The sequence below is a fragment of the Spinacia oleracea genome, chromosome 3, assembly GCF_020520425.1.
Source record: "Spinacia oleracea cultivar Varoflay chromosome 3, BTI_SOV_V1, whole genome shotgun sequence".
Lineage (NCBI taxonomy): Eukaryota > Viridiplantae > Streptophyta > Magnoliopsida > Caryophyllales > Amaranthaceae > Spinacia > Spinacia oleracea.
Window position 1 is genome coordinate 105285885 of NC_079489.1, and position 72089 is coordinate 105357973.

Consider the following 72089-nt stretch of genomic DNA (forward strand, 5'->3'; position numbering starts at 1 on the left):
TCAAGATATCTATGTATCTATCTTGGTTGAATTCTATTCCTTATACGATTTACCTAGTTATTGAACATCAAACATTAATGTCTATAAAGACATTACTCAAGTCCTTTGAGTATTAGGATTCTCTTGAAGCACTTCTAAAGTCTTCATGAAGCTCTTCCAAAGGCTTCTAAGAACGGAGCTTTTCCAAAGACTCCTAAGTATCCTACATTTGTTTGTTGCTTAACTCGAAGTTCATTCGAGGTCATTTTTCTCCCACTTGCCTTTTTGGAAATATGATGGTTTCCTAAAAGACGTTATCTGGAGCAACAATCATATGTTCTCAGATTTGTAGTAGAATCAATACCTTTTGTTTCTATGAGTCCCTCATAAAGAAACATATATCTATACTTGAGTTTGTTTGATGTAAACACTAACTCCCACTGGGTTTGACAACCCTAGATATATATGTACTGAAAAGATGTACTGAACCGAAGTTCAATCCTTATGACATCTTATCCTTAGCTTTGACAACTTTGTTTAGTCTGATAGTCACTTTAGAGTATCATTTAGAAACTATATAGGACAATATTCGTGATTATCGTTAATCGAATAGATTCCAATTTCTCCATTTGGACATACCATATTCTTATGGAGCTTCGATTGTTATAATGCCATATAAACAATCTGGATAATCTTTCTTGGCTCATGCAAACATCACCTTGACCCAGCCAAGATGTTCCAAAATTCTTGCCAAGTTGATTTTATACCCTTTTGTGAATCGCATTGAAGCATTTCACATATTTCACGTTGAGTAAATATAGTCATATTTTCTCAAATTCTTGTGAAATAGGTAAGTCATAAAATCCATCTTTGGCCCATGAACATAATTGTCTAGACTCTTCTAACAATAGTCCATTTCGATGTCATGTTCAACAAGCAAGACCCACGTGTCTTAGATTAACCAACTTTCAGAAATCCATGCCATGGAATCTTAGAATGTTGACTTGTTGATATGGTCGTATGACATGGCCAAAGATATGTGGAACACAAATCAAAATGTTTGATTTGAACCTTCTGAAGTTTGAGTGTGAAGAGATTCGTTTGTTTATTAATCTATCATATGACTCAACCCTTAAATGACCATTTCATTCAAATAAACACTCAACAAATGTTTTTGTTTACTTTGAATGCGAGTCTTTCCGTTGTCCAAACAGAAATTAATTATGATGATTAATGGAACATAATACCATTAAGTTCCAGCCTTTAGAAGGACTTTAAAACAAACATGTGTTAGGTTATGATACATATGACAATACATAAATCATGCGGAAAAACCAAAAAGCAAGGAAAGCATATTATTTACACATAATCATTTAGCATAGTATAGATGCATACACTCTGTAGCGTGCCTTCCCTAGCTCGCCCGAACCGAACAAGAACAAGTCTTTAGGACTCCAAATGTCGTCCCTCCGTAGATAGTCCACAGTACGTCCGGATCCGCCTCAAGATTGACCAACTAGAATCGCCCTTAAGGTGCTAGGAATTTTCGGCTATTGTTGTGCAAGTGTATGGCTGAATTTTCTTTCAAAAACTTGCCCTTTAGAATACTTCAATCGTATCTGTAAATAATGACCCTAGGCACTTATTTATAGAGGTATGGAAAAGGAACTGGAATCCTATTAGGATACTAATTAATTTAATTAGAATCCTGCTAGGACTCTATTAAATAAACTTTATCTAATAGGTTTAGGATTTAATCTTTTATCGAATCCCGATAGCTTTAGGATTCGCACACGAGCATCGCACGAGCACCGTACACCCGCGCAGGCCTTGCGGCCCACGCTGAGCGCACAGCGCTCGGCCCATGCTGCTGTCCGCGCGCGCCTATGGCTTCGGCTGGGCCTGGCTTGCGCTGTGCCTGGTCGAGGCTTTGGCGTGTGTTGGTGATGCGTGTGGCTTGCTGGGCGATGGCCTGGCTTCGTGTTGGGCCTTCGTCTAGCGAGCCTCGTCCGATGCTAATTCGTACGATACGCTTCCGATTAAATTCCCAATTTCGGAATTCTTTTCCGATACGAACAATATTTAATATTTCCGATTCCGGAATTAATTTCCGTTTCGAACAAATATTTAATATTTCCGTTTCCGGAATTATTTTCCGATTCCGATAATATTTCCGATTCTGACAATATTTCCGTTTCCGGCAATATTTTCGATTCCGGCAATATTTCCATTTCCGATAATATTTTCCGATACGTACCATGTTTCCGTTTCCGGCAACATCTACGACTTGGATAATATTTATATTTCCGATACGATCCATATTTCCGTTTCCGGCAATATCATCGTTTCCGGAGTATTCATTTCTTGCTTGTGACGATCTCAGCTCCCACTAAAACCAAGATCCGTCGATTCCGAATATCCATAGATAGAGTATTTAATGCCATTAAATACTTGATCCGTTTACGTACTATTTGTGTGACCCTACGGGTTCAGTCAAGAGTAAGCTGTGGATTAATATCATTAATTCCACTTGAACTGAAGCGGCCTCTAGCTAGGCCTTCAGCTCACTTGATCTCACTGAATTATTAACTTGTTAATTAATACTGAACCGCATTTATTAGACTTAACATTGAATGCATACTTGGACCAAGGGCATTATTTCCTTCAGTCTCCCACTTGTCCTTAGGGACAAGTGTGCATTTCCTAATTCCTTTGTCTCTTGATGCTTGCTCTTGAACATAAGGTAAGAGTTGTCATCCTTATTATGTCCAGAGGTGTTTCTCGGTTTCAAAATTCAACTGATCAAATAAACAGATAATCATAGCCTATGATTCATCCGAGCACGGCCATGCATTTCACAGTTTCTAGCTCTCCGAGTGGCCTTGTACAACTTTTAAGCATCTCATCCCGATTTATGGGAGGACAATCCCAATCTTGCGATCTTGAGATTAGACTTCGTTTGATAGGTGATTACCTGAGCGTTGCCTTTATAGCCTCCTTTTACGGTGCGACAGTTGGTCAACGTCAAAGTAACCAGTTCTCAAACAAGTAATCTCAAATCACTCAGGTATTGAGGATTTAGTGTCTAATAATTTTAATGAAATTTACTTATGACAGATTTTCATCTCTTACAGTAAAGTTTCATAGGTCTGTCCGATACTAGTCTTCCCAAGTAAGTATCTATGCAAATGATTATGACATTGCCATGTCCACATAGTTCAAGAAACAGAACTACTAGTCATCTTGCATTCTAGTCGTCTAACGTTTTCTATGCGTCCAATTTTATAGAAAACTCCGACCAGGGACCATTCTCAACCTTTGACATTCAAGTTCACTTGATAGACATTTCTTAGTCACAGGACTGGTCCTGACAGTCTATCTTGAATATATCGTCAAATTGAAGGGACTCATCATTTAATAAACCACAAATTAAATGAAAAAATGAATTCTATTCATTTATTGTGAATGATTAACCAATAATGTTTTACAAAGATTTAAACTCTAAAACTTTAAAACATTAAATAAGGACATCAAAGCCATTCTCCAATATGCTTGATTCTCATGGCTGCAGTGTGCGAGTTGTGCTTCGCCTGTGGCAGAGGTTTAGTCAATGGATCTGATATGTTCTCATCAGTTCCAATCTTGCTTATCTCGACTTCTGTAGACACCTACTTTTTTCCCCATTCCCGAAAGGGAAAGGTTCGATGATGAAAGCATAAATCTCCACTTGACAACGCATCTCCTATAAAATAAACGAATCTCAATTCCCTTTTTCATTTCACCCGAAACCTGATATTTATAGGAAACTGCTATTTATGGAAACCTGCTAAAAATAGTAACTGCCGTAAAAGGTGGCTTCAAAAAGTGGCAAATCATAAAGGATAGAAACCTGTCAGAATTAGGTGTTGCATTCCAACATAAATCCTAAATGAGATAGAAAACTGCGAGAATCCTATTCCTAATATGATTCGGAAATAAGAGTTACGTATTAATTAAAATCCTAACGAGCCTAGAGTTCGTAACGGGCCCAGACGCATTCCGTCATGAAATTGATACGCACTAAAAGACTCGATTAAGTCTCAAACACTACGGATTTCAGGAATCCGAATCTGACTAAGAAAACAGCCCAGACCCTATTTTCAACGCCTGGCTCTGGGCGCCGAAATCTTCGGGGCCCTAGCCTGGGCGCTGAAAATACCTGGGTACGTGTTTTTTCCTAATTCTTTGTGGATTAGAACTCTGCAATTCTATCTTTCCACGAACTCTTTCCTATAAATACAGCCCCAAATTCGACGTGAAAAGAGGACACAACACACAATTATATTCTGAGTATTGACTCCAACCCTTAGCCTAAGCCTCACGCTGCGAAATTGTTCACGCGTTCTGTCGCAATCGATCCATAAATCGAAAAGAACGTATCCTGTCCCATAATTGAGATTCGTTAAATAAAAAGGAGAAATAGGAAAGTCAAAGTGGTTAGTTTTCTGAGAACCGTGACGCACCTCTCAAGGGTGCGTCGTAATGTGCCCCTTCTCGATGACTTAATTGCTTTCCTCGCCCTTTTTATGAACTGTTAAACTAACTAAATCTGATTGTTCTATCACGCCTAACAAATATAATATTTTCGGGAAATTGGATTATCATGCTAGGTCCCTTAATACTATTTAAATCAGATAATCACGATCGATCTAGTATTATATGTTGCATATTGCTAAAATCAACTCAGATTAGTTTAATAGTTAACGCATGTCCCTTCAATTATTTATGCTGAGCTAGTAAGGATATCCTGCCTCTGGAGTTATCGACGAGCGAAGTACTCCTCTCGGTAGTTACAGTCCCCCGAACCCTCAATCTCTACCTTGCGGGTGTATGTTGAGAGATCCCCACACCAGGGATCACAAGGGAACCTACGGCCGTCGTGGTCAAACATAATTGCACTCCCTTTATGTCACGATAACCGGGTTTTGTCAGTTTTTCTCATTGTCGTTAAAAACTGAATGACGACTCCTATATTACTAGTCAATTGGGTGTAAACTCACAGGAAATCCAATTACACTTGATTGAATAAAAAGAATCGTCACACCCACGAGGGACGAGGTCACGCATTAGCCTCCTGCTTTTTCGACCCCCTCACAGTGGCGACTCCACTGGGGATAGTGAAGGAAATACTCGTGCTTGTAGGTAATCAAAATAGCCGAAGGGTGAAACGATCCTACCCCGCGTTTATTTCCCCATCAAGTTGGGACGACCTGAAAATCAGCATATTAACGGGCAGAACCGCATAACGAATCTCGGCTCCCTCGGGAGTTGAGACTAAGGATACCTTTTTTCTCCAATAGGGGGGTGCATACGCCGTGCATGTTGGCCACTCGGTACTTGTGCAGGTAGTACACCTATCCCGAACCCAATCGCTCGCTCATTAGGTCCCTCTCGCCTGCATGCCCCCTTGGCTTGCACTTGCGGGTTGGCCTCTTGGGCGAAATTCGTCTGTTGAAGACACTACCTCGACCGGGACATGTGTTGGATCTACGATAGAAGCGGTACCAAGCCAGGCGCAGATAACTACCCATAGAAGCCTACCATAAACTACATGACATGTTATTATCGCCTCATGATGAATGTTAGTTATGTGTAGCGAAATATGTGATTGTGTGTGACAAACTATCCTGGAAAACCAACGACCTTAAAAAAATTGCCCAAACGTTCATAGACTAATTTGCCAAAGAGTTATGCCGAAATACGTGTTCCGCAAACCCGAATGATCGCCACAAAAATAAGCGACGCTCGGGATGGCCTGTAACGAATCCTACAAACGCTGCTACGCGTAAAGGACGTTATTAGGCAAGCACGCAAATCGAAGTCGCATAAACAGAAGACAGAAAAACGAGAACCAGTCAGGGACGCATTTTCAGCGCCCCTGGCTGGGCGCCAGAATTTCTCACGCCCCTCGCTGGGCGCTGAAGTTGCTGCTTGGCCTTCTGGTCAAGCGCAGCAGCCTCGGTGCCCGCGCAAAAGGAAAATACGTAGCACAAAAAAATGTTCGTAAAAAGAATTGCTACGAGGGCGTAAGAAAAGCACTCGATTTCAAAAGCGACTCGTAAAAAATTGATAACTCTTTGCGTCGTTGTTAGGCTTCCTACGACGACAATGCTCGGCACTAAAAAACGAACATGCTAACAGCTATGAATGTCACACGGGCAAGTGTTTTAAAATCCAAAGAATGACCAAAAGAAAAAAAAAACCCAAAAAGTGTACCAAAGAAAGAGTGAAAAACCAATAGAGAGAGTTGAAGTCTAAACTAAGTGATGCGTGAAACTTTGGGAACCTAAACTTTAGCTTATCTTATGCCTAAGACTGGTCCTGCCACTTGGTGCCGATCAGGGAATCAACGGTTAGTGCGTCTCGAAGATACATCACCAACATCAGGTTTGGTGACTCCAAGCTCCGTCCGTCATCCCTCATTTCAAGGATCTCCGCTTCCCCAACCTCGATTCGCACCTTCAAACATGTCCATCGAAGATTTGCGAGACCAGATGGTCCAAATGACCCAACTTATGGGCCAATTGAAAATGGAAAATGAAGCTTTAGCGGCTGCGCAAGCCAAAAACGACCTCGATAACGAGAAGAGGATTGAAAAAATGGTCCTACAGCAAACCATGGGGAGCAAATACTTCTCCCTCGATCCTGAACCTTTTCCTGGAAAACTACCAGAAAAGTTCAGTTCATCTGACTTACCAAAGTTCAAGGCCACGGACAACCCCCGTGATCATCTACTCAGCTTTGTGAATGCCATGAACTTGAAAGGCGTGGACAAGTCCATGTATTTACCTGCCCTGTGCCGCTCAAATGGTACTATCACAAGGACCCTAAGCTCTTCCCCACTTGGGAAGACTTTGTCAATGTCTTCATCAAGCAATACTCGTCGAACATGGATTTCCAAGTCACCATGCGCGAGCTGGAAGTTCTCTTCCAAAAGAAAAATGAGGGTTTCACGACCTACTTTGCTAGATGGAGGGACCAGGCGGCCCAGCTAATCAATAGGTCTCCCGAAACAGAATTGGTCCAAAAATTCATTGACAACCTGGACCCAGCTTACAGACAACACCTTAGGTACCTGGGACTTGACACTTTCAAAAGAGTTTATGATGTGGGAATAAAGATCGAGGATGACCTCGCCAAAACCATACAAAGCAAACCCACATATAAAAACAACACCTATAATCGGGGTAACACATCCCAAGCCCAAGAAGTCCATGCTGTAGAAGAGACTCCCGCCCGAAGAAGCCCTGGAAGATGGGTCCGAGACCGAAAGTTTGCCCCACTCGGGTCGACTTTGGTACAAGCCTTTGAAAGACTAACCAATCAAGGAAAGTTGAGACCTATAGGCCCCACCCGTGACCCTCCTGTCAAAAGCAAATATTGGGTCGAAGGTACTTACTGCAAATTCCATCAAGGAAATGGGCATGACACTGAAAACTGCTGGAATCTAAAACATACGATCCAGGACATGATAGAGGATGAAGTGATACCTCTCCCTAACGTTGGCAAACCCAACAACAACAAGAGCCCACTCGGCTCTTGTCACATCTCTCTCGACCAACCAGAGAATTTCGACCCCACGGTGTATATTACACCTCAAGGTACACCACTCGCTGTGGTCCCTATGGATCGAATCGAGAGAGAAGTGTGCGGTGTGTGGAATGATGATGCTGAAGATATTTACCTATCTCAAGTGTCGGGCCAGGACCTCTTCACTGAAACTTGGCCCGGGTATGCTCTCATTGACACCACCCCTCAGGAGCCCGAGGTCGACAACCTCACCCGATCCGGAAGAATATACCAACAGGATATTCACCCACCTCCTATGGACGACATCCCGGTTAGGCAAACTCCTGAGAATGGACGACACGCCACCGTCGCAGAAGTCATTGAAAATCCTCTCCTGAAACAACTAAAAAGAACCAAGGCCGAGATTACCATCTGGGATCTCATGTGTACTTCAAAGGAACATCGCGAAAAGCTTATTCGCTCACTTGACCTCATCTCAGTACCTACAGCTATCACACCTGACTCATTGGTTAGCCATGTCACGAGAGATGCCGGAGAAAAGGCCATAGTTTTCACTGATAAAGACTTACCCAAAGAGGGGGGTGCTCACAATAAAGCCCTTTACCTAATGGTTGGATGCAAAGGACAAAACATCCCCCTAGCGCTCGTAGATAATGGTTCGGCGGTTAATGTCTGCCCATTGCGAACCGCCCATTGCTTGGGGCTAGGAAACGATAACTTCCAAACCTCCACGCAAGGGGTACGAGCTTATGATAACACCCGAAGGCCTGTATTGGGAAAAATCAACCTTACCATACAAACCGGGCCTGTGGCACGCACCACGGAGTTTCAAATAATCGACATCAAGCCCACTTTCAACCTCCTCTTGGGGCGACCTTGGCTCCATGAATTAGGAGGTGTGGCTTCTACCTTGCACCAAATCGTTAAACTTAACCATAACGGGGTAATACTAGAAATCCGCGCCCCTCCTCTCGACGTCAGTTGCACTATGGTTGGAACGGCCGAAACTGCAGACGACCTTTACGGGTTTCAAATGGAAGAAACAATGCAGTTCATCGAAGATTATGACCCAGCATTCATAGACCCGCATGCATCCCGAGTCATCCCTAGAATGCTGTTAGCTCAAGGTTATTTCCCAGGAACCCCATTGGGCATAAGGAAGAAGGAATACACATTCCATCCTTTTCCCAACAAATCTACTCCCTTTGGCTTAGGATATGAACCAACGGAGGAAGATGTTGCTGACCGCCTGTCTAGGCTACGCCTTAACAAAGCCAAACAAACCACCCTCCTTCCCCCGTATCAAAGGACCCTTAACGGGATGTTCGTTCGGGAAGGAGAAAAACACCCATGCTGTGATTTCCCTGAACCCTTCGTTCAGGATGGCTTGCTAAAACTCGGATTTGAAATTTTCCATGACTGCCACACCTTGGATGAGGCACCCCACCTCACCAAGACTAAAACAGCTGAAATATTGGACAACCAGGGTCTATGGACATTGTTTAACGAATCGAGGCATATGGAGAACGAGATTGTGATGACTACCCTAGCTTTACAAGATGAAGGTTTCGATCCAACCCGGTTAATCTCTCCTGCATCAACACTAGAAGAGGTCGAGAACGGATGGGTGAAGACATATCAGTGGGTCAATGAAAAAGGAATGGAATTCAAGATGAGTACCGGTGAAGGACCGAAGTTTTATGAGACTAAACCCCAGGCTTGAGCCATATAGAGCACCATTAGTAAAAAGCGCCTAGTAGTTCTTTAGATTGACAGAAAAAAAAAATAGAGACTTTAGATGGTCCTAAGGCCCCTTAGAATATGGGTCAGTTTTATTTCAGTGTGTTTTCCTTACTTTCCGAATCAATAAAGGCGTAATATTTCTCCTAAAAATTTTATTCTGACACTAAATAAACACCAAATGTACTTGCAAAATACAAAAATAAAGAGGCAGCCCACTCCAGGCCCAACAAACAAAGCCCACTCGGTTTTGAAATAGTGCCATGGGAACCAATTCCCGAAACCCACAAAATAAACCACACTATCCCATTCATATCCCCAAAACCTAAAAAGCCCAACCAGTGTCATCATAAGAGTCAATCCATGCAACCTAGAATCAAAGGAAATCAAAATCCAAAACAATGCAAATGTTACCAAAAAAACAGATTCATAAAACATAGATTCCATCATACCCTTCACTAACAACACGCACTTCAACCCACCTCAAAAGCCTACACAAAGATCTTCATAACTTCCGCACCCTAACCCCATTTTCAAAACTGTTTCGGGTCACGAATAGAAAAAATTAATCCGGACAAAAACGCATTTCACGCTAACAGTCAAAAAGCCTCCAAAATAGCCTCAAAATTGGCTTTAAATACGAGCAAAAAAAATCAAGGCACAAAAAAGGAAATATATGCAAGAACATGTGAAGCAATGCGTCAAAAATTGACTGCCCAAGTCATTTTCAGCGCCCAGGGTTGGACATCATAATACTTAGCCCACGCTAGGACTCGTGTTTGTGAAAAGGCCGCTACCTTAGGTGGTACCGTATCAGAAAAGGGGATAGTCTGCCTTAAACCATATTGACGCATGACTCGGTAAGGGAAAGTATAAATGGGACGAGATAGTCCCAACAAAGAAACATAAACCGATACATCAGAACCCCCTGTCATAGTAGTCAAACCCCACCATGGTACCACCCACTTAATAGAACAAATACCATAAGTAAAAAAGGAGGTCCATTCGGCCTCGTCCTGGCCTTGGTGCAAGTATTTTCGGTTACCCAAGGCTATAGTGCGATAATGTTTAGGATCGGCAGGAGCTTCCAAACGACTAAGCCGTTCCGCAAGCCAAATCTGCGAAAACAGGTACAATCGAATCAAAAGAATGAAAAAAAACGGTCCCTAGGGCGCAGTTTCAACGCCCAGGACCAGGCGCCGAAAACTCTAGAGCCCAGCCCTGGGCGCTGAAACTCACCCCCAGGCAAAAGAAATATATGCAAAAGTGGCGTATGCGTGCGCAAAGAAGAAAATTGATTACCTGCAGTAATAGGGGGCTTCCCTTAAAATGTTCAGATTTGGTATCCTTCTTCAGCTCATCCGCACTCAGCAAAGTCTCGGCAACAACCAACGGCATGATAAAATAGCAACTTTCCATCTGGCTAATCAAGGGGATCAACCTTATGTCACCGAACTCACCATTGTTATTCGATAGCAAATAGTGATTCAACAAGCAAAATACAAGGGCTCGAATATTCAATTTCTGTTCGATCATATTCTTACTAGGCCTAAAGTGATGTTTTACAAGTTTTGCTAAGTTAACCTTATCATCTACAACAATTTCAGCAAACATGTTATCATCTAGTCCTAGGAAAGCCCTTATGGTTGTTTTACCCTCTTCAATAGTGCCAGGGGTAATAGGAGTAGCATTAGTAGGATAACCAAGGATCGCAGCAAATTCATCGGGCAAAGCACATATTTTGTTGCCCCGAAAGGCAAAAACATGATGATCGGAGTCCCAAAAGCTTAGGGCAGCATGCAGAAAGTTATAATCAATATTAATTTGTTGTAAGCCTAAAAGTGCCTCTAAGTGGTATTCTTTTAACAAAGCCTTTTCTGTGGGAGTAAGGGCCCGTAGCCAACGCCTAACAGTCCGTTGGAGTGAGAAAGTAGGGATCGACATGGCAAAAGCAATGAGTAATTAAAACACAGCAAAAAGAGAGAAAGAATTTGAGAGTGGTGGAAAATAGGGACGTATCTAGCCCCTATATATAGCTGGACGCACCCAGTAACATCCTGATCCCATTCGGAAATGTGTTAGGAAATCCGAAAGTCAAATATCACCAGGAAAAGACTTTCAGCGCCCAAGGCTGGGCGCCGAAATGTTTAACGCCTGGCCTTGGGCGCTGAAAATACAGCCCAAGGCCCAGATTTCACAAAACGCGGAACAGGAAAGGACTTAAGACCGTGTTGCTAAACACGAGGCCTTATTGCAAGTAGGATCAAGCCCAAAGCACCTTTAGCTCCCAAATAAGCAAAAAAAATAATAAACATTAAAAACTTGGTCGAAACTTAGACTCGTCTCAGAAAATGCTTATGTACACTTTTCAAAAAACAAGTTAAATATCATGGTCATTCTTCGAAACACCAAAAATGTGTATCGTTAAGTCGTTGGTTTTCCAAATAAAAAATGATTGTCTGTCAAAGGATTAATCCGGGCCAAGCTAAAACTGGATGTCGCTTGAAAACTAAAGTCGCACTCCACGGCTTCGCTAAAGTAGCACACTACTATAAAAGGTCGCTCGCACATACGAGCATGACCCCAAACATGATTACAAGATGCGAAGAACGACCGACGAGCCCCAGTGCTTGCGGGCTCGCGAAAAAATAGACTCCAACAAGGAGCGCACGATCAAAATCACATTCCCGGACTGCGCCATACACCATATCATTTTTGGATATCTCAAAAAAAAAAAGAACAACAACAGGCTCGACCTCATCGAAAGGTCGTCATTGACACTTGTTCACGGTCCTCTGATCGAAGACCAAGTCGAGCCATAAAGACTAGCTCAAAATCACAAAAGCAGACGGTCGCAAGACAAAGGTCCGTCTGAACACGTTGTCAGCCCACGTTCAGGTTACAACTAAATTCGAGCATCCCTCGAAAGAATTCGCTCTTGCAAGAATGAATAAAAAGAAATTCTCAAAAGAAATCACAAAGAACTAAAGAAATAGGAACTTGCCCATCTTCAGTCGGCAAGATCGCGTCACAAACCGCGCGAGTTCCCAAATCGAAAAAACGAATTCAGGGACGTCCACCCTTAGCGGACAGGGCTCGCCCACCTTCAGCGGGCGGGGTCTGCGTCACTAGCCGCGCAGGTCCTCAGTTTTCGAAAAAAGAATCTTCCAGAAACAAAATGAAACAGGTTCGCCGTCTTTAGCCGGCGGGGTCTACGGCGCAAACCACGTAGGTCCTTATTTTAAAAAAAAACACAAAAAATTTCAAAATAGATTCGTCCACTTCTATCGGACGGGGTGTCCACCCTTAGCGGACAGGCTCGCCATCTTTAGCCGGCGGGGTCTACGTCACAAACCGCGTAAGTCCTTATTTTTAAAATTCAAAACCAGATTCGTCCACTTCTATCGGACGGGGTGTCCACCCTTAGCGGACAGGCTCGCCATCTTTAGCCGGCGGGGTCTGCATCACTAACCGTGCAGGTCCTTAGTCGCTGCAGCGATAACTTTTTCTGGTTTTTCCTTTTTCCAAAAATTAAAAGGATTGGTTTTCCGTTTTTTCCAAAAAAAGAGCGATGTACTGGATTTTCCTTCGTTTTACGTCCCATAAAAACTAGGGGGTTTTCTCGTTTAGCTAGCCCTGAAAATGAGAATCTTTAAAAACATTTTTACCTCGTGGTTGGGCTTGGCCAGGCCCAATTACACTTTATAGCTTTAATTTCGAAAACATCTGTAGCTACTCCCAATGACAAAGTGAGGGAGTTTCTACGCACCTTTAGATCCTTCCAATGACAAAGTGAGGAAGTTTCTATACTATCAGTTGACAAATCCCAATGACACGTGAGGGATATGTCGACACTTCAAGTGATGACCCTTAAGTCAAATGTTATCACTCGTGGGCTCGTGAGACCCTCGCAAAACATGTCACATACACCATGGCTTGCGGGACGCACTTCGTCTAAAACTTTGACCATCGTCTCATCCCGAGACTCGGTCAAAGTGGGGGCTAACTGTAGACACCTACTTTTGTCCCAATTCCCGAAAGGGAAAGGTTCGATGATGAAAGCATAAATCTCCACTTGACAACGCATCTCCTATAAAATAAACGAATCTCAATTCCCCTTTTCATTTCACCCGAAACCTGATATTTATAGAAAACTGCTATTTATGGAAACCTGCTAAAAATAGTAACTGCCGTAAAAGGTAGCTTCTAAAAGTGGCAAATCATAAAGGATAGAAACCTGTCAGAATTAGGTGTTGCATTCCAACATAAATCCTAAATGAGATAGAAAACTGCGAGAATCCTATTCCTAATATGATTCGGAAATAAGAGTTACGTATTAATTAAAATCCTAACGAGCCTAGAGTTCGTAACGGGCCCAGACGCATTCCGTTATGAAATTGATACGCACTAAAAGACTCGATTAAGTCTCAAACACTACGGATTTCAGGAATCCGAATCTGACTAAGAAAACAGCCCAGACCCTATTTTCAACGCCTGGCTCTAGGCGCCGAAATCTTCGACGCCCAGGCCTGGGCGCTGAAAATACCTGGGTACGTGTTTTTTCCTAATTCTTTGTGGATTAGAACTCTGCAATTCTATCTTTCCACGAACTCTTCCCTATAAATACAGCCCCAAATTCGACGTGAATTGAGGACACAACACACAATTATATTATGAGTATTGACTTCAACCCTTAGCCTAAGCCTCACGCTGCGAAATTGTTCACGCGTTCTGTCGCAATCGATCCATAAATCGAACAGAACGTATCCTGTCCCATAATTGAGATTCGTTAAATAAAAAGGAGAAATAGCAAAGTCAAAGTGGTTAGTTTTCTGAGAACCGTGACGCACCTCTCAAGGGTGCGTCGTAATGTGCCCCTTCTCGATGATTTAATTGCTTTCCTCGCCCTTTTTATGAACTGTTAAACTAACTAAATCTGATTGTTCTATCACGCCTAACAAATATAATATTTTTGGGAAATTGGATTATCATTCTAGGTCCCTTAATACTATTTAAATCAGAGAGTCACGATCGATCTAGTATTATATGTTGCATATTGCTAAAATCAACTCAGATTAGTTTAATAGTTAACGCATGTCCCTTCAATTATTTATGCTGAGCTAGTAAAGATATCCTGCCTCTGGAGTTATCGACGAGCGAAGTACTCCTCTCGGTAGTTACAGTCCCCCGAACCCTCAATCTCTACCTTGCGGGTGTATGTTAAGAGATCCCCACACCAGGGATCACAAGGGAACCTACGGCCGTCGTGGTCAAACATAATTGCACTCCCTTTATGTCACGATAACCGAGTTTTGTCAGTTTTTCTCATTGTCGTTAAAAACTGAATGGCGACTCCTATATTACTAGTCAATTGGGTGTAAACTCACAGGAAATCCAATTACACTTGATTGAATAAAAAGAATCGTCACACCCACGAGGGACGAGGTCACGCATTAGCCTCGTGCTTTTTCGACCCCCTCACAACTTCTTTTCTTTCAACGAACTCTCGTAGAAGGTGAAATCTACGAAGTACATGCTTGACTCTTTGGTGGTGTCTAGGATCCTTTGCCTGTGCAATAGCTCTGTTATTATCACAATACAGGGCTATTGGTCCTTTAATGGAGGGGACTACACCTAGTTCACCTATGAACTTCCTTAGCCATATAGCTTCCTTTGCTACTTCATGTGCAGCAATGTACTCCGCTTCAGTTATAGAATCCGCAATGGTGCTTTTCTTAGCACTTTTCCAGCTTACTGCACCTCCGTTGAGGCAGAAGACAAACCCAGACTGTGATCTGAAATCATCTTTGTCGGTTTGGAAACTTGCGTCCGTATAGCCTTTAACAATTAATTCATCATCTCCACCATAGACCAGGAAGTCATCTTTGTGCCTTTTCAGGTACTTCAGAATATTCTTGGCAGCAGTCCAATGTGCCTCTCCTGGGTCTTACTGGTATCTGCTCGTAGCACTGAGTGCGTACGCAACATCCGGGCGTGTACATATCATTGCATACATTATTGAACCAATCAATGATGCATATGGAATCCCATTCATTCGTCTACGCTCATCAAGTGTTTTTGGGCACTGAGTCTTGCTTAGAGTTATTCCATGAGACATGGGTAGGTAGCCTCGCTTGGAGTCTGCCATCTTGAACCTATCAAGCACCTTATTGATATAAGTTCTTTGACTAAGTCCAATCATCTTTTTAGATCTATCTCTGTAAATCTTGATGCCCAATATGTACTGTGCTTCTCCTAGATCTTTCATCGAAAAACATTTCCCAAGCCAAGTCTTGACAGAGTTCAACATAGGAATGTCATTTCCGATAAGTAATATGTCGTCGACATATAATACTAGGAAAGCAATTTTGCTCCCACAGACCTTCTTGTATACACAAGATTCATCTGCGTTCTTGATGAAACCAAAGTCACTGACTGCTTCATCAAAACGTATATTCCAGCTCCTGGATGCCTACTTCAATCCGTAGATTGATTTCTTTAGCTTGCATACCTTTTTAGCATTCTTTGGATCCTCAAAACTTTCAGGCTATGTCATGAACACAGTTTCTGTTAAAACGCCGTTTAAGAAAGCGGTTTTGACATCCATCTGCCGTATTTCGTAATCGTAATATGCAGCGATTGCTAACATTATCCGAATAGATTTTAGCATTACAACTGGTGAAAAGGTTTCATCGTAATCCACACCGTGGACTTGCCTGTAACCTTTTGCAACCAATCTAGCTTTGAAAACTTCAAGTTTCCCATTCTTGTCCTTTTTCAGTTTGAAAACCCATTTGCTTCCAATGGCTTGGTAGCCATCTGGCAAATCGACCAAATCCCATACTTGGTTTTCACACATGGAGTCTAATTCAGATTGCATGGCTTCTTGCCATTGCTTGGAGCTAGGGCTCGTCATAGCTTGTTTGTAAGTCGCAGGTTCATCACTTTCAAGTAATAGAACGTCATAGCTCTCGTTCGTCAAAATACCTAAGTACCTTTCCAGTTGAGATCTATATCTTTGCGATCTACGCGGGGTAACATTTCTAGATTGACCATGATTCTCACCAGATTCTTCTAAAGATCTATGAGTTTCATCCTGGATGTCATCTTGAGCATTCTCTAGAGTTTGTTGTTCGACTCGAATTTCTTCGAGGTCTACTTTTCTTCCACTTGTCATTTTGGAAATGTGATCTTTCTCCAAAAAGACACCATCTCGAGCAACAAACACCTTGTTCTCAGATGTATTGTAGAAGTAATACCCCTTTGTTTCCTTTGGATAGCCCACAAGGATACATTTGTCAGATTTTGGATGAAGTTTGTCTGAAATTAATCGTTTGACGTATACTTCACATCCCCAAATCTTAAGAAAAGACACATTTGGAGGCTTTCCAAACCATAACTCATATGGAGTCTTTTCGACAGCTTTAGACGGAGCTCTATTTATAGTGAGTGCAGCTGTATTTAGTGCATGTCCCCAAAATTCTATTGGAAGTTCGGCCTGACCCATCATTGACCTGACCATGTCTAGCAAGGTTCTGTTCCTCCGTTTCGACACACCATTCCATTGTGGTGTTCCAGGAGTAGTCAATTCTGACAGAATTTCACATTCTTTCAGATGGTCATCAAATTCATAGCTCAGATATTCACCGCCTCTATCAGACCGCAGTGCCTTAATCTTCTTGCCTAATTGATTCTCTACTTCACTCTGAAATTCCTTAGATTTGTCAAAGTATTCAGACTTATGCTTCATTAGGTAGACATAACCATATCTACTGAAGTTATCAATGAAAGTGATAAAGTAGCTGAAACCACCTCTAGCATTTGTACTCATTGGTCCACATACATCTGTATGGATTAAACCTAATAGTTCAGTTGCTCTTTCTCCAACTTTAGAGAAAGGTTGCTTTGTCATTTTGCCAAGTAAACATGATTCGCATTTACCATAATCCTCTAAGTCAAATGGTTCTAGAATTCCTTCCTTTTGAAGTCTTTCTAAGCGTTTCACGTTAATATGGCCTAATCGACAATGCCACAGATAGGTGAGATCTAAATCATCCTTTTTGGCCTTTTTGGTATTTATGTTATAAACTTGTTTGTCGTGATCTAATAAATAAAGTCCATTGACTAATCTAGCAGATCCATAAAACATCTCTTTAAAATAAAACGAACAACTATTGTTTTTTATTAAAAAGGAAAATCCCTTAGCATCTAAGCAAGAAACTGAAATGATGTTTTTAGTAAGACTTGGAACATGGAAACACTCTTCCAGTTCCAAAACTAGCCCAGAGGGCAACGACAAATAATAAGTTCCTACAGCTAATGTAGCAATCCGTGCTCCATTTCCCACTCGTAGGTCGACTTCACCCTTGCTTAACTTTCTACTTCTTCTTAGTCCCTGTGGATTGGAACATAAGTGTGAGCCACAACCTGTATCTAATACCCAAGAAGTTGAATTAGCAAGTATACAGTCTATAACGAAAATACCTGAAGATGGAACGACTGTTCCGTTCTTCTGATCTTCCTTTAGCTTTGAACATTCTCTTTTGTAATGGCCTATTCCATTACAATAAAGACAGCTTGATGTGGACTTGTCCTGCTTTGATTTAGCATTGCCCTTGGACTTTCCACTTTTCTTGAACGGTCTCCCTCTAGCCTTGAGTAAATCTTTGGCTTCACAGTCCAGTATTATCTCAGCCTTTCTGACAAAGTGAACAAATTCTGCAACTGTTTCTTCTCTTGGTTCACTTAGGTATAGTTGCTTGAAGCGACCAAACCCACTGTGTAGTGAATTGAGCAAGATAGAGACTGCCATCCTTTCGCTTATTGGTGTTCCTAGTAGACTTTGGCGATCAAAGTATGAACGCATAAGATCCACATGGAACATCAGTGGGACGCCTACCCTCTGTTTAGTGCGAAGGAGCTGAACATGTGTTTCTTGGACTTCCATCCTATAACACCTGTTGGGAGAACTAACCTTTAGACCAGACATTGATTCAATCAACTCATGGACGTTCAGGTCCCTGTCCTCCGTGCTTCCACGACAGATATCCCTCAGATTCTTGATGAGCGTAAAAGGTTCATAAGCTACAAACCTTCTAGCCCATTCATCAGGGATATTGTTCAGCATGAGACTCATAACCTTTTTGAGATCCGCATCCCAGGCGAAAAATCTTTCAGGGGTCATGTCTCTGGCATAGTAGCTTGGCATGGGATGTAATAGTACATACTCAAGTCCATTGAGTCTGATTATTTCAACTAGCTTAGCTTCCCATTCAAGAAAATTCGATAGGTTCAGCTTGACCATAAGCTCAGAACCCATGATGATGATTTGATTGTTGTTTGCCATAGTTAAAACTACAATTGAAAAGAATAAACAAATAAATAACCATTCACAGTTTCTCTTAATAAACATAAATTCTAGCATACATGCATAATTCAATGTTCATTAAGCATTTTATTCAAGTTATGTGTTCCGGCAGGTGTGAATAAAATGATTCCAAGATCCTAAAATCCATTGAAGAATTAAGCACAATTTGTCGACTCAATCCTAAAACATCTTAGGTAAGCAAAAAACCTTTGCTAATAGTCTAGAAACTATTCTTGTTTGATAGGCACGTCTAAGGACTTATTAGGTAAACCTATCGATTTTGCCACGACATAAAAGGACTCCTTACTTATATCGTTGAGTTTCACCAAAACTAACATGTACTCACAATTATTTGTGTACCTTGCCCCTTTAGGACCAATAAGTAACACCTCGCTGAGCGAAAACTATTACTAGATTGATGTAAAGGATATCCAAGCAAGTGTATATTTTGGCATGGCACCTTTTAACTCAATTTTTAAGTTTGGAACTTAAGGCTCTTACTATGTTGGTTAGATTTTAAGTGAACTAAAATCCTTAATCATGCAACATAATCAAGCCACAATCTCATGCATAATTAAGACATATTTAAAGCAATAAATAACTTAAAGCATGCATAAGATAAATGTGATCTAGTATGGCCCGACTTCATCTTGAAGCTTCAACTTCAAAGTCCGTCTCGAAAATCTCCGTGGGAGGCACCATTTTCTTCAAATAGGATAAGCTATAATTACAACTATTTGATGGTACGCAGACCATATTTGAATTGAAAAACAATTTTGGTACTTTAGACCAATTACATTCAAATTAATGGTACGCAGACCATATTTTCTATCCTATTTGGGCCATACTAGTCACTTCATAACCTGCAAAACAGTACATATACAATATATACCATTCACCCATTCATTATCATGAATGGCCCACATAGCTGGTTAGTAAAACACGTTGTGCATCACATAAATATTTGCAGCAATTAATCAAGGGCACCAATAATCTACAAATTATTCAGTCCTTATTAATTCTAATCAAGTTGTTTTAACCTTAATGATTTGTAGACCTAATCAAGAGTTTATGACTAAAAGGGCTCCCACTTAAACCAATAAATTCATATGCTTTACTAATTTTAAACATAAAAATGTATTTCTAGTCTAACCGGAAACATACAAATTTAATTAAAATTTAAAGCTCATATAAATTTATAATTGAATCCACATATTTAATTTATTTTCAGTCGTATTTAAATTAATTCATTATTTTAATTTTAGTAAAATAATTAGAATAAATGAAATTTATTATAATTATAATATTCCAAAATTAAAATCCAAGAAAATAACTTAAATTATTAATTTTAAAATTAATTAAAATTACGTAAACTGAAAATTTCAAATTAAAATTTTAAACGATCTAATCGTAACTCAAGGCACGCACCATCACTACGCAACGCACAGCCATAGGCCACACGCACGCACCCATCGCTGGCCATGTGCGCGCAGCCTATGTGCTGTGTCGCATCTGTTGCTGCTCACCATCGCAAGGCGCGCGCCAGCGCTCGTCGCAACACGCTCGCTGCTCACCATCGCTGGGCGTAGCGCTCGTCGAACGCGAGCTTGCGCTCGCTGCGCGCGAGGCTTCGCACGTTGCGCGCGGCAGCTGCCCACATGCGACTGTCGCTGCCTTGCTCTCGCCCTTGCCCACTCGCCCATCGCACACAGCACACGACACAAGGCAGGGCTGCTGCCTTGTGCTCGTGCACCATAGCCTTGCTCATTGCATTCGTACCGCATGGGCGACGAGCTCCCTTGCTCGTCGTCGCATGCCCGCACTATACAACACCCCTTAAGGGTAACACGTAGCGTCCATTGCTTTGTGCGTGCAAGTTATATGAGCGAATTGCATAAAAAATTAAAAAATTTTATTTTCAAAATTAATGACAAATTAATAAATCATATTAATTTCATAATTTTAGGGCGAAAAATTGAAAATTTATTAATTAATTGATTTCCGATTAACATGGATTCAAGTCTAGGTCATAAAAATTTAAAATTCAACACAAATTTACAATTTTTGTGGTGGTTTTTAATCATATGTATCTAATTAAATTATTAAATAATTATGAAAATCAAATTAATTCTAAATTATTCCAATTTTCAACAAATTAATCATAATTACAAATTAGATTGCATAATTAACAAGGCTAGGCATTCAAACTTGTTAAACATATACAGTAGGTCAATCAAAAATTCAAGATTTAACAACAAGAATCGCAAGTATTTAATTTAACATCTTAAATTTACAAAATTTTGCGTTCGAAAAACTAAAATCTCCGGAAAGTCATAGTTAGGCTTCGAATTTGAGAATTCTGGGTTCGGCCGAAAATTACTATTTTTGTCAAAATTTTAGAATGCCTTTTACATGCGGAATTGACACAAAAATCACTCGATTTGGATGAGTAACGAAGAAACTGCCGAAAAACTGCGTACATATAATTAAATAAACGCAATTTGCAATTAATTAACAATTACGAAAATTAATCACCCCTTTTAATTCTTGCAAATTTGTAATATTTAACCATGTTTATGCAAATTAGATTATGAAAATAATAAGAGGCTCGTGATACCACTGTTAGGTTATGATACATATGACAATACATAAATCATGCGGAAAAACCATAAAGCCAGGAAAACATATTATTTACACATAATCATTTAGCATAGTATAGATGCATACACTTTGTAGCGTGTCTTCCCTAGCTGCGCCCGAACCGAACAAGAACAAGTCTTTAGGACTCCAAATGTCGTCCCTCCGTAGATAGTCCACAGTACGTCCGGATCCGCCTCAAGATTGACCAACTAGAATCGCCCTTAAGGTGCTAAGAATTTTCGGCTATTGTTGTGCAAGTGTATGGCTGAATTTTCTTTCAAAAACTTGCCCTTTAGAATACTTCAATCGTGTCTGTAAATAATGACCCTAGGCATTTATTTATAGAGGTATGGAAAAGGAACTGGAATCCTATTAGGATACTAATTAATTTAATTAGAATCCTGCTAGGACTCTATTAAATAAACTTTATCTAATAGGTTTAGGATTTAATCTTTTATCGAATCCCGATAGCTTCAGGATTCGCACACGAGCATCGCACGAGCACCGTATACCCGCGCAGGCCTTGCCGCCCACGCTGAGCGCACAGCGCTCGGCCCATGCTGCTGTCCGCGCGCGCCCATGGCTTCGGCTGGGCCTGGCTTGCGCAGGGCCTGGTCGAGGCTTTGGCGTATGTTGGTGATGCGTGTGGCTTGCTGGGCGATGGCCTGGCTTCGTGATAGGCCCTCGTCTAGCGAGCCTCGTCCGATGCTAATTCGTACGATACGCTTCCGAATAAATTCCCGATTTCGGAATTCTTTTCCGATACGAACAATATTTAATATTTCCGATTCCGGAATTAATTTCCGTTTCGAAAAAATATTTAATATTTCCGTTTCCGGAATTATTTTCCGATTCCGATAATATTTCCGATTCTGACAATATTTCCGTTTCCGGCAATATTTCCGATTCCGGCAATATTTCCATTTCCGATAATATTTTCCGATACGTACCATGTTTCCGTTTCCGGCAACATCTACGACTTGGATAATATTTATATTTCCGATACGATCCGTATTTCCGTTTCCGGCAATATCATCGTTTCCGGAGTATTCATTTCTTGATTGTGACGATCTCAGTTCCCACTGAAACCAAGATCCGTCGATTCCGAAGATCCATAGATAGAGTATTTAATGCCATAAAATACTTGAGCCGTTTACGTACTATTTGTGTGACCCTATGGGTTCAGTCAAGAGTAAGCTGTGGGTTAATATCATTAATTCCATTTGAACTGAAGCGGCCTCTAGCTAGGCATTCAGCTCTTGATCTCACAGAATTATTAACTTGTTAATTAATACTGAACCGCATTTATTAGACTTAACATTGAATGCATACTTGGACCAAGGGCATTATTTTCTTCAACATGATGACCCTACAATTAATGTAGCACAACTATGCTTCATTTCCCACTTGTAGGTCAATAACCAGACTTAGCTCCCGGAATTTGAGTTCTTAACAAGAGTTAGAACCTCAAGCAGCAATCTAATACCATGGGAGTTTATTTGCTAAGTCGTTTTTCTTTAACACAAACTTTTAGGTAGAAATTGAATCTTGAATTCATTTCTTTTGTTCCCCTTTCCTATCCTTTCTAGCACGTTTTCTTATAGTCCTACAGATTTTACTCTTTGCTTGATCTTCTTACTCTGTGCTTACAAAGTCCCTTTCTTTTATTCACTTTGAATGACCGCATCCAATGAGTCTAGTTCATTATCGAATCAAAAGAAAATTGGTTGTTAACCATTGGTTATACATGAGTCTTTAACTCAATACTTCATTATTCCAAAACTACCCAGTATTCTGAATATATGAGGTCCAATTGGTCTACCATTCAAATTTTAGTTTGAAAACAACCATGAAGATCACTATAAGAAAATAGCATTCAAGATACTCTCTCACTCTCCTTTTCTTTGAGAATCGCCCTCAAAATTAGTTACCAATCGATCGAGGAAATATCGCAGTTCTATTGTCCGAACGCAATAAGGTTGAAGATTTACTATTCTACAAAATGAACTAGCAAAGAAAACATTTTCATACTTTAATAACTTGAAATAAAAGCATTCACGCAATCATTATATATATATATATATATATCAAATGCATAAATAAAATGGTGAACTAGTATGGCCCAAAACATCTTGTCTTGAAACATCCAATCTTCATCACCATCTTGTTAGCTTGGCATCTTCTTGAATCTTCGTTCAATTGCTAACTTAAAGTTCTAAACTTAGAAAGACTTGAAAATAATAAATTACATCAAAATTTCCATGGTTCTCAGACCATATTTAAAACTTTACATTCAAAGATAGAACGGTTTGCAGACCGTATTTTACTATCCTAAATGACCATACTAGTCACTTAGAGTACCTGTGTAACACCCTAATAATTCCTTGCTTTTATAAAATCATTTTCCAACTTAAAGTAAAGGAATTACTAAAGTATTACCGCCACCGTAATAACGGTTAAGGTTATTACCAGAATTACGCAGCGGAATTTAATGTCAACTAACTTTTCAAAACATAAATAATTAAATTATCGAGGCCTCCTACAAATTGGAACCATAACGGCCCAAAAACCAAAGTATTAGAAGTTCAACGAATTCAAACATAATTAAAGTATAAATAAAATAGTTTCAAGTACGAAAGCATGCAACTCTCTCAATCATCTCAAGCCACATGATTTCGATCTACCAACCTGCTATATTATAAAGCTGAGTACTTAATTGATTTAGATCCTTAAAAGACACAAAGCACGTAGTCAGCAAAAGCTGAGTACTTACAAGAATAGAGTGAAACAAAACTATAAACATGCATCACTCACTAAGTACTAATCAACATGCAAAAGCCATTTAATAAATAACAAGTAAATCATGAATACAAGACTCGACACTTGACTCGACTCTTGACTCACAATTTAATTAGAATAAGCTTCGAATGGGCCAAAAGAATATTCCATAAAGGAAAGGTGATAGGAGTCAACCATACACCAAATAATAAATAATAATATCGGACCATACCGAGTGTCGGGCCATACCGACAGAATTCCTGCGCATAATATGAATGAAACAACGTCTTGTATCATTAGTAGGAGATCAAGCTTTCCGGCAAGTCCCCCCCCCCCCATTGTTCATACTCAAGGTATATACGTTCCAAGAGTTTTGAAACTTGTTCTGGTTGCACTTTACGTTTATTAATATTTTATTAAAGGCGAACTCAAGACTCAACAACATACACACATACAATTAATAAACAACAACCAAAACAACCTTATTTTAATGCTTTAGGACTTGTCATCAACAAAGCAAGACATTGTGAAATTACTACCAGGTTGCTTCTCACAAAAGTGAGATTCCACATCATGCCCATTAACATGAGGGTTGTGCCCTTGCACGACAAATCCTAATTCATTTCATATAATATTCCCAACTGAACCCTACATGTGCGGTGGCTTACGTGAGCGAACCCTTCACATGTGGTAAGAATAAGTAGTACAACGTGGTACGAATAATTGGCTCAAGAGTATGCTAGACATCCCGTACAACAGCATAATAATAAATAATCCATCCCTTGCATGTGAAAACAAACCATACATGCATAAATATTTAACAACATGATTGATAATGAAATTCATACTCATACTAATCCCAACATGCTTGTTTAACCAATAATTCAATAAATCCAATAATTATAAAAAACTCACTTAATTCATACTCATACTAATCCCAACATGTTTTAACATGCACTCGACGAGCCACACGTCCACCCACCCTTTTGTTCGTGCCTTTGGTTCATACTACGGACCAACTTAATTAAAAAATATATTTTAATTTCACGAACGTTTGCATTAATGTTATTTTTCATAAAAAGTTACAATTTTTATTTTCGAAAAACAACGGTTTGTACGATTTAATAAAATAAACGACAATCCAATTTCGTAAAATATTAAATCAAGGCTAACATTATTCAAATTTTAAGAACGAACTAATCAACCAAAAATTTAAATTTTAAATAATAAAATCCAAAACTTTAAATCGTTCTTTAAACATTTAAATTTCAGATTTTAATAATTAGGTTTAAGTGCGATTAAAATTAACGAAACCATTCAAAATTTTAATCCAATAATTTTTAAAATTAGCCACTGACCCATGAATTTTTTTTTTTTTTTTTTTGCTAGGCAAGCAAGATCGAATAATATTAAGCTCGAAACACATTTGCAACCTAAGCTAACTCAAGGATGAAACAAACCAACTAGGTTGGACCATTCCATCAAAGAGCTAGAAAACAGATTAACTAAGCTTACAGAGTAGCAAACCACAAGCTATCTCTCCTAGTTACATTTTTGGGCAAAAGAAACAAGATTCGATCTCTAACATTTTTTTGAACTCTAGCTACCATATTCTGCATAGTAGGGAAAGAAGCATTCCAAAAACAACTATTCCTGCTTGACCAAACATAATAAACTGCAGCAGCTAGCATTGCAAAGCTAACTTGCTTCCTGAACTTAGACATTCTGCCATAAGCAATGAACCTCATAAGCTGCTTCAAATCACCAGTGGAGTAAGAGATTCTCAACCAAAGTTTGAGGGCACTAATGCATCTGCTGCTGTAGGGACAAGCAAAGAACAGATGCTTATGATCTTCATCAGCTTGTCCACAAATCAGACAATTAGCAGTATTACTAACACCAAATCTTGCCAATTTTACAGTGGTTTGAAGCCTACCCTGCACTGTCAACCAGCATATAAATCTATGCTTAGGGATATTCAGCCTATTCCACACCATATTGTCCCAACGAATCACTGGTTTAGGTCCAATGATTTTTTCATAAACTGTTTTCACAGAATAATGAGGCATAGAAACTAACTCAGCTTGAGTATATACTAGCTTCAATATCTCTTTTATGGCACATATCTTCTTCCAATACCAGCTAGCAGAAGCTACATACTTATACTCCCACCAGTCCCCATCTTTAATGTACACAGCATGAACCCATTTGATCCAAACATTATCCTGTTTAGATGCAATGGCGCAAACATATTTTCCAATGCTTGCAATATTCAAGTTGATAACATCTCTAAAGCCAAGACCACCTTGCCTTTTATCACAGCATGAACTATCCCAAGAAATGTTACTGTTTTTCTGACTATAAGCTTGTCCACTCCAAAGAAAAGATCTACAAACCTTAGTGACTTCATGCAAAACTTTCTTAGGCAGAATAAATACCTGAGCCCAGTACATATGTATACTCATCAGAACAGAATTAATGAGCTGCATTCTTGCTGTGTAGGATAGATTCCTTGAACTCCAGACTTTAATCCTAGCAATCATCTTATCCACTAGGACATCACATTGAGCAGCAGAGATTCTTTTAGCACAGATGGGAACTCCTAGGTACTTAAAAGGAAGCTGACTCCTAGTAAAACCAGAAACATTGACAATTCTGTTGATTTCATTCTCAGCCATACCACAACAATAGATAGCTGATTTCTGCTTGTTGGCTAAAAGACCAGAAGAAGTTGAGAACAGCTTAAAAGCTTGTAGCAGAAGATACACAGAGGGAAAATCACCTTTACTGCACAAGATTAGATCATCAGCAAAGCATAAATGAGTAAGCTTAAGCTCTTTGCATCTAGGATGAAACTGAAAGTGAGGCAGTCCACTCATTTTATAGAGAATTCTGGAAAGATATTCCATACAGATCACAAGCAGGAGGGGAGACATGGGATCACCCTGTCTTAGTCCCCTTTTTGACTTGAAGAAGCCATGCATTGTGCCATTAAGCATCAGAGAAAATATAGGAGTAGTCACACACTCCATAACAAGAGTCACAAAAGCTCCAGGGAAACCCAGCTGAACCAACATTTCTTGCAAGAAATCCCAATCAACTGTGTCATATGCTTTTTGAAGATCAATCTTCATCATACAACTTGGTTTAGCACTCTTCCTACCATACTGTTTCACCAAATCCTGAACCATCATGATATTATGCACTATGTATCTACCATGGACAAAACCCCCTTGATTCTCAATGATCAAATCAAGTAGCACTTGCCGCAATCTACCACAGATCACTTTAGTAATGCATTTATACAGAGTATTGCAACAGGATATAGGTCTGAATTCACTCACATTCCTTGGACACTTAGTCTTAGGAATGAGAGTGATGACTGTATGATTTAACTCCTTTAGCAACTTGCCTTGCTGTAGAACATCTAGCACAGCATTGATAACATCATCACCAACAATGTTCCAAGCATCTTTATAGAAATAAGATCCATACCCATCAGGTCCTGGTGCCTTCCTACCAGGAATAGAAAACAATGCCTTCTTCACCTCAACAGCTGTATATGGTGCATTTAGAATATTTCTATGAGCATCTGTAATCAGGGGGCCAGCTTGAACAATGTGACTAAGAACGTAACTGGTCTTCTATCAGTGTGAGTAGTACCCAACAAGGTTGTATAATAATCCAAGAAAGCTTGAGAGATATCTGCAGGATTATCTCTCCAAATCCCATCCATGCCATAGATACTGTAAACTTGGTTATGAGTGTTCCTAGCTTTGATACTCTGATGGAAGAGAGAGGTATTTTCATCACCATCCTTAAGCCATGCAGCCTTTGCCTTCTGTTTCAAAAACTCCAGGTAAGCTTGATGTTTAATTTTGTAATTCTGAACTGCATTGAGTTCTGCATCAGCAAGACTTTGATCAGCACGGTCAAGATGCATTGATGTCTGAGCTGCAATCATATCATGATATGCTTGAAGATCAGAAGCTTGAACGTTAAAGAAACCCTTCCTATTCAACTCTTTAAGAACCAACTTCACCTTCTTTAGCTTGTGAACAACACCAAACATCTTGCTCCCTTGAACTGTACCACTCCATTGCTCTTGGATAAGAGTCATGAATTGAGGAGCAGATTTCCACATTGTAAAATACTTGAAATTCTTTTCCCCTCTTGTATCCCTAGGATATACAGTCAACAATCCAGGAGAATGATCAAAACATCCCTCATTCATAAAACACACTTCAGCTGATCTATAATCACCTAACCATTTAGGATTAGCCATTATTCTATCAATTTTAGAGAAGACCCTAGCTGTACCCTGCTGTTTGTTATTCCAAGTGTAGAAGTTACCCACACTTCTAATGTCCTCCATACTACAAAAATGCATACAATCACAAATATCCACTATTTCAGTATTCCTAACAAGAGAACCAACTCTCTCATCAGTGCTAATAACACAATTGAAATCTCCACACAAGATCCAGGCATCCTATGCATGTGTTTAAAGATTTCAGATCTTTCCACAACACTTCTCTATTAGAGCTGTCATTGAAAGCATATATGAAAGTACAGAAAAAACTAGGTATACCACTCACTGGTTGAATGAAACAATGCATGAACTGACTAGAAGCTGCTTGGATACTCACAGAAAAACTTCCTGGATTCCAAGCCAAGATTATTCTGCCACCATTATGATAACTTGCATTACTAGAAAAACACAAATTTGGAAAAACTCTTTGGTAAAGCTTCCCTAAATTAGGAAGCTTAACCTTATGCTCTAGGAGACCAACTAGCCCCACATGATATTTGTGAAGAAAATGCTTCACAATATCCTGTTTTCTGAGCTAGGTTGATACCCCTAACATTCCATGATAAGATTCTATCCATAAGATTTGGAAGAGTTCCCTCTTCCTGTGCTACCCTCCTCAATGTCATCTTCCCTATCCAACTCAGCAGAACTGCAAGCACTGTGAACACCATCATCATTCAGCATTTGGAAAGAATTATCAACTGGTGTTGGTACCAAGCTGGTAGGTCTAACCCTGATTGGCCTGAGAGTTCTTTGAAACCCCTTCTGATCCACCTCTGGTTCCACCACCTCTGTGTGATTATGAACCTGTTGTTTTTTCTGCACCCATATTCTCTTAGTTTTCCCCTTCCTACACTCAGTAGTTGAATGTCCAACTAGCTTGCAGTTATCACAAACAGTTGGCCTCCACTCATAAGTGATAGGTACCTGAACCAGCTCACCATGTTCATTCATAAATGATACTTGATCAGGAAGCTTTTGTGTGATTGGAATATCAACCAACACCCTACATACTGAAGTTTATGCCTACTCACAGTGGCTGCATCCCTCTTAATTGGCTTGCCTAACTGACTCACTATTTTGAAAAGCGATTTTTCACCCCAATACTTAAAATTCAGACTCAACTGAATCCAAATGGGGACTGATTTGATCTCTTCCTTCTCCACATCCATGTCAACACTCCAAGGTTTCACTATCATTGGCTTGCTGTCAAAGAAAAAGTGGCTAGAAGTGACTTTATCTCTCATATCCATAGTCAGGAATCTCACCAAGTAGATCCCCTTTTAAACCAAAACCACCTTATCAACATTAAATTTTTCCAAATTCTCCTAATAAACCCTTCTATAACATGTATTGGAGGATTAGCACCAATAATATAGCAGATAATGGAAGAGTTCCAAAAATCCACCTCATCCTGTATGTCATCAAGTTCAATCTGTACAGGGCTAGAAACAGGATGCAGTTCATTTGTATCAAGTGGTCTAAATTCATCATCAACACTATCAGCATGTTCAGTCATAACATCATCAAATTGTTGCAATATTGGAATGGAAATCGTACCAATATCAACATTAGATGGAGAATTATTCACCTTGTTAGCTGATCGATGAACAGATTGCATCCACTCATTTGAAGGAATGCCTGATTTCAGAACGAGCTTGTAAATGTTGCAGCCCATATTTGGGGGTGAGAATCTCATTTTCTATCGTCAAATCCAACGCTTCGACTCCTAAAACCTCCTCAATCGATCGAGTCTTAAGAGCCTGAGAATCAGATGAAGGTCCTCGTAGTTTCTGCTTTGCATTGCCATGCTTACTTCCTTGCATCTTACCCCCAGATTTCCTTGCCATGGCAGCAGTGCACAATGAGGGGGAAAAAGGCAAGTTTTCTCTCGCTTCTCTCTATGAAATTATATTCCCTTTCCCAATTAACTGAATTATTAGATCTAAATTATTTAAAAAATCAATTAAGGATCTAAATTTTACGAATTTGGGGAAAGCAAAATTAGGGTTTATACTTATCGAAAAAATCTGAAATTTTTACCATAGATCAAGAATATACCCAGAAACATCGTGTCAAAATTTCAAGCAATTTCGAGTTGATTAGGTTGACCTTTTAATTGAATTACTTTCCGACACTTTTAATTTTTATTCGAAAATTAACAAAAACGCCCAAAACACATCACTTCTAGGCCTGTTTTTGCAATTCCGTTCTCATGAGTTGGTCTTAGAAAATCGTTTTCAATCAGATTAGGGTTAGAAAGGTCGAAAAACCGAATCTTTTTTATTTCGGAACAGGTTACGCAACTAATACAATAATCCATAAAATTTTCGAAAAATTCAACAAAAATTCTAAAAAATTCGACAGCAGCAAAAACAATTAAATCATGCTAAAACATGCTTTGAATACATAAGGCTCTGATACTACTGTAGGGAATACAGTTAAACATAATAACATGTGCGGAAACAATCCCCAAAGCCAGGAAACATGTATAAAGCACAGATTAAGCAAACTTACATTTGAAGCGTATTTTCCCTAGTAATCTGTCAACTAACACGAACTTAGAACTCCACTTGTCGTTCCTCTACTTGGTTCACCGACACGATTAGATCCGTCTTGATAACTGTAGCTTAGACAATCAATCAAGAGTTTGTGCATTTGGGAAGAACACATCCATGGAGGCTGAGAGAGAATTAGGGTTTCTCTCTCATCCTTAGGGTTTTGATGTGTGTCGACTAAATTGTATATTAGGTTAGGAAAACAACTTGTGTTGAATAATATTATAACCCTTATGTTATAATACTAACCGGCCAAGCCACAAAGGCAAGAACCGGACAGCACACGCAAGCCTAAACGCGCGCACCACACAGGCGCTGGGCCTTGGGCCACGCTGTGTGCGCTGCTGTTGCTGCTCCCCACATGCGCGCGCGCCCAGCCGAGGCATGGGCCTTGTGCGCGCTGGCTCGCTGCTACGCCTAGTGGGCCTTGCGCGCTTGCGCGCCTTGGCTCGTTGGGCGTAGCAGCGTTGCCTTCTCGTATTTGCGTCCGATGCCTTACGGCAATTATTTATCGTATAGTACTTGAAGATCCAATGTCGAACTATACGATTATTCGTTTCGCCTAGCTTACGAATATATGCAATACGATATATGATTCCGATCCAACGTCATATCGTATATTTATGTTTTCCAAACTAATTCCCGAAAAGCTATTAAATGAATTTCCGATTCATTTAATCCGGTGATCTGTTACGTGTCATTGGTGTGACCGTGTAGGTTCAGTCAAGAGTAAGTTGTGAGCTTGATATTCATTAGAACTCACTGATCGGAAGCATTTCTCCAGCTAGCTGTTCCGGTCACTTGATCTCACTGAATTAATTGTCCACAATTAATCTGAACCTTGGTATTAGACTAAATGCACCTTGGTTGAAGGACATATTTCCTTCAGATACACTCTTCCAGACCGGGTTTAGTTGTTAACCTCGGTTTCTGGAGGAGGGTAGGTGAAGGGTACTGCGTGCCAGTCTTTGGTGAAGAAATTCTGGCCCGTGGCTTCAGCTTGGAAGAGGTAGACATCATCGGCATTGTCGTCCCAGATGCCGCAGATGTCGCCATATTGATGGCTTGTTGGTAATCGGGCCAGCGGGTTTCCTTGAGGTGTTATGTAGCTCAAGGGGTCGATAGATGTGCACTTTAGGTGATCGAGTGTTATGCAGCAGGCTCCCAGAGGACTTGTGTTATTGCTTGACTTGTGAATGTTGGGCAGGGGAATGATGTTGTCCTCTATCATATCATGTATCGTGTTCTTAAGGAACCAACAACTTTCAATATCGTGGCCTTTGACTCTGTGGTACTTGCAATAGGCAGAGCCATCCCAGTACTTGGCTTTGACTGCAGGCTCAGGTGTTGGTTCTAACGGAACCAATTTGCCTTGAGTCGGTCGTATGCTGCTTTCAAAGTTGACCCTATTGGGGCGTACTTTCGGCCCCTGATCCAGCGCTTTGTCCTTGGTGGGTTGCTTTCAACATCGTGGACCTCTTGTGCCTAGGACTGTTCGCCTTTCTTGTAAGTGTTGTTTTTGGGCGTGTATTGCGGTTTTGCCGCAGCATTCTGGGTATTCTTGAAGAGATCGTCTTCAATTTTGATGCCCGCGTCATAGATTCTCTTAAAGGAGTCAAGACCGAAGTACCGAACATGTTGTTTGTACGCAGGGTCCATGTTATCGTTAAACTTTTGGACTAGCTCTGGTTCGGGAGGCCTCTGTATTATTTGAGCAGCTTACTCCCTTCATCGGGAGAAGTAAGTCGTGAATCCCTCGTTCTTTTTCTGTGAGACGACTTCTAGCTCGCGCATGGTTACTTGGAAGTCTATGTTTGACGAGTATTATTTGACAAAGATATTAGTAAAGTCTTCCCAAGTGGGGAAAGTCTTAAAGTCCAGGTCATAGAACCACTGGAGTGATGTTGTTTCCATGGACAGGGTAAAGGCCGGCAAATACATGGATCTTTCCACGCCTTTCAGGTTTATCGCGCCCACGAAGCTCAAGAGGTGATTTCTGGGATTGTCTGTCACCTTGAATTTGAGCAAGTCGGATGAAATGAACTTGTCTGGTAATTTGACAGCAAGGGGTTTGGGTTCAACCGAGAAGAAATTGCTTCCCATTGTCTGCTGAAGGACAATTTTCTCAATTTTCCTTGCATTATCTTGCTCATTTTGGGCCTGAGTAGCCGTTAGATTTTGATTTTCCATGCGAAGCTGTTGCATAGCAGTAGCCATCAACTTGACTTGTGCGGCCAAATCTTCAAGCAACATGTTGCTAGTTGGTGCAGGGGAGAACTAGGGTTGGAAAATTGCAGATCCTGGAAAAGGATAATGACGGGTGGAGACAGGAGTTACTATTTCTGCAATCGAACTAGCAATTGGAGTGGTAGATTCGAGACGCGCTAATCGCTGATCTTCAGTTCGGCGCCAAGTAGCAGAACCAACCCTATATTACAAGACAGTTATTTAGGATAATGGATTGGTTTACTACTGGACATGCATTTGACACTAACTCGGAATGGCTCGATTTCTTAGGTAGAGGTAGTTTCCTAAAGACATAACTCAGGTGAACGTACGGATATTTTCTTTTTTAGCTTGAATAATGTCATGCCATTCATAAGCATCATTGGGGGCTAACAATTACTTCGCGAATCGTTTTTAGTTTAAGCCAAGGGCGCACGAAAATTGTCGAGAGTGAAGCCAGTGGTGCCAGAAAATTCCAGCGCTTAAAAGCGCAGCGTTGGAATTTTCCAGCGTTTGCCTATTGTGCGCTGGAAATTTCTAGCATCTGCAGGCATTTATGCAGCTTACCTCCTTAAGTCAGTCATGTTCCGTGGCTTGAACGTTACCAAACTGTGCCCTTCGTTTGAGCGTTTTTGCGCTCAAACGTTCAGCATTCCGACACAAGTAATTTGTGCGTACCGGCCTTTGGGTTTGATTGGTAAAGCTAATGCGGATTTTTGTTAATTTTGACTTAATGAGGCTTCAATTCCGTGAGAATACCTTAGGCGCAGTTTTGAATATGCGTTCCGGAATGGGTATTTTCAGCCTAACCTACGTAATGCATAGGGCAGATGCGTATTTTGGTCTTTTGAATTGGTTGCACAATGGACTGGTTTCTAGATTTTTGAGTTCTGATTTGTGGCTTAAATGCGAGGAAAAAGTAGGCGTGCGCTTAAAAATAACAGCGTGCAGGATGGCAACGCTGGAATTTTCCAGCGCTGACCTGGTCAGTGTGACAATTTTAGGCGCTAACCATTGTGACTTTCTTTTCCTCATCGCATGCGTTAGAATTTTCTGGCGCATAGATTCTACGCGCTGGAATTCCTGGCAGCGCTGTTTTATTCTGGCGTTGGGCTCCTTGTTACAGAATGTTGACTTTGATTCGCATCTTTAATATTATTTCAACATTTAGAGCATATTTTGGGAATTTTGAAAGCATTATTGACCTTAAACTGAGCGTCTGGTTGATTACTTTCACATAGAACATAAAAATCTACATTAAACTAACAACAAAGCATGATTTCAAGTACGATGCGCATTTAGTTTATGCTAGTCTCTAAAGTTCAATACGCTTGGGTGTCAAAGGGTACCAAACCTATCGCCGATTCCGCAACAGGCCCTTACCAGAGTAGTCGGGTTCATGACGAATTTTATCAAGGCCTATCCGGTACGTGCTGGAGTGGCATATACCGTGAATTTACCTAGGAGATAAGCGGTTTGGTTTTGGTGGATGTCCTACATCCCGAATGCATCGAGTGGATAACATCCGAAACGCGTGCACCCCCAGGCTGATAGGTGTCCTTAGTCTGGACTTCCGAGATGAAACATGCCAAGGAAGCCGAGATTCGGTGATGCGGTTTTGTCGCGATCATTCGTCACACTAAATATTCAGGTCGTCCCAACTTAATAAGGAAAAATTGTGGTGTAGCGTTCTATTTCTGCTATACGGCTTCCTCACCAACGTACTACTTGCACAAATTATTTCAATATTGTCCCCAGCGGAGTCGCCACTGTAAGGGGGTCGATAAATACAATGGGGCGCCTCTCAAAGAGTGTACGGCCCGCACAACTTTTCCCCTCTGGATGTGGCAAGCATATTAAGTAAATAGGAACTAACTATAGGCGTTAGGAGTCGCCATTCAGTTTACTATTACCCTTGACGTCCAACTTTTACACAGAACTACAGAAACAGTAGTAAATGTGGTGTCAAGACAGAAGAAATATGATTTTATCAGTCTATAATCCGTAGTGCCTGAGATTTTTTATTCCCTGCCATCTCCCTCCCCCACCACACATCCCCAGTAATATGAGACAATTGGAATATTACTCCGTATTTCAGTTTCCACTTCCCCTCCCTTTCTTTCTTTGTCTTCCTCCCTGACTGTCAAGCATGGATTCTACTGAAATAGTTTAATTGGACTAAACTCGTCAGATTTTTTCGACAATAATTCTACTGAAATAAGTGTAATTTTATTTCATTATTACTCCGCTCTATGTATTCATCAAGTGGTAATGATTAGACCTAAAAAGTCATTGAAACTCTCTCCCAATACATATTAAAACAAGAATTTCATACTTAGACATTAAAATTTGATGATTAAGAATATTGAAAGGATAAATTAGTAGAACAAATTAAAGATGCTAACCTCGAAATTCGGAGGGGGAGCATCTCGTGCGGCGGCCGTACAACCTTGAGACCGGTGGTCGCAGTTTGGGGTTTGCGGGAGATTGCAGCGGTGGACGTAATTTGTGAGTAGTTCGTGATTTACAAATGAAAAAAGGAAAAATCAACAAGAGAAGAAGAGGATTTCCGGGTAAAAAAATGGCACAAATAGCTATTGTTTGCAAAATAGAACAAAAAATTTACAGAAATAAACGAATTAACCTTGTAATTGGGAGCTCCAACGGAGGAAGAAGGAGAATTCAAGAGCTCCAATAGTCCAATGGAGGAAGACGGAGAAAACGAGAGGAGAGAGAGAGAGTTGGCTTTGGGGATGTAGAAAAGAATACTCCGTAGTTAGGTTTTGAACTTTTGGGTTTTGCGCCAAACACAATATTTTGAGTTTGGATGAATTTAGGATGCCGCGTAAGAGTCAGTTTCTTTTTTTCTTTTTTTTTAAATGGGAATATAGTACGCGGTCTAGCACCAGTGCACCACCGCTTTGTATACTACTCTGTATTAATTCGTTCCATCTACATATTAGCTTTAACTATTTTTTTATTGGGGTAAAAACATATGAAATGGTTACCGCTTTATATTCTTTCCACCATGAAATTGTCATCATAGATAAGCGCTCTATATAATCTTGCGAAACGCTTAACACATTTGACCGTTCTATATCCAATGTTTCTTATTCCGATTTTTGTAGTAGTGAAATATGATACCAACATGAGTATTTCTAAGTTTGACTTTGCAGGTGCTCCATTAGAAAAAGCATTAGGGTTATTCACCCCTTTCTGATTACTTACAACAAATGGCTTATTAGCTTATTAGAGTAATAAAATGTAAAATGTTATATTCCTTAATTCTTGACAATGTTATAAAAGTATAAAACTCATGAATCTGGATTGTTTTATTAGCCCTTCCACTATTTTATTGACTTGTATTACATTGACTAATCGTTAATCGATCATTAAACTAAATTGATCTAATTATATAATTACGCAATTATATCGTTATAGATTTATATCCTTACATAGATATAGTTATGTGGACTTTTAGTTTAAACTAATCATGACCATCAATTCATCAATTATTAGCTTATTAGAGTAATAAAATGTAGAATGTTATATTCCTTAGTTCTTGAAAATGTTATAAAAGTATTAAACTCATGAATTTGTATTGTTTTATTAGCCTTGCACTCTTTTATTGACTCGTATTCAACTGTCTAATCGTCTAATCGATCATTAAACTAAATTGATATAAATCAATACCTTACAAGCTTATAACCTAAGAACTAATCGAAAAGCTATGTTGTTTTAATTGAATCGACTTAATTCATTAACAATTGAACTTGTTTGTCTCGTTTCGTTGTTGAACATGTTAATCTCGTTGTTGTTTAAACCAATATGAATATATGACAAACTTGTATTTACAAACTTTAGAAATTCGTTACGTATTAATTCATCATTATCGACTATTAATTACTACGTTATTAGTTTTTAGTTCATCAATACATGTTTCGTAATACTCTGGCATGGTGGGGGAGGGCATAGATGATTTTGATTCCATTTGAAATATGATTGGTAAATATTACATGACATAATAACAGACATTGACTGACTTTTCTTAACATTGACTGACTTTTCTTAATTAAGTTTATGAAATTAATTAGATAGTGAACATTACTACATTAGTTGTTCGTAAAAAAAATTACATTAGTTATAAATCACGTAATAAAATTATATGGCCTCTTTTACCTTTCACTTTGCTTTAATAATGTAGATATTATAATATAAACATATTGAAAATTGTGATTTTAGTAACAATCCGAAATTGTTTGTAATTCGTATCCGAATTGAACTGACTAAACATGAACCCGACCCGATTACAACCCGACCCGCTTACAATCCGGCTAAACCCGTTAACAAACCTAACCGAATTGACTCGGCCCGACTACAATCCGACCCGACCCAATATGAAACCGACCCGATTATAACCTGAACCGATATAACTCGACTTAACCCGTTTATGACCCGACCAAATATGACCCGAGCCGATATGAACCCGATCCGTTATGAACCCGAACCGATATGAACCCGTACCATATAACCCGAACCCGAATCGAACTGTTAATTTTTCAATCCGACCCGAACCGAACCGATATCAAAATAAACTGGTTTCAACCCGAACCAATAAACCCCAACCGAAACTGAACCGAATAACCCTTAATATTCAGTTGAATGATACACTCTCCTAAACCCTAGTACACTAATCTAGGTAGCTTTTGTTGGAAGATGGGCTTGTTTAGGAGAAATAGCGGCCAAAATTAGAAATCCAGCAAGAAGTGCAAGTCCTAATCCAAGGCCATTTACAAGAATGGATTCGGAGCCCCGTTTTGGTAGGTTTCTCTTAGTTTGCATGAATGTTAGCTTCTCTAGCAGCCCTGTTTCAGCTGTTGCAACCGCCAAACTGTACGTGTATAGGCCGAGAAAGACATGCCATGGCAGCATTTTCATCCTTACTCTCCGCATTTCACCTCTGTGCCAAAAGCTTAGGAAACCCATCACCCACTGCATTCATTCAACATTTATTATTGTTAAATTAAATTGACTTACATTTAATAAGTAACGTGTACTTGATTCGTCTGATACAGATAATTAGGATTAATTGAGTAATAAAAAATCAATTTATGTCTGCCAGAAATTATATCATTACGAACAACCAAGCTGTATTCTATATTAAACTCTCTCTATTTTTATTTTTATTTTGACAAACATTATATTACCTTTTGTAGGGCTGTACACTGGTCCAAAATCAGACCGAATAGAAATCGGTTTGGATCGGAACCAGAATTGGAACCAAGAAAGTTAGTGGATTGAAGACTGGATCGAAAAAAATCTGGTCTGGATCGGATCGGTTTTTTCGGTCCGGTCCTGATTTAGACCGGATTGGATCAAAATTATTGAATTTGCCTCCATACAATTTTCGAGGTTATTATTTCCAAACAAAATATAGTTATAAAATCTTTCATATTTTAATTCTCCATTTTCAAGGCAGTAGAGATGGATATAGAAGATCAAGGTACGAAAACAAAAGAAAATAGCACATGATTTTAGGACACTAAAGAAGATTAATGATTTATTTAGTATAAATCGAGTCCGGGCTAGAAATTTGAATCTGAAAACCAAAATTCCAGTCCGATCCAAAATCGGTCTATTTTTCAGTGTGAACTGGATTTTGAACACCCCTACTTTGGAGTGTACCTTTGAGATTGCTCCATACCTTAAATGTGCTTTCCAGTTGCTCTCTCTTTATTTTTCTCCTCATATACCAACTTTATCAAGTGGAAAAAGGGTCATTTGCATCGCACTTTTGTGCGACGCAAATAAGGTTCATTTGCGTCGCACATTTAGCTAATGTGCGTGGCAAATGACTTTTCAGGCACCATGTTGAAAAGTTATTTGCCACGCACATTAGCTAAATGTGCGACGCAAATGACTTTTAGGCGCAAAAAAAAAAGTCATTTGCCACGCACATTAGCTTAATGTGCGACGCAAATGACAATTTTAGCGCCAAAAAATTAAGTCATTTGCCTCGCACATTGAGCTAACGTGCGTTGCAAATGACTTATTTTTTAAAAAAAAATATTCGTTTTTTAATATTTTAGTTGGAAATTCCGACATGATCGTCTTTGAAATTAGACGCTTCATTCCCAATACCGGGAATACATTTATAATTAATACCTGTCACAAAAGTTTACAACGTAATTAACGTTCCCAATAAAAGGCAATTAAATTCGTCATAGATCGATCAACCAACATGTTACAACAAACATAAAATTATTACAACAAAGGTACGTAGCTAGCTAGAGATCAAGTTCATAGTACAAATTAAGCTAAAAATTCGACATTGTTCATGAAGTAATCTGCCCAAAAATCTTTCACCTCATTAATCTCCTCCGGTGAATAAGACAATGTTCTTGAAAAATCCTAAAAAAGTGTAAATAATTCAATTTATCAACGATTGATCAATATAATAGTTTTGTGTACTTCAATTTATTATATAAAGTACGTAGTTTATGAGAACATACCTTAGTAAGATCTTGACTATTACCATGATTCATTATTATGTCGTACATAAAACGCATGACGTAGTATGCATTTGACATTCAATTTTTAATAAGTGATCAATTTTGATTAGGGATCGAGCTTCGTTTTTTTAATACACTCGTCAATGTATCATTTGACCATTAAATATCTCTACTTTCTATTTGTAAAAGTTATAAAAGCTGATATTTTGAAAATATGTATTATTACTAATCCAACAATATTTTGAAAAACTTTTTATTACTCCCTCCATTCCTAAATATGTGTCACTTTCCTAAAGTGACGTTCCCCTTATATGTGTTCACTTTCCATTTTTGAACATACACTTTTTCCACACATTTTTCTCACTTTTTCATAAATCATTATTACTTTTTCTTACACATTCTACACTTTTTCAACTTTTAAATCCCACATCCACTTTTATTTGTACTTTATCAAAAAACAATTACTCCCCCCGTCTCTTTTTGTTCTTTATGTTTTCCTTTTTGGGTATTTCAAAATATTTTTTACATTTCCTTTTATATTATCACATACTCCCACTGTCTCTTTTTTGTTTTTTACGTTTGGTATTTTTCACGCGTTTTAACGACTAATTAATGTGCATTGAGATTCTTCTAACTTTTTTTATGTAAACGACGAAAATTACGTTTATTTATAATATTTTCACTCTTATCAAAATTCTGATATTGGAAAAATAAGAAAAAGTTAATGTCCCAATGGAAAAGTGTGAGAGATTAAATGACTCAATAGATTTAATTGGTTAAAATAATAATTTGACACAAATTTTGATAGAATATTAAATCATTTATGTGATGATATAAAAGGAAATGTAAAGAACATTTTGGGACGCCCAAAAAGGAAAACGTAAAAAACAAAAAGAGACGGAGGGAGTAAATGATTTAGTATTCTATCAAAATTTGTGTCCAATTATTACTTTAACCAATTAAATTCATTGGGTCATTTAATCTCTCGTACTTTTCCATTGGGACATTAAATTTTTCTCATTTCCCAATATCAGAATTTTGATAAAAGTAAACATTATAAATAAATGTAATTTATCTTGTTTAAATAAAAAAATTAAAGAATCTCAATGCAAATTAATCGTTAAAACGCGTGAAAAATACCAAACGTAAAGAACAAAAAGAGACGGAGGGAGTATCTATTTTATCTTTTCCCAAAAAACACTCTCAATCATTGTTTTTCTCACACTTCTAATTTTTATTAATTACTCATAAGTGACACATATTTAGGAACGGGAGAATATTATATATTGGTAAAAAAATCAAGTCAAGCTTAGTACTACCTCCGTGCCTGAAAGTTCTTTACGTCTGTTAATATGTGTACAAATTATGAAAAATTTTTACCGTAAATTCTCACTATTATATACTTCCTCTTTTCCCATTTGATGTTCCTATTTGAAGTTTGGGGTGAAAATTAAGAAAATTGAATCTGATAATGATTGAGTGTAAGAGTAATGATTGGGTGTAAGAGAAAGTAATAAAGAACTGAAGAAAAGTAATAAAGAAATGAAGGAAAGTAATAAAGAAATGAAGGAGATAGAAGATATTTTTATTAAAGTGATAAAAATCATAAAAGTGGGGTTAGGTGGGTGAATGAGAAAATGTGAAGGAATTAAATAAAATAAGGGATGATGGAGAAATTTATGGTAAAAAATCATGTCCAAAAATAGAAATAGGAAGATCAAATAAAAACGCTATTTATAGAAACATGAAGATAAAAAAGGAGCAAAGGGAGTACTACGTAAGATTTTGTTAAATTGGTTTCAATAAGTATTTACAGAATATCAATTTATTATAATATTTAACACATGGATTAATATATAAATGGTTAAATATTGTATTGAAATACGTAAAAATAAGTAAATAACTTTAAAAAGCACAGTTAATATATAAACGGTGACGAAGTCAAAATAATGTAATTAAAAAAAATTATTTAAACATTTCAACTCCATGATTCATGAATTGACGTGCGCGGCACACTGGTGACCAATTTGAATGGATGGATAATAGGACAAGGATAGTGATAGAGGTACACATGGTGTGCAAGGGCATCTTGCACACCACCAATTAAATAATGCCACCTCATTTTCTAAAGATTCTCCTCTAATAAAATTTTCAATTTGAAATTTAAAATCTGCTTTGAAATTCTAATTTTGAATTTCAAATTTCTTTTACCTTTCCAACAAAACAATAATTAATTCCAAAAAAAAAAAGAGGAGAGAGAAAACATTTTTTTCAATCTACCCTTTCACGTTTCTCTGGTTTCTCTTCTTCTTCCTCCTTGTTCTTGTTCTTCATTTTTTTTCAAGGGATTTTAGGTTTTTTAAAAAATTTGGGATTTTATGGTAGTTTTACATTTGTTCTTTCATTGAGATAAATTAATTAGGAGCTTTAGGATTGGTTTATTCATTTCGTTGAAATAAAATTATTTTGGGCTTTAGGGTTCTTCTGATTTTTCGTATTTTATTCCTTGAATAAATTAATTTAGGCTTTAGGGTTTTCCATGTAAAACGATAGATCCCAGTTCTGAGAGCGTAAGGGATGGGCGGCTGATTCGGCGGATGAACGGAGGCTTGTAGCGGCGATAAACGTAAGCTATGACTGGTAAATGTGTTTTGGCATTTTGTTTTGTTTTTATTTATCTGTTAATAAGAGTATATGATCTGTTAACTTATATATGGTGTGCTTGCTGCTTTAATTTTGGCTTAATTTTAATCTGAATTAGAGTGACTTTTTTCTGATTAATGGTGGACTCTACATATGTTTGATGAAAAGTGAGTGTTCTGACCTATACTCCTTACATGCTTCATACTTAGTTCAATTGCTTTATCTAAATTCATTGGTTTGGGTCTTAACTTTGCAACCTGTGGAACTTCAATAACTCATTACCTTGATGGTTATAAACCTTTGGCAAAGAATTCTTATATTCACGTGTGAAGATACTTTGCATTAATTAAGTTTGCACAAAATGCTCTTGATGGTGTCAATATTAGCTGCCGAGGATTTCAGTATATGAATCCAGCTAACTGGGCCTTTTCCCTACTAATTCATCCTTTTATTTGATCTTTTAAGTGATTTGTTTTCATTGTATAATGTCATATTACTCAATCGAAGACGGGAAGTTTACAATTGGGTTACCTTCTAAGTTTATATGTTCAAGGTTTCAAGTAATTATAATTCTTCAATATTTCTCTCTCTGTCATGCTTAATTAACTTTGTTATAATTGAGTGATTTTTTATGTGGGTTTTCTGTTTTGTTTGATTTAGGGTTTTAATACACTTTCACATTTATTTTGAATGGCTTTCCTGTAGTAGTCCCATAGTAGTATACTCCTATGTGTCTTAAATAGTTGTCAACTAGTTCCTACGAGTAATATGTTTGTAAGCGCGTAGCCTCTGAATGTCATTCGTAAAATTTCACCTTCCATTCGATTGTTCTGAACTTTTTGTACTATTGAACACAATTTTCATTTCCTCTAATATGGAAGTGGGTATTTTAGTTACAGCTAGCTTAGTATTAGAGGAATTTAGGAGGGAATTTGTTTGATGTTCACATTATATGTATATATTAATCTTTTAATAAGTATCTTGATCAAATAAAAATGAAGTGAATGTGTCTCATATTTTAGGATAAAAACCTTTCAATGTCTACTACTACGCACTGTGTATCTCAATTTGTTGCATATGTTGATATTCACTAACGATCTTGTGATATTTTTGTTTTGTTTGTTTTCATAAGCTTGGCATTTCGAAAAGTGGAGTTTTTGTATGCGTTGGATGTCAAGTTACCTGATTAATTAAGTTTTACCATGATTTATACAGTAATTTAGATGGATTTAATCACATAGTTTATAGGGGCTTTATTTTTGCCTCTTTCATTTATTTATGGAACTCATTATAGAATATAGGATAGTTCATTTTATTTTAACATCGATGCTCTGTGTCAACTGATATGATTGTAAAAAGTAGAGCTAGTTATTAAGGGAAGATGGGGATATAGGCTCTCTTATCATTTAATAAACTATGTGTCAGGTGTGTTGCTTCCCTATATCAGTGAAATGCCATTGAACTTAGAATGACCTCATTGCGGAAAAATTACAAGGGGAGCAAAAGCCAAAGTCTGTATGTTGAACATATATGATGACTAACTTTCATCTTGAGTCTTCCTTATGTATGTTGGGCTTGTTGGAACATGATGACTAACTTTCTTGTTTCTTTTTGCCTTAAAACGCTTGTCTTACTCTTTCCATTCCTATGCCTCTTATATTTGCAGGGATAAGGATAACGATGATAGCATCACCGTAATTGGAAAAAGGGAAGATTGAATAAGAGATTAAGTAGGATGATATAGGATGATAATCACAATCTACAGTGTGACTCCGGTAGCTAAGGCGTGGAATTTTCAAAGTCTTTAGAGATGAAACTTGTATTTTTATACTCTGTATAATTTTATGGAAAATTTGGTAATATTAATCCAACCTTTGACCGATTTTCTTTTATTAAGCCCACCTACGACATATTTTTTAATAATCCCACATTTATTACCCAACAACTTTTATTGGGCCCAACATGTCATAAAACTGTTGTAAGCGGCATTATTTCTCTACATGACAGTACTCTCTCTCGATATATTCAGTCATCATCATCAATTCATCACCATCTCGTTGACTTTTTTACCGATTACCGGCCACTTAAGCCCAATAAAAGTCGTCGGGTAGTAAAGGTGGGATTATTAAAAAATATGTCGTAGGTGGGATTAATAAAAGAAAATCGGCCAAAGGTTGGATTAATATTACCAAATTTTCCTAATTTTATTTGTCTACAATATTTAGTATTCACCACCTGATCTAACGTACTACATATTTTGGTGGTTTAACACTTGTACAGTGTATAATGGTTTATAATGTAATTTTCTAAAATATTAATGACCATTTTTTTTATTTTGGAGTTATGTTACTGTTTGAATAGGAGGTAACTGGGTCACTTAGGAAGCATAAGTTATGTACTTTCCTTTTCTGTGATTTAGATTTTAGAGTATTCATATGCGATTGTTACAGTTCAATAGGAGGTAACTGGGTCACTTTGGAAGCATAGTTAATACCTTGGCGATGCTTGTATATTGGTTGTCCAAGGTATTAAAAAACACATCAAATTAGCGGCGCTCTTTGGTTGTTATATTTTGTGACCATTTAATTGTAATGGATCTTTTTACCGGATCAGAATTTTAAGAATTGTTGTAATGACCATTATAGCAATGGTCATCATCACCTCATCTTTTGCAACAGAAATTCCTTTAATCTATTTAGATTGAGTATGATTTTATTTAACTTTGGATTTCCTTAAAACTTAAATGATCTTTTAAAACCATATTCAAATTTAAAAATAAACAGTTTTACACATACATTTAGAATCTCAAACAGTGTTGTAGTGGAGCCCGTAATGACAAGGGGTATCAACACATCAACACTTAGCAATATATAAAAGATGTAAACATCTTAGGTTTTTACACACCAATATATAAAAAGATTAGAAATTTCATATCTCATTTAATGTTTTGATTTCCTTATACACTGCAATGATCCTATAAAACCTTAGTTAAAAGTTTAAGAAAATTGTTTTTGGCTCTAGCCAAGACTAAAACACGGGTGCGTGCAAATAGAGTAGAAGTTCAAGTAGTGTAGTAGTGACCCGTGTGGCAAGGGGGTATTATCACGTCATCCTTTGCAATACAATTACCTTTGATCTATTTTAATTGAGTTTGATTTTATTTAATTATAATAAAAGTTAATAGAAATATTGTTTCGCAAATACGTTAGAAGCTCAAACAACGATTTTTTTCTATCTTGGTGGTGGATCGTAATTTTGTGCTATAAAAATGTACACAAATTAGATTATTAACACACCCATAAAAATATTTGGAGTTACATATCTCGTTTGGAAATTATACGACAAGTACAATCTATATAATTTATGCACAATATAATAACTTTTGAACTTCTGATCTAAACAAGTATTTAAAACATATAGAGTATTAATTTTTTGAGATCGAAAAATTAAATTAAAAGGGTTAAGCATACGTTAAGAAAAATCAACTTCGAGATCGTTAACAATTTTGTGGTATCATTGTATCTTATTATTACTAATTTTGTACTTTCAATTTATCACTTTGATAACATGGGACAATAAAATAATAAACAAGTTGCAATAAAATCATTTAAAATTCAAAAAAAGAGTAAATCAAAGGTCTTGATTTCTTTAAAACTGAAATGATTCTATTAAATTTTAGTTAAAAATTTCGTTTTTTTTTCTTCTATAGTCATGATTTTAATATGGGTGCATGCACTCAAATAGAGTATAATTTTGAGTTGTGTAGTAGTGACCATTGTGGCAAAGGTATCATCCTTTATAACATAAATTCCTTTTATCTATTTTAATTGAGTTTAATTTTATATAAATTTGATTTTGTAAAAGGTGCAATGATCTTATATAATGATAATCAAAGATAATTGAAAAAGTTATTCCGCAAGTAGATTAGCGCCCATAAAAATATTAGGACTTACATATCTCTTTTGAACCATTACACGCCAAGTACGATCTACATATATAATTGAGGAAAAAAGTATCAAAAAGTATTTTTTTTAATTTTACGATCTAAACAATTTATTTACAAGATAAAGACTAAGGCATTGATTTTTTTATTTAATTTACTTTTAGAGACAACCTATGTAGGAATCGAACCTACATCCCTTATGCATGTGCATAGTGCTCTACCAAAATAAGAATATTTAATTCCAATCGAAATTCTGATTTGATAAACTTGGAAAAGATGATACTTTAATCCCAATAGAAATGTAGAATCATACTTCCTTTCTTTATGTATTAAATCTTTTTATGGAATCATTTGTGAGTTTATTCATAAATTTTATCCAATTTTTTATATCTTTTCATCCAGTTATATGGTAGTAATGATTTGCTATTTCGAAAATATATGATGTGGACTATAATGGCAGATGCATGCAACGAAAAATCTTTTGCATATAAGAAACTCTTAGATGTAGTTTCATCTTCAGCTATTATGAATAATATAATATTGTTTCAAACAATATATTTTGTTGTAAACAATGAAGTTTAGACTTTGAGTTTAATTATCATGTGTAGCTTCATCAAAAAACTTTTTATCCGTATATATTTAACCTTACAAAAATCATAGTTAAAGGTGAAGGAAAGCATCGACAATTTGATATTTTCATGACTAAATGATCTCATAAAATGGTTTGTCACCATTAAAAAAATATGGTTTTTTTGCTCTTGACAAGAATCGAACACAGGTACACGCAGTTAGAGTATATGTTATAACAGCGTAGTAGTGACCATTGTAACAAGGGGTATCAGCACGTAAGTCATTGCAAACAAAATAATTTTGTCTAATTTTATACCGAGGTTGAGAATTCTGATTATGATTTCTTTAAAGGTGAAATGATCCGTTTAATCATAGATAAAGTTATAACACTTTGTGTTCTAGCTACTTTTTTAAATCTTGGTGGTGGGTCGTAATTTTGTATTATAACAAGAAGCAAACAACTGTGATGTTTATGAAAATGTACGTTAAAATTACGCATCTATTTTACTTGAATTTAGTTTTATTTTAATTTAATTTCTTCAAAAGCTAAATGATCGATCATGTGTAATCGTAGCTAAACTTAGTAATTAAAAACTAACTCTTCGAAGTTATGATCAAAAGAATTTATTTACAATGTACGAAGTTGACTTTTTTGGATATCGTTACTATTTTACAGGTTTAGACATACAGTAATAAAAAAAATTTAATTTGGAGATCGGTAAACATTTTCTGGTATCATTAAACTTATTGTAACCCCTTGTTTAATCATAAAAATATGTAACACATAATTAAACGATAAATCCAGTTTTATATTTCCAACAACCAACATCTTTTTGATAATGAGGACAAATAATTATCTGACAGTCCCCATAAATGCAACGAGTAGCCAAAAAATCATAGTTAAAGGTGAAAAAAACATCCAAATTTTGATCTTTTCATGATTAAAATGATCCCATAAAACGGTTGTTAATACTTAAATAAAAAAAATGTGGGATGTTGTTAGGAATCGAACACAGGTGCACAATTAAAGTAGAGGTTAAAGCAACGTAACAATGACCATTGTGATAAGGGGTATCAGCACGTCAATCTTTGGAAATGAAATTGTCTTAATCTAATTTTGTTGAGTTAGCGATATTTTCTAATTATGATTCCTTTAAAGGTAAAATAATCTCATATAATGGTAGTCAAAGTTAACACAATGTTTTGCAGGTAACTTTTTCAATCTCGGTGGTAGCAAAACTATTTTGTATTATAAAGGATATGAATAATTTAGGTTATTTTAAAAATGTTAGGAGTTACACATCTATTTTAGTTGAGTTTGATTTTATTTAAATTTTATTTCTTTAAATGTAAAATGATCTCGAATAATCATAATCAAGGTTAACAAAAAAAATCAACATGTAACCTAACTTTTCAAAGTTACAACCTAAACAATTTATCTACAACATACGAGGTCATTATTTTTGGAGATCGTAAATATCATACAGGTCCAAACCTACGGTAAGAAAAAAAGTCTTCTTTAGAGATCGTTAGCTGTTTTCTAGTATCGTTATGTTTTATTATAAGCGCTTGTGTAACCATAAAAATATGTAATATTTATTATAAGAAAAAACCAATCTTATATCACCAATAAACCCCTTTTTATATTGTGGGGAAAAAAATCCGATAGTCCCCATAACTCCATAAGAGCAAAGAGTTGCCAAAAAATCCATGTTAAGGTTGAAAAAATGTACATCCAATATTTTGATATTTTTATGACTAAAATATGATCCCATAAAATAGTTTTTTACACCTTAAATTTTTTATTTTCGGCCTCTTGTTAGGAATCGAACACGGGTGAGCGTAGTTAGAGTAGATGTTAAAGCAGTGTAGCAGTGATTATTGTGACAACGGGGTATCAAAACATTACTCCTTGGATAAATTTGTTTTAATCTACTTCAATTGAGTTTGAGATTTTTAGGTTATGATTTCTTTAAAAGTGAAATCATCCTCTATAATCGTAGTGAAATTAAATACAGTTTTGTTGCAACTAACTTTTCCAATTTGGTGGTGGCTTGATGTAATCTTTAAAAGTGAAGACTACTCCATATCTAAGCACAATAGTTGCTCAAATGCATTGATATAATCTTCTCTAGTCAATACAAAAAATTGTCCTTCTAGTTGTATTCATTATTTCTTTGACAACAAGCTATAACATCTTTTGAGTCTCATTATGCCCTTCAAGCATCCAATTTTTGATCTTTTGTTTATGTATTAAAGCTACGGTAAGAAAAAATCTTACCGAAAAGTTGAGTTGGATATGGAAATGCAGAATCATACTTCCTTTCTTTATGTATTGCATCTTTTTATGGGATCATTTGAGGGAAAAAAATTCCGATAGTCCTCATAACTCCATAAGAGCAAAGAGTTTCTAAAAATCCATGTTAAGGTTGAAAAAATGTACATCCAATATTATGATATTTTTATGACTAAAATATGATCACATAAAATGGTTGAATGTCCCCCATAAAATTATAGTTAAACTTGAAAAAAGATACATCCAATTTTGATTACTTTATCTCTAAAATGATCATATAATTTATTTTTAAAACTTAAAAAGTATTTTCTTTTCCTCTTGTCAAGATTCAGACATGGGTGCACCTATATAGAGTAGATATTAAAGAATTGTAGCAGCGACTATTGAGGCAAGGGGCAATCTTTGAAAAAAAAATATCAGTAATTTATTTATTTGAATTAACCATTGAGGCAAGGGTATCATCATTATAACTGAAATGATCCCATAAAATCGTGTTTTATGACTCTTGCATGTCATGATTCAAACACGGGTGCGCACAGTTAGCGTAGAAGTTCAAGCAGAGTAATATCAACATATTCATCATTTGCAACGAAAATTATTTTATTCTAGTTGGATTGATTTTAGCTCATGTTTTGATTTCCTTAAAGTTGAAATGATCCGGTAAAATGAAAGACGAAGTTAATAATTTGTTTTTGACACTATCAACAAATCAACATTTGCAACAGAAACACTTTTAGTCTATTTAGATTGAGTATGATTTTACTACTTTGTTAGAATTTTCATTCTATTATGTTATGGAGATCGTTATAGATTTAGGTGAATCAAAATATACATGGTGTCCTCAACAAAAGTAATCAAAATACGGAGTACATATTATGTGACATAAATTTTGATCTCTTGAAATGATCCCATAAAATCATTGAGCTTTCATATGTTGTGGCACTGAGAGAAAACCCAAATACTAATCTTTATTCATACATAAACGATACACACAAATAAAAGTTTAATTTCTTATTAAAAGTACATTTACAATACATAAGAGATTAAAAAAATTATATTTTCAATTCAAAATTCACTTATATACTTAAACAAAACCACTTGTATACAAAACCCAAAAGTAAAGCCCACAACCGAGCACAAAATAAAGCTCAACAAAACCAAGTAAAAAATGCAAAATAAAAAGAAGTCAACTCTAGTCAAAAGTTGACGAGAATGACAAAAAAATACTCCATTAGAAAGTACGAGCGTGAAGCATTAGCAGCTGAAAGAACCCTTCTAGACCGGACCAGCAGTATGGCAGCAACACACATCGCAACAGAAATCAGCAAGCAGCATCTCAACAAAAGTCAACCTGAGCAGACCCCTATTGTTGCCTAAGCTCTACTGATTGTACCTCTAGCGGTGTATAAACAAAGTATCACATGCTCACAGCCCCAGAACCTACAATAACCTAACCAACACCTGCACCCAATCTAACTGCTGGCAACAATTCATTAACAACTGCAGGATAACTTGCACTAACGCAGAAGCAACATCATAGTGTTTGAAGCTAAGTCAACTAAGGACTTGTTGGCAAAGCTGTATAAAACTTCAAGAAAACTGCAAAGTCCAACAAGGAACCTCTGAACATACTCTAATTAGCAATCTGTCAACCAAAAAACCATTGGAATGAACTCCACTGGATGGAAGACCAATGAGTACATCTCCGGCCTCAGTATTCTTCCCAATGATTACTGAGTCCTTCTCCACCATGCCTACGGAAAAATCACTATGATCGTACTCACCTTAGGTATAAAAACCCAAGCATCTCTGCAGTTTTAAAGACAAAATTTGCAATGAGTTTTAAAGATTCTCAATGTATTAAACAAGAAAACAAATTACAGGTTTATGACATGAACAAACATCAAAGAAAAGATTAAACCACAAGAATTTCCTCAAAAAATTGCTTCATAGATGCTGCCGAATTTTGAGAGTAGTACTTGCTGATAAAATGTATATTTGTATATTATTCTTTGTATAATATATCTCCTATTTATAGTTAGTAAATATTAGGAAACCAAATCAATATGATTTGATTAGATTATATACAGCTAACTATTAGGAAATCAAATAAATGTGATTTGATATGATTACATATGCCTAAATTACAGCCATAATATTGGCACGCATACTTGTATATATTGACCTTTGATTAATGAGAAGAATCAACCAATTCAACCATAATTCCTTACACTTGCTAATAACTAAGTAGTAGTGATCCCAAACACTTCCAAACTTTTGCACATGAAAAACAAAGGAAGTCCAGAAGCAGATTTTAATTTAAAACATACGCATAACACGACATGTGCACACATAAACATTATTCATTTTAAGATTAACATTGGTTTATAAGAATACACTTTCAGGGTCTCTAACAACTTAAAGTTAGAGCCTTGTATTCCAAATGCATATCAAACCAGGTAAAGTTATAAAATCTTCCTTTTCATATGAAAAGAAAATGACAGCCTGACAGGTACGCGCAGAACCTGAACAATTGCCTTGACTAAACTGGATTGGTTTTTGGAGTTTCCCAGTTTGGACTCGGAAGTACTTGATCTCTTGAAATAAAATCATGATCCCTTTACCCTCTCAACTCCAATACCAATTCATTTTAATTTCTCGGAATGTAAAGGATTGTTAGAAGAACCATGAAAAAGCATTATGTAAATGTTAAACATATATATGAAAAGACAGATAGACAAATTGGAGGATCTAATAATACTTGGTGTGAATCATTAATATTTTTAATATTTGATATCTTTTGATTTAGATTAAACTCATTGAAGCAACTTCTTTGCAATTGGCTAAAGCTAACTTTTAAGTATAAAAAACGGGTAATTGATAGACATACCTAAGGATGATCTCTTACAAAACCCAAAAGATTTGAAATGAAGTGATCCGCCAAACAGGGGAGTTCATCAATATACAATTGTCGCTGGGTGATTTTTTGTTCAGGCGACGCTCCTGCTAACCGATTTTATGCGACTTCAACTTAGTGTAAAGCCCTAAAAGTCGCCGGCAAACCTAGACGAACTAGGGATTTCGATGAGAGGGAGATGACGAGTGGGAGAGGGAAGCCAACAAACAAGGTCAGGATGAAGGGACGTTGATTAAACACACGAACTCATTCAACTCGAAAATCATTCCACAAATTATTCATGTAAATGGAGGATGAAATACAATTTTGTGAAAAAACATAACCTGTAATTTCAATTGAAGGTTTTCTTGGTTATTAATGGCTGAAAGAAAATCGATGAAAGCTTAAAGGTAATGTTGGCAGTTTGGCGCTCAACCAAATTATCCCGCCTATGATAGTGTTATGGCGCAATATCGTGAAAAATAATGCCGCCCAAAATCTTTGTTTTAGTATTTGGTTTCCCCCTCTTTTTTTAGTGGGATTTATGAGGTGTCAACATATGAATGGTGGTGTGCAAGATGCTCTTGCACACCAAGTGTATCTCTAGCCTTATCCATAGGACAAAATGACAAAGAGCCACATTCTACACAAAATATTTCAATTTCATTGCAAAGTTGCAAATGCCATCATTATGGATAGTGATAGAGGTACACATGGTGTGCAAGGGCATCTTGCACACCACCAATTAAATAATGCCACCTCATTTTCTAAAGATTCTCCTCTAATAAAATTTTCAATTTGAAATTTAAAATCTGCTTTGAAATTCTAATTTTGAATTTCAAATTTCTTTTACCTTTCCAACAAAACAATAATTAATTCCAAAAAAAAAAAGAGGAGAGAGAAAACATTTTTTTCAATCTACCCTTTCACGTTTCTCTGGTTTCTCTTCTTCTTCCTCCTTGTTCTTGTTCTTCATTTTTTTTCAAGGGATTTTAGGTTTTTTAAAAAATTTGGGATTTTATGGTAGTTTTACATTTGTTCTTTCATTGAGATAAATTAATTAGGAGCTTTAGGATTGGTTTATTCATTTCGTTGAAATAAAATTATTTTGGGCTTTAGGGTTCTTCTGATTTTTCGTATTTTATTCCTTGAATAAATTAATTTAGGCTTTAGGGTTTTCCATGTAAAACGATAGATCCCAGTTCTGAGAGCGTAAGGGATGGGCGGCTGATTCGGCGGATGAACGGAGGCTTGTAGCGGCGATAAACGTAAGCTATGACTGGTAAATGTGTTTTGGCATTTTGTTTTGTTTTTATTTATCTGTTAATAAGAGTATATGATCTGTTAACTTATATATGGTGTGCTTGCTGCTTTAATTTTGGCTTAATTTTAATCTGAATTAGAGTGACTTTTTTCTGATTAATGGTGGACTCTACATATGTTTGATGAAAAGTGAGTGTTCTGACCTATACTCCTTACATGCTTCATACTTAGTTCAATTGCTTTATCTAAATTCATTGGTTTGGGTCTTAACTTTGCAACCTGTGGAACTTCAATAACTCATTACCTTGATGGTTATAAACCTTTGGCAAAGAATTCTTATATTCACGTGTGAAGATACTTTGCATTAATTAAGTTTGCACAAAATGCTCTTGATGGTGTCAATATTAGCTGCCGAGGATTTCAGTATATGAATCCAGCTAACTGGGCCTTTTCCCTACTAATTCATCCTTTTATTTGATCTTTTAAGTGATTTGTTTTCATTGTATAATGTCATATTACTCAATCGAAGACGGGAAGTTTACAATTGGGTTACCTTCTAAGTTTATATGTTCAAGGTTTCAAGTAATTATAATTCTTCAATATTTCTCTCTCTGTCATGCTTAATTAACTTTGTTATAATTGAGTGATTTTTTATGTGGGTTTTCTGTTTTGTTTGATTTAGGGTTTTAATACACTTTCACATTTATTTTGAATGGCTTTCCTGTAGTAGTCCCATAGTAGTATACTCCTATGTGTCTTAAATAGTTGTCAACTAGTTCCTACGAGTAATATGTTTGTAAGCGCGTAGCCTCTGAATGTCATTCGTAAAATTTCACCTTCCATTCGATTGTTCTGAACTTTTTGTACTATTGAACACAATTTTCATTTCCTCTAATATGGAAGTGGGTATTTTAGTTACAGCTAGCTTAGTATTAGAGGAATTTAGGAGGGAATTTGTTTGATGTTCACATTATATGTATATATTAATCTTTTAATAAGTATCTTGATCAAATAAAAATGAAGTGAATGTGTCTCATATTTTAGGATAAAAACCTTTCAATGTCTACTACTACGCACTGTGTATCTCAATTTGTTGCATATGTTGATATTCACTAACGATCTTGTGATATTTTTGTTTTGTTTGTTTTCATAAGCTTGGCATTTCGAAAAGTGGAGTTTTTGTATGCGTTGGATGTCAAGTTACCTGATTAATTAAGTTTTACCATGATTTATACAGTAATTTAGATGGATTTAATCACATAGTTTATAGGGGCTTTATTTTTGCCTCTTTCATTTATTTATGGAACTCATTATAGAATATAGGATAGTTCATTTTATTTTAACATCGATGCTCTGTGTCAACTGATATGATTGTAAAAAGTAGAGCTAGTTATTAAGGGAAGATGGGGATATAGGCTCTCTTATCATTTAATAAACTATGTGTCAGGTGTGTTGCTTCCCTATATCAGTGAAATGCCATTGAACTTAGAATGACCTCATTGCGGAAAAATTACAAGGGGAGCAAAAGCCAAAGTCTGTATGTTGAACATATATGATGACTAACTTTCATCTTGAGTCTTCCTTATGTATGTTGGGCTTGTTGGAACATGATGACTAACTTTCTTGTTTCTTTTTGCCTTAAAACGCTTGTCTTACTCTTTCCATTCCTATGCCTCTTATATTTGCAGGGATAAGGATAACGATGATAGCATCACCGTAATTGGAAAAAGGGAAGATTGAATAAGAGATTAAGTAGGATGATATAGGATGATAATCACAATCTACAGTGTGACTCCGGTAGCTAAGGCGTGGAATTTTCAAAGTCTTTAGAGATGAAACTTGTATTTTTATACTCTGTATAATTTTATGGAAAATTTGGTAATATTAATCCAACCTTTGACCGATTTTCTTTTATTAAGCCCACCTACGACATATTTTTTAATAATCCCACATTTATTACCCAACAACTTTTATTGGGCCCAACATGTCATAAAACTGTTGTAAGCGGCATTATTTCTCTACATGACAGTACTCTCTCTCGATATATTCAGTCATCATCATCAATTCATCACCATCTCGTTGACTTTTTTACCGATTACCGGCCACTTAAGCCCAATAAAAGTCGTCGGGTAGTAAAGGTGGGATTATTAAAAAATATGTCGTAGGTGGGATTAATAAAAGAAAATCGGCCAAAGGTTGGATTAATATTACCAAATTTTCCTAATTTTATTTGTCTACAATATTTAGTATTCACCACCTGATCTAACGTACTACATATTTTGGTGGTTTAACACTTGTACAGTGTATAATGGTTTATAATGTAATTTTCTAAAATATTAATGACCATTTTTTTTATTTTGGAGTTATGTTACTGTTTGAATAGGAGGTAACTGGGTCACTTAGGAAGCATAAGTTATGTACTTTCCTTTTCTGTGATTTAGATTTTAGAGTATTCATATGCGATTGTTACAGTTCAATAGGAGGTAACTGGGTCACTTTGGAAGCATAGTTAATACCTTGGCGATGCTTGTATATTGGTTGTCCAAGGTATTAAAAAACACATCAAATTAGCGGCGCTCTTTGGTTGTTATATTTTGTGACCATTTAATTGTAATGGATCTTTTTACCGGATCAGAATTTTAAGAATTGTTGTAATGACCATTATAGCAATGGTCATCATCACCTCATCTTTTGCAACAGAAATTCCTTTAATCTATTTAGATTGAGTATGATTTTATTTAACTTTGGATTTCCTTAAAACTTAAATGATCTTTTAAAACCATATTCAAATTTAAAAATAAACAGTTTTACACATACATTTAGAATCTCAAACAGTGTTGTAGTGGAGCCCGTAATGACAAGGGGTATCAACACATCAACACTTAGCAATATATAAAAGATGTAAACATCTTAGGTTTTTACACACCAATATATAAAAAGATTAGAAATTTCATATCTCATTTAATGTTTTGATTTCCTTATACACTGCAATGATCCTATAAAACCTTAGTTAAAAGTTTAAGAAAATTGTTTTTGGCTCTAGCCAAGACTAAAACACGGGTGCGTGCAAATAGAGTAGAAGTTCAAGTAGTGTAGTAGTGACCCGTGTGGCAAGGGGGTATTATCACGTCATCCTTTGCAATACAATTACCTTTGATCTATTTTAATTGAGTTTGATTTTATTTAATTATAATAAAAGTTAATAGAAATATTGTTTCGCAAATACGTTAGAAGCTCAAACAACGATTTTTTTCTATCTTGGTGGTGGATCGTAATTTTGTGCTATAAAAATGTACACAAATTAGATTATTAACACACCCATAAAAATATTTGGAGTTACATATCTCGTTTGGAAATTATACGACAAGTACAATCTATATAATTTATGCACAATATAATAACTTTTGAACTTCTGATCTAAACAAGTATTTAAAACATATAGAGTATTAATTTTTTGAGATCGAAAAATTAAATTAAAAGGGTTAAGCATACGTTAAGAAAAATCAACTTCGAGATCGTTAACAATTTTGTGGTATCATTGTATCTTATTATTACTAATTTTGTACTTTCAATTTATCACTTTGATAACATGGGACAATAAAATAATAAACAAGTTGCAATAAAATCATTTAAAATTCAAAAAAAGAGTAAATCAAAGGTCTTGATTTCTTTAAAACTGAAATGATTCTATTAAATTTTAGTTAAAAATTTCGTTTTTTTTCTTCTATAGTCATGATTTTAATATGGGTGCATGCACTCAAATAGAGTATAATTTTGAGTTGTGTAGTAGTGACCATTGTGGCAAAGGTATCATCCTTTATAACATAAATTCCTTTTATCTATTTTAATTGAGTTTAATTTTATATAAATTTGATTTTGTAAAAGGTGCAATGATCTTATATAATGATAATCAAAGATAATTGAAAAAGTTATTCCGCAAGTAGATTAGCGCCCATAAAAATATTAGGACTTACATATCTCTTTTGAACCATTACACGCCAAGTACGATCTACATATATAATTGAGGAAAAAAGTATCAAAAAGTATTTTTTTTAATTTTACGATCTAAACAATTTATTTACAAGATAAAGACTAAGGCATTGATTTTTTTATTTAATTTACTTTTAGAGACAACCTATGTAGGAATCGAACCTACATCCCTTATGCATGTGCATAGTGCTCTACCAAAATAAGAATATTTAATTCCAATCGAAATTCTGATTTGATAAACTTGGAAAAGATGATACTTTAATCCCAATAGAAATGTAGAATCATACTTCCTTTCTTTATGTATTAAATCTTTTTATGGAATCATTTGTGAGTTTATTCATAAATTTTATCCAATTTTTTATATCTTTTCATCCAGTTATATGGTAGTAATGATTTGCTATTTCGAAAATATATGATGTGGACTATAATGGCAGATGCATGCAACGAAAAATCTTTTGCATATAAGAAACTCTTAGATGTAGTTTCATCTTCAGCTATTATGAATAATATAATATTGTTTCAAACAATATATTTTGTTGTAAACAATGAAGTTTAGACTTTGAGTTTAATTATCATGTGTAGCTTCATCAAAAAACTTTTTATCCGTATATATTTAACCTTACAAAAATCATAGTTAAAGGTGAAGGAAAGCATCGACAATTTGATATTTTCATGACTAAATGATCTCATAAAATGGTTTGTCACCATTAAAAAAATATGGTTTTTTTGCTCTTGACAAGAATCGAACACAGGTACACGCAGTTAGAGTATATGTTATAACAGCGTAGTAGTGACCATTGTAACAAGGGGTATCAGCACGTAAGTCATTGCAAACAAAATAATTTTGTCTAATTTTATACCGAGGTTGAGAATTCTGATTATGATTTCTTTAAAGGTGAAATGATCCGTTTAATCATAGATAAAGTTATAACACTTTGTGTTCTAGCTACTTTTTTAAATCTTGGTGGTGGGTCGTAATTTTGTATTATAACAAGAAGCAAACAACTGTGATGTTTATGAAAATGTACGTTAAAATTACGCATCTATTTTACTTGAATTTAGTTTTATTTTAATTTAATTTCTTCAAAAGCTAAATGATCGATCATGTGTAATCGTAGCTAAACTTAGTAATTAAAAACTAACTCTTCGAAGTTATGATCAAAAGAATTTATTTACAATGTACGAAGTTGACTTTTTTGGATATCGTTACTATTTTACAGGTTTAGACATACAGTAATAAAAAAATTTAATTTGGAGATCGGTAAACATTTTCTGGTATCATTAAACTTATTGTAACCCCTTGTTTAATCATAAAAATATGTAACACATAATTAAACGATAAATCCAGTTTTATATTTCCAACAACCAACATCTTTTTGATAATGAGGACAAATAATTATCTGACAGTCCCCATAAATGCAACGAGTAGCCAAAAAATCATAGTTAAAGGTGAAAAAAACATCCAAATTTTGATCTTTTCATGATTAAAATGATCCCATAAAACGGTTGTTAATACTTAAATAAAAAAAATGTGGGATGTTGTTAGGAATCGAACACAGGTGCACAATTAAAGTAGAGGTTAAAGCAACGTAACAATGACCATTGTGATAAGGGGTATCAGCACGTCAATCTTTGGAAATGAAATTGTCTTAATCTAATTTTGTTGAGTTAGCGATATTTTCTAATTATGATTCCTTTAAAGGTAAAATAATCTCATATAATGGTAGTCAAAGTTAACACAATGTTTTGCAGGTAACTTTTTCAATCTCGGTGGTAGCAAAACTATTTTGTATTATAAAGGATATGAATAATTTAGGTTATTTTAAAAATGTTAGGAGTTACACATCTATTTTAGTTGAGTTTGATTTTATTTAAATTTTATTTCTTTAAATGTAAAATGATCTCGAATAATCATAATCAAGGTTAACAAAAAAAATCAACATGTAACCTAACTTTTCAAAGTTACAACCTAAACAATTTATCTACAACATACGAGGTCATTATTTTTGGAGATCGTAAATATCATACAGGTCCAAACCTACGGTAAGAAAAAAAGTCTTCTTTAGAGATCGTTAGCTGTTTTCTAGTATCGTTATGTTTTATTATAAGCGCTTGTGTAACCATAAAAATATGTAATATTTATTATAAGAAAAAACCAATCTTATATCACCAATAAACCCCTTTTTATATTGTGGGGAAAAAAATCCGATAGTCCCCATAACTCCATAAGAGCAAAGAGTTGCCAAAAAATCCATGTTAAGGTTGAAAAAATGTACATCCAATATTTTGATATTTTTATGACTAAAATATGATCCCATAAAATAGTTTTTTACACCTTAAATTTTTTATTTTCGGCCTCTTGTTAGGAATCGAACACGGGTGAGCGTAGTTAGAGTAGATGTTAAAGCAGTGTAGCAGTGATTATTGTGACAACGGGGTATCAAAACATTACTCCTTGGATAAATTTGTTTTAATCTACTTCAATTGAGTTTGAGATTTTTAGGTTATGATTTCTTTAAAAGTGAAATCATCCTCTATAATCGTAGTGAAATTAAATACAGTTTTGTTGCAACTAACTTTTCCAATTTGGTGGTGGCTTGATGTAATCTTTAAAAGTGAAGACTACTCCATATCTAAGCACAATAGTTGCTCAAATGCATTGATATAATCTTCTCTAGTCAATACAAAAAATTGTCCTTCTAGTTGTATTCATTATTTCTTTGACAACAAGCTATAACATCTTTTGAGTCTCATTATGCCCTTCAAGCATCCAATTTTTGATCTTTTGTTTATGTATTAAAGCTACGGTAAGAAAAAATCTTACCGAAAAGTTGAGTTGGATATGGAAATGCAGAATCATACTTCCTTTCTTTATGTATTGCATCTTTTTATGGGATCATTTGAGGGAAAAAAATTCCGATAGTCCTCATAACTCCATAAGAGCAAAGAGTTTCTAAAAATCCATGTTAAGGTTGAAAAAATGTACATCCAATATTATGATATTTTTATGACTAAAATATGATCACATAAAATGGTTGAATGTCCCCCATAAAATTATAGTTAAACTTGAAAAAAGATACATCCAATTTTGATTACTTTATCTCTAAAATGATCATATAATTTATTTTTAAAACTTAAAAAGTATTTTCTTTTCCTCTTGTCAAGATTCAGACATGGGTGCACCTATATAGAGTAGATATTAAAGAATTGTAGCAGCGACTATTGAGGCAAGGGGCAATCTTTGAAAAAAAAATATCAGTAATTTATTTATTTGAATTAACCATTGAGGCAAGGGTATCATCATTATAACTGAAATGATCCCATAAAATCGTGTTTTATGACTCTTGCATGTCATGATTCAAACACGGGTGCGCACAGTTAGCGTAGAAGTTCAAGCAGAGTAATATCAACATATTCATCATTTGCAACGAAAATTATTTTATTCTAGTTGGATTGATTTTAGCTCATGTTTTGATTTCCTTAAAGTTGAAATGATCCGGTAAAATGAAAGACGAAGTTAATAATTTGTTTTTGACACTATCAACAAATCAACATTTGCAACAGAAACACTTTTAGTCTATTTAGATTGAGTATGATTTTACTACTTTGTTAGAATTTTCATTCTATTATGTTATGGAGATCGTTATAGATTTAGGTGAATCAAAATATACATGGTGTCCTCAACAAAAGTAATCAAAATACGGAGTACATATTATGTGACATAAATTTTGATCTCTTGAAATGATCCCATAAAATCATTGAGCTTTCATATGTTGTGGCACTGAGAGAAAACCCAAATACTAATCTTTATTCATACATAAACGATACACACAAATAAAAGTTTAATTTCTTATTAAAAGTACATTTACAATACATAAGAGATTAAAAAAATTATATTTTCAATTCAAAATTCACTTATATACTTAAACAAAACCACTTGTATACAAAACCCAAAAGTAAAGCCCACAACCGAGCACAAAATAAAGCTCAACAAAACCAAGTAAAAAATGCAAAATAAAAAGAAGTCAACTCTAGTCAAAAGTTGACGAGAATGACAAAAAAATACTCCATTAGAAAGTACGAGCGTGAAGCATTAGCAGCTGAAAGAACCCTTCTAGACCGGACCAGCAGTATGGCAGCAACACACATCGCAACAGAAATCAGCAAGCAGCATCTCAACAAAAGTCAACCTGAGCAGACCCCTATTGTTGCCTAAGCTCTACTGATTGTACCTCTAGCGGTGTATAAACAAAGTATCACATGCTCACAGCCCCAGAACCTACAATAACCTAACCAACACCTGCACCCAATCTAACTGCTGGCAACAATTCATTAACAACTGCAGGATAACTTGCACTAACGCAGAAGCAACATCATAGTGTTTGAAGCTAAGTCAACTAAGGACTTGTTGGCAAAGCTGTATAAAACTTCAAGAAAACTGCAAAGTCCAACAAGGAACCTCTGAACATACTCTAATTAGCAATCTGTCAACCAAAAAACCATTGGAATGAACTCCACTGGATGGAAGACCAATGAGTACATCTCCGGCCTCAGTATTCTTCCCAATGATTACTGAGTCCTTCTCCACCATGCCTACGGAAAAATCACTATGATCGTACTCACCTTAGGTATAAAAACCCAAGCATCTCTGCAGTTTTAAAGACAAAATTTGCAATGAGTTTTAAAGATTCTCAATGTATTAAACAAGAAAACAAATTACAGGTTTATGACATGAACAAACATCAAAGAAAAGATTAAACCACAAGAATTTCCTCAAAAAATTGCTTCATAGATGCTGCCGAATTTTGAGAGTAGTACTTGCTGATAAAATGTATATTTGTATATTATTCTTTGTATAATATATCTCCTATTTATAGTTAGTAAATATTAGGAAACCAAATCAATATGATTTGATTAGATTATATACAGCTAACTATTAGGAAATCAAATAAATGTGATTTGATATGATTACATATGCCTAAATTACAGCCATAATATTGGCACGCATACTTGTATATATTGACCTTTGATTAATGAGAAGAATCAACCAATTCAACCATAATTCCTTACACTTGCTAATAACTAAGTAGTAGTGATCCCAAACACTTCCAAACTTTTGCACATGAAAAACAAAGGAAGTCCAGAAGCAGATTTTAATTTAAAACATACGCATAACACGACATGTGCACACATAAACATTATTCATTTTAAGATTAACATTGGTTTATAAGAATACACTTTCAGGGTCTCTAACAACTTAAAGTTAGAGCCTTGTATTCCAAATGCATATCAAACCAGGTAAAGTTATAAAATCTTCCTTTTCATATGAAAAGAAAATGACAGCCTGACAGGTACGCGCAGAACCTGAACAATTGCCTTGACTAAACTGGATTGGTTTTTGGAGTTTCCCAGTTTGGACTCGGAAGTACTTGATCTCTTGAAATAAAATCATGATCCCTTTACCCTCTCAACTCCAATACCAATTCATTTTAATTTCTCGGAATGTAAAGGATTGTTAGAAGAACCATGAAAAAGCATTATGTAAATGTTAAACATATATATGAAAAGACAGATAGACAAATTGGAGGATCTAATAATACTTGGTGTGAATCATTAATATTTTTAATATTTGATATCTTTTGATTTAGATTAAACTCATTGAAGCAACTTCTTTGCAATTGGCTAAAGCTAACTTTTAAGTATAAAAAACGGGTAATTGATAGACATACCTAAGGATGATCTCTTACAAAACCCAAAAGATTTGAAATGAAGTGATCCGCCAAACAGGGGAGTTCATCAATATACAATTGTCGCTGGGTGATTTTTTGTTCAGGCGACGCTCCTGCTAACCGATTTTATGCGACTTCAACTTAGTGTAAAGCCCTAAAAGTCGCCGGCAAACCTAGACGAACTAGGGATTTCGATGAGAGGGAGATGACGAGTGGGAGAGGGAAGCCAACAAACAAGGTCAGGATGAAGGGACGTTGATTAAACACACGAACTCATTCAACTCGAAAATCATTCCACAAATTATTCATGTAAATGGAGGATGAAATACAATTTTGTGAAAAAACATAACCTGTAATTTCAATTGAAGGTTTTCTTGGTTATTAATGGCTGAAAGAAAATCGATGAAAGCTTAAAGGTAATGTTGGCAGTTTGGCGCTCAACCAAATTATCCCGCCTATGATAGTGTTATGGCGCAATATCGTGAAAAATAATGCCGCCCAAAATCTTTGTTTTAGTATTTGGTTTCCCCCTCTTTTTTTAGTGGGATTTATGAGGTGTCAACATATGAATGGTGGTGTGCAAGATGCTCTTGCACACCAAGTGTATCTCTAGCCTTATCCCATCATTATAGTGACCCTACTTTTTCTTTTCCAAATGTTCCTTTCATTTTTTGAGATATGTACTTATAATTCCTTGTCAAGTATTGCGCAAAATCTACTTTCTCATTAGAATTAATCAGCAATATAGTATTAAGAATACTACTCCTAATAAGATTCTAATTCCTTAATTCCTACGTATAGCATCTGATATACTAGGACACTAATTTCCTTAGATTATTAGGATACTATTCTGATTAGGACACTAATATATGCCTAATCTATCGTAAGATCCCCTCAAGGTGGAGCATGTAAGTCTCGAATGCCCATCTTGCCAAGGAAAATTTCAAAATGTGCTTTACCGAGCACCTTTATAAAAAAAAACTGCCAATTGCACCTTTGTTGATACATACGACGGACAAATGATACCTTCTTTAATTGCATCTCGTATAAAATGACAGTCTGCTTCAATGTTTTTTGTCCTTTCATGGAATACTGGATTCTGTGCAATGTGGAGTGTTGACGGACTATCACAAAACACACTCATACCCTGTTTATGGTCTACTCTCAGATCGCTAAGTAGTTGTTTTAACCACTTCAGCTCACATGTCAATGCCGCCATTGAACGGTACTCTGCTTCTGCATATGAACGAGACAATATATGTTGTTTCTTGGTCTTCCAAGACACAGGAGACTGACCTAGTAAGACAAACCATCCCGTGACCGAACGACGAGTCAACGGACAACTAGCCCAATCTGAGTCACAACAACCCTCTAGTATTAATGCACTGTCAGAACGTAAGAGAATGCCTTGACCAGGACATTTTTTTCAAGTATCTTACTACCCTCAATGCAGCTTCCCAATGCTCTTCTTTTGGTTTTTGCATGAACTGACATAAAATATTCACTGAATAGGCCAAATCTGGTCTAGTAACCGCTAAATAAATCAGACGACCTATAAGACGTCTGTATTTATCTGCATCTTCCAACTCCTTCCCCTCTACAAGTACTAACTTGTGATTTTGCTCCATTGGAAAATCGTCAGGCTTAGCACCTAATAGGCCTGTTTCTGAAATAATATCAAGCGCATATTTTCTTTGACAGACATAAAATCCACTCTTGCTACGGGCAACCTCTTGTCCTAGAAAATATTTTAGGTGACCCAAATCTTTCATTTTAAAGCATTGACTCATATATGCTCTGAAACTATTTAATACAAATACGTTGTTCCCTGTAGTGATCATATCATCCACATATACTAGTGTGCTCAACTGTAACTCCCCTTTTGATACAGTGAATAACGAATAATCAGAGTATGATTGTTTCAAACCATACTTTTTCAGGGCGGTAGACAATTTTTCAAATCAACATCGGGGTGCTTGCTTCAGCCCATACTATTATTTTTTCATCCTGCAAACCATGTCAGTATTATTTTTATGAAAAGCGCGTGGAATTTTCATATAAATTTCTTCCTCTAAGTCGCCATGAAGAAAAGCATTATGTACATCCATTTGATGCAATTCCCAATTTTTCACTACTGCTACTTCCAGAAAGGTTCTTATTGTCGACATTTTAGCAACCGGGGCATAGGTTCCATTGTAATTCATAACTTCTACATGATGATTTCCTAAGCAAACTAGTCTTGCCTTGTTCCAGGTCAAATTTCCATCCTCATCTCTTTTTTCTGTATACACCCACTTGCTCTCAAGTGTTTTCTTTCTTGGGGGTAATTTTTGTAAAACCCATGTCTCCTTGCTTCAAGGGCATCTATTTCTTCTCTCATGGCCTCTCTCCATTCAACGTGTTTCATTGCCTGTTTAAAAAAAGTTAGAGTTTTTTCATCTTTAATTTATGATGCAATAAAGTTTCTGTGTTTGGCAGAGAATCGTTCATAATTAACAAAATACGTTATAGGATAAGGAGTACCTGAGGAGGATGATGTAGAGGATGACTCTGCAGATGGAACGTTTTTTTTCCGTATTGTGTGCGTTACGTGATTACGAAGCTTGACCGAAGGATACTTAGTTCTTTTTCCTTTCCCGAGTTCCTCCCCACTCCTCTTTTCCACGTCTGTCTCAACAGTACCCTGCCCCACTGTTTTATCGTTGTTGTTATGTGCAGCATGTTCTGCTACTTCCCCTCTACACACACTCTCTGGCAGCACAAAAGAGTCGTCATTGTACAGCCCCAGTGCAAGGAGCCGCACCTCTGCGGGAGCCTCGTGCAACATTTTTTAGGTAAATTTGGCTGGAAACGTAATGTCCGTTCAACATTTTAAAGGTGTTGATGTTTCCGTTCTACTTTTCCATTTTGTTGAGGGGTACCCACACACGATAACTCAAAAAAAATTTCACTCTTAAAGAAATAACTTTGTAGACAATCAAATTCGGTACCATTATCACTCCATATTACTTTAATATCTTGATTGAACTGACGTTTACTCATTGCAACAAAACTCATGAACATATCTTCAACCTCAGTTTTATCACGAAGCAAATAAATCCATACTTTTCTAGAAAAATCGTCAACAATAGTTAAAACTATCGAGCACCACAAGACGAATGAGTCTTATAGGGGTCCCACAAATCCAAATGTATTAAATCAAACATGCTACTTACTTTATTTTCACTAATCGGAAAACTATTTCTAGTATGCTTAGCACGAGGACATATATCGCATACATTATTATTTGTTCTAACTGCACTACTCACAGGAGGAAGAAGCTTCGCTATTTTTTCGATGGATGTCCTATTCGTTTATGCCACGGTTCCACAACACCTTTTGTCTCAATCGCACGCACTTTGATCAACGGGATGCCACAAAAAAAATAAAGTTCATCTGCTCGTTCACCCAGGCCAATCATCTTCCTCGTCAACCGTCCTGTATAACACATATTTTTTTTAGTAAATTGAACGGAACAATGTGATTCATCGCTTAATTGCGTGACAGAAAGTAAATTGCAATTCAAACGAGGCACGAATAACACATTATCAAGTACTAGGCCACCATCCAATCCACCGAACCACTTTGATTAGAGTTAGCGGTTTGACCGTCCGGAAGTCCCACATTGCAATTCGGGATCGTCTGAAATTTTTTCATTATCAAAACGTCATATGTGCAATGATTTGAAGCTCCCGTATCAAAAATCCAAAGACAATTAGTATTACCCTTACCCTGTAGTTTCGGTTTGGCTTTGGGTTGCAATATGTCCAGAATATGTTAGACTTGGATTGATGACACCCCTGCAAGCCCATCTGTTAGGCTGCCAGAATTCGTATTCTTAGATGCAGAAACATTCTGAACATGGGCATGTACTTTGTTGGTCTTCACCTGACCTCTTCCTGTTGTCCTTTTATTGCTGCCGCTTCCACCAGAATTGCTACGGGATTGACCAGAACCTCCCTGGCTTCCACGATCACCCGATCTACCAGAACCACGACCTCCCTTCCGATCAGTGGGCCACCACTCTGGAAACCCAATCAACTAAAAACACCCACCCTCATCATGTTCAACTCTATTGCAATGATTACAGGACTTGTCGTTGTTATCATCATTGCGAGTCTTGTTGTGAGATTCTAATTTGAATGTTGTTCCGAGTATGGAACTGGGAGGATGGTTTGGGTCGCCCTGGCCCTGTCAAGCAGAGAAAACGTAAACTACCCTCGGGGGTTTAACCGAGGAAACCAACTCCGATGCCTAAGTCAGAAAATGGATAAGAAGTTTTTAGAGAGAGAATATAGAGAGAAGGTGGAGCAAGTACCGTGTGTTAGAATGTGTCCCATCATGAGTGATGTGGGTGGTATTTATAGGCGTACTATTCTGTACTTTGGCCTACTTAGATGCCGCCACGAGTATGACGACGATGTACTTTATCTTTGTCGCCTAGCCTGCAGGTCCTCTTTTGGACTTATGCAGTTCTGCGAGATCATGCTCTGTACTTATGTGTGCTCTGGGATCATTGGTCTGTCTAACCCATATGTACCTGGTTTAAAGCCTGGAACCTTTCCCATGACTTTGGTCTGCTCTGGGCCGATGGTTTTGTTCTGCCATTGGTGGTCTGTCTTTGCTGGATAGGACCCCGTACAACTAGTCCCTCAATAGTGGATCTAACTCTTTGAGTTAGGTCTGCTCTTGTGTTCATGCTCTGGGATTTTTGAGTTTGTGATGTCCGCTTTACCTTCTCTTGAATTGTCGTCGTTTATATATTCCCTTACAGCTAGTCCCTCAAGAGTAGATCTGACTTAAGAGTTGGGTCTGCTCTTCTTTTTTCTTTTTCTTTTCTTTTTTTTGACACGTGTGTATGTGGTTTTGGCGGGCTTTTCTTAAGGGTGAAGTGGTAAAATTGTCCGAAAGTTAACTGTCACTTCTTTGTGCCACGCGTTATCATCCTGGAGGGTCTATTGGAAGTGTCACTACATCTGGACCGTTCCCTACTATGTTTGAATTTTGTCGAATTATTGATGACACGTGTTTGTCATCCGGCTTTTGCAATTGAAGGGTCGATTCGATCTCAGCCGTTCCCTCCTGGTTTTAAAAGGGGGAAACTTCCTTCACCTTCCTTTTCTTCCGTCTTCATTTTCTCTCTCCTTATTTTTCTGAAACAACTCCTCCAAGTCTTTTACTCTTCGCCATTTGCTGGTTGTTTCACCTTCTTCAAGACTTGATTTTTCTTCCATTTTCTTGTTCCTTGCCAATTTCTTGTTTGATTTCCGGTGTTATTATCGTCTACGGCAGCCGTTTGTCCCGTCGATTTCATTTCGCCATTTCGGGAGAAAAAACCTCAAACTGCTGTTTACTTTGCAAACTCAATTTCGTCTTCATTTTCTGGTAAGTTCTTCTCTTTTGTTGTGTTTTCAGTCTTTTTCGAATGATTGGTTTCCGTTTTTGTCTGAATCCTGCACTTTGGACCTTTCTGGTTTTGATTCCTGGTTTTCGCCATTGTTGTTCAATAAAGCTTGCATCTTTTTTCCCTTTTTCTTCTTCTCCTCCTTTATATATATATATATATATATATATATATATATATATATATATATATATATATATATATATATATATATATATATATATATATAAGACGTCATGCATAGATTTGGTTCTGTGTTCAGCAAAGGCTCGAGTCTCCTCATCGGATGAGAAAGAGACAGAGGAAGGACAAGAAGTAGAATAAGAGGCAGAGGAAACACTTCTTGCTTTTGAACTACTAGGATTTTGGCTATCAGACGCATCAGAAATGATGAACTGAAAGCCGCAAGAAAAAACGACAAAGGGTACCAAAGTAAATACACAGCATGTATTATATTGCTGTGTATTTACTTTGGTACCCTTTGTCGTTTTTTCTTGCGGCTTTCAGTTCATCATTTCTGATGCGTCTGATAGCCAAAATCCTAGTAGTTCAAAAGCAAGAAGTGTTTCCTCTGCCTCTTATTCTACTTCTTGTCCTTCCTCTGTCTCTTTCTCATCCGATGAGGAGACTCGAGCCTTTGCTGAACACAGAACCAAATCTATGCATGACGTCTTATATTCTGTGCCTGTCGTAATTTCTATTTCTTCTGATAACGAGTCTCCTGGGGAAAAATCCCCTTCCCCAGATGTGGGCAGCCCTGGGTGTGTCACCTCTGCAGCTGACATATCCCCCTCTTTCCGTCAGACCCTTAGGGAGATGCGCCATAACTATCTTTCCAGGATAGTTAGGGCGAACCCACCGTTTAATGCTCCCCCAGGGCTTGATGTTCAGCCTCTTTCTGAAAAGGCCTAGTTATATGATTTTGAGCAACTTGTCGGAGCTAATGAGTCTGAACTATCTTTGCGTGTTTACAGACGTCGGGAATCCATTTTTCGCTCTGTGATGGCTGATCAAGTTGCTAATTCTGGGGGTGAGCAAGCTGATGGTGGAGAGATTTTGGCTCAAGTCAATGAGCTAAGGCCTTTTCCGAAATACGTGAAGGAGGAGGTTGTTCCTGGGGATCAATTGCCCTTTTTATCTGAAGCGGTTGCTTTTGGTCCGCTGAATGCAAAGCTAAGGACCAAATGGGCTGATGATGCTTGGAAGGAGAATCATGCTGCTGTTGGGAAGGATTTTTATGGTCTGCCGGATGGCTATAAGCTTATCGTTCCTGCTGATGATGCTTGGATTACCCATCCTCCTGAGGGGTGTATAGGTGTTTATGATTATAGTTTGGATTTTGGTTTGTGCTTCCTCTTAGATCCTACCCTGGTGAAGATTCTTCGTGCTTTCAACATTTGCTTAGCTCAACTGCATCCCTTTGCTGTGAGGACGTTGATCAATTATATCTGGGTATGTCGATTTTTGGGTTTTCCAGAGACTCTTTCTCTGTGCAAGCGGGTGCATCATCTGCGTAACAGTGGTACTGGCAACAAGATTGGTTGGTTTTCTATTTACTATAATCGTGGGAGGTTGACGTGCCATGGCATGCCCACCGGTCAGAAGGAGTGGAAAGATAGGTTTTTTTGGCTTGCTGTTCCTGCTGATTTCCCTATTGCCTAGGGATTTGTCCATCCTCGGACTAGGTTAGAGGGAGTGGAGATTTTGGATGGCGCTGTTCAAGAGAATGCCTTTGAACATTTCGCGTCTGAACCGAAGTTTAATACTGTCGGGAAAGACTTTGGTCGGGTGCCGCGAGTATGGTTTCCTCACTCGAGCTATATCTTGCGGAATGATGTGTAATCCTCCATGTTTCTTTGCCATACCCATCCTCAAGGTTAGGCCTGTGTTTGTTATGCCCAGCTCCCTTCCCCTTTTTATTTATATCTCTGGAGTTAAATTCTTCTCTTTTCGTTTTTCTTGTTTCTAGGTCGTCGATACTTGAACCTTGAGAAGCTAGGTCTGAGAGCTGATGGTTCTTTCATCTGCTTTGCTCCTCCCAATCCTACCGCGGACGGGTACCAGATCCTGGCTGATCAAATAGAAGGTAGCCGGAGAAGCTTGACCTGTCGATCTGGTCGAGGGGGTAGCTCTAGCACTGTGCCGAGAGTTTCTCGGGTGGTTTCGTCTGTGTCCACCGGTCCTGTGGCTACCCCTGCTCGCCGGGCGCAGACTTCGCGTGGAGCATCTGTTCATGGTGCTTTATCCGGCTCTCGTCGTAGCCGAGCTGACTTTGAGGCTGGGCTAGAGGGGGCAGCAAATGAGGGGGATGTTGAACCTGATTCTGGAGAAGCGGCCAATGAGGTCTGTGACCAGCCGGGTGGCTCTGGGTCTGTGTTAGAGCATGTGGACATTGAGGCTGAGAAGGCTTTTGTCCAGCATCCCGGGAAGCAGCCTCGGATTGATGAGGAGGTTGAGGTGCCTTGTCCTTCTCCTTCCGTGGCTGACCCCAACCGCAACAAGCTCGGGGATGCCGATCCTCTGGCTGACGACCTTGATTTGCATATCAGTGGTCGGCATGGGGAGTTTCTTGAAAAGGAATATCTTGACATTCGTCCCCATGTCGATTCTGAGCTATCTTCCATCTTTGTTGGTCCCTCTTCCTCTGATCGTCCTTTCGTTCCTCGCTGGGATGTTTCAGAATTCGAGACTTTGTATGGGAATTACCCCGAGAAGGGTGGTACTCTTGCCCTTAGGATGTTATGAGGTTTGCAACTACCTCGTGATCTGCCTAGGGAGCGCTTATATACCCCTGGGGCGAATGCGTGCCAGAAAGTCATGGAGGTATACTTAGCTTGCTTTTGCTATTTATTCTCTTTATGTGGCATACGTCTTACTCTTTTTGTTTGTTGCTTTTCTCCTTATATTATTCTCTTATCCTTTCTTACCATCACTTAGTGTGACAATGTAATTCGCGAGCTGGCAGAGGTGTTCATGGTCTACCAGAGGTGGCTTGCTGCAAATGCGACTCATATGGATGCCCAGAAGAAAAGGATTGAAGATCTGCTGGCCGACCTGGAAGTGTCAAAGACCTGTGTAACCTCGGCTAATGATCATCTGAAGGTTGTTACTGAAGAGCGCGACCGGTTACAGAACGATGTTTCGCAGGCTCAAACTGATCTGGTCACCGAGCGTCAAAAACTTGAATCACTTCAGCAAGATTTTCTTGCTATTGAGAAAGCTCATGATAGTGAAACAACTCTTCTGCAGAACTCTATCGAGGACCAGGTAGATGTTGTTGTTCGTGACTTTCGTCGGTCTTACGAGTAGTATGCTCTGCGTACCGAGAGTTATGATGGGGGTTGGAAAGCTGCTTCGCTGATAGTGCAAGAAAGGTGCCCAGATCTTGACTGGTCCCAGATCGAGGCCGATTGGATGTCTGGTCTTCATGTGGAGTTACTAAGGAAAAGAAGGGAGGCTGAGCAAGCTGCTATGGCTGCTTGTGGTTCGGTACCAGAGGATGATGGGGTGACAGACTACTACGTTGAGAACGTTCATCCTGGGGAGCTGCCCTTATCTGATGCTGAAGAGAATATAGAGCAATAATGGCACAGGCGCTTGTCCCCATGTTCTTCTTGTACTACCTCACCTAATTC

The 72089-nt window shown here is 37.1% G+C and overlaps 1 protein-coding gene and 1 long non-coding RNA gene across 4 annotated transcripts in view; both read right to left on the reverse strand.

Moving 5' to 3' along the window:
- Positions 1-23782: 23782 nt before the first annotated feature.
- LOC130470455 (uncharacterized) lies at positions 23783-36436 on the reverse strand. 2 transcript variants are annotated; one of them, XR_008930825.1, is made up of 2 exons: positions 35575-36436; positions 23783-23983 (listed from the first exon to the last, which is right to left on the reverse strand). It is a non-coding gene; the product is annotated as an uncharacterized lncRNA (long non-coding RNA). The 2 variants fall into 2 exon arrangements; XR_008930826.1 differs by having other exon boundaries at positions 23783-23999.
- Positions 36437-61107: 24671 nt separating this feature from the next.
- Positions 61108-72089, reverse strand: part of LOC110801827 (probable transmembrane ascorbate ferrireductase 4) — a 20326-nt gene continuing 9344 nt past the window's right edge. The window contains exon 4 of one of the 2 annotated variants that reach the window (XM_056840623.1): positions 61108-61930. In XM_056840623.1, coding sequence (XP_056696601.1) covers positions 61907-61930 — 24 coding nt within the window. In that variant the 3' untranslated portion in view covers positions 61108-61906. Of the gene's footprint in view, positions 61931-66162; positions 66489-72089 lie in introns of those variants that run through there. The other variant, XM_056840624.1, reaches the window with a different exon arrangement.